Raw genomic sequence first — 72089 nt, 5'->3', positions numbered from 1 at the left:
TTGGAAATTAGACCCTTGTCCGATGTATCATTGGTTGTTCTTCATTTTTTTGACATCATTTTCTTACCTAAGATCTGTGTTTATCCTCCCACCAACTGTGTGAGCAGGGCACAGTAAGTGTCAGTATTCTCTGTTACACATGGACAAATCGAGCCACAACAACATTAAGTGATATGTTTCAGGTTACCCTGATTACTGCTGCCATAATCATGAGGACAACCCTGAACTGTATCTGGACTCCTAGGTGGTGAAGGCTGTAGTTGAAAGTCATAAGGATAGAGGATAGAAACTTTTAAATAGCACCTATGCATGCAGACTGGTCCAGGCGCATCACTGCCTGGAAGCCAAAGATTAGAAGCATGACCCAGGTGCCTCTTCAGTATAAAAATCAAAGTCCTAGGTTATTCCATGCGGTACCAACTGTGCCCACATATTAACAATTAAAGGATGCCGATAACCTTAGGTTCCCCATGCCATGATACCAGTTTCTAGGTGACCAAGAATGAGTATCAATACAAAAATATAAAGACAAAGATAACAGGCTTCTACTCCACCTCCGTCCCAGTGTGCGTACCTGTCCAGGTTAATGCACCTACATGCAGGAAGCCATGAGTGCTCTCACCGTGGTACATTATTTAATGTTACAGTCCAGCTGGCCTTTGAGAGAATCATAGGCCATTGTTGAATAAATAGACCACCAATGTCACTACAGCTGGGACTATGCTTCAGGGTATTACCCATTAGAGAAGCAGTTGGGCAAATCACCACCTGTTATACAGAGTGTCTGCTCTTTGAAATTTTGATTTAAGGCTGTTTGTTTTCTTTCTCTCATATATATATATATATATTGATTTGAGAGAGAGATGTGAGAGAGAGAGATGTGAGAGAGAAACATTGATTAAACATTGATTGGTTGCCTCCTGCATGTGCCCTGACCAAGAATCAAACATGCGACCCTTTGGTGCACAGGACAACACTCCAACCCCCTGAGCCACACTGGCCAGGGCAAGGTAGTTTGTTTTCTTGATCCATGGCATCTCTCTTCTGATTGACAGTCATGTGACCTCTGCGTGAGCAGGGATGGAGGAGGTTGGGGTGGTGGTTCTCTGGACACACTGTAGTCTCTTTAATGTGCCTCCCAGAGCCTCCCAAATTAGATTTCATCAGTGCCATAGTTCAAGTCAGAGATGGTAAGGCGGAGATGGAAGTCTATTTTTATTTATGTAAATTGCAAGTCAGTCTAACTAAACAACAGTAATGGCTTCCTTCTGTAGGTTTCCAGGTGTACTTAAGTATCTGGTTGGTCAGATTCCATCTGTTTATCTGGACCTGCTTTCTTGACCTTGTAAGGTCAAGTTTGAGTTTCTTTTCACTCCTTTCTTATCCTATGGCCCCTTAGGTGAGTATTTCTGACACAGGAGTCTGAGAAATGCTGGGGTATCTAAGGGCACTTTTAAAAGTCTTAGACTTCTTGACAATGATTTTAAAATTTTGTGTTCATATTTTAATAGTAATCTGAAATGTTAATACAGGTGTGTTCCAGATTATAGTGGATACTTATTGTTGGTTATTTAGCATATATATTCCCATCCTTTTTGATAAGAGTACCACCGATTTCCTTTAGAAACCACTTCTCTTTCAGGCACACAGCTTGGGAGAGAGTAGCCCCGTGTATGGCTCTTGACTTTAGCTCTGATTGTGACCAGTGATTCGATTGGCCGCAGGGATGAGATGATAACCTGTTAGAGCCAGTGGGAGTGTTTGCCAAAGATTCTCTCAGCAGTTTGAGTCAGATTCTTTAAATTTGCAGCTAAAAAAATCCTGACAGGTACATAGATCATTTGGATGAATTTAGTGCCCATGTTTATGCTTGTGTTTCCAATATCTTTCATGCCAAGTAACACTGTTTTAATTACTTCAAGCTAATAATCAAATAATAGAAGCTGATTTAATATATAAATGATGCAAATACACATTTTGTAAATGAAGGCTTTGCAGTAATCCCATTGAAGGAAGTGAGTCATCAAGTGGCATGTATTCTTTCCAACCTGCCAAAGCTATATAGGTATGGGTTCCGGGCTCAGACCGCAAGCAGTGATTAACTCTCAGCAGCCCACCATCATTCATCACATCAAATTAATATTGCTAATTAAAAATTTATTGCCTTAAAGTTTTGTCTGTATTTAATTAAAAACTCTTTTAGTTGTCTTTGAACTAGAAGCATAAGGGCTTTTATATCTATAAGTTTCAGGTTGTACAGATTTGAGCAACTTTTAAATAAAATTAACACCAGGGGCTTAAGGGGAAATGTGTTTTTCCTTTACAGGGAATCTGTTCACTTCTTGAGTATTAGAAGTGTTGCCATAAATGGTAAAAAGGTGCATTTATGTTTAAAAAAAGGCAGACTTTGGGATTGGATAAACATCCTCCTGTCTGGAACATTACTGAATTGTACCAAACTATATAAAAATCTACCTCTAAAATTCCAACTCTTAAAATGCAGCTCTCTCTTCTAAGGAGAATTAAATATTTTGCAAGTATAACTGCTCATTTTCAGCTCACCGGTGTGCGAGCTCACTCAGCAAACTCGGGGAACAGAGATGAAGGCCAGCCAGAGCTCAGCAAGTCCGTTTCCCTGGTTGCAGAAGTAGCTTATGTTGTTTGAAACTGTAAAATTTACTTCTAGGGGAAAGCCAAGCAGTGGCAGGGGTTGGTAAGGAGGGGTGGGTTTGGGTGGTGGGGTGGAATCTGAGGGGCAACTTCTCCTTTTCTGTGAGAGGGGTCTAAGTTCTTGGCTCCCCAGGGCTGGAAGTCACAGGTTGTCTCATGGAACAGGCTAAGCTGTGATTTCGTGAACCTTACATTCTGTGTCACACAGGCAACAACCCTTTCCTGGAAGGAGCCTCTGGGTGTACACAGCGGTGGCCTGTGTTTACCTGTTGCAGGAGCAAGTGCAGGTCAATCAGGTCAACTCCAAAAATACTTTCCAAGTTCCTCTTACATGCCCAGCATTGTGCTGTGTACCTGGGGTTACAGGGAGAAACAAAGACAGGATCCCTTCCCTTAAGAGATATGTAGTATGGCCCAGTCGGTATGGCTCAGTGGTTGAGCGTTGACCCATGCACCAAGAGGTCGCTGGTTTGATTCCTGGTCAGGGCACATACCCAGGTTGTGGGCCCGATCTCCAGTGGGGGGCATGCAGGAGGTGGCCAATTGATATTCTCTTTCATCAATGTTTCTCTCTCTCTCTCCTCCCTTCCTCTTGCTTCAAAATCAATAAAGAAAAAAAAAAGAAGAAGAGGTTTGTAGTTTGGAGAAAACACAGATTTCAATACAATGTGGTAATCAAACTAACAAGGCAATCACTGAATACAGTGGAATCCCACTATTCACCATCTGTCAATTCATAGAAAAAAGACAGGTAAAATGAATTGTTTCACTGTCTTGCGTGCGCACACGCACACATACACACACACCACTCACTTGACTCTTTCGACTTTACAAGTGGTGTTGCCGGCATCACCTGAGACAGACAAATGAAAGGTGAAGAGGCAGCTGTGCGGTGTAATGAATGAAAACTGCTGCTGATTTTTTATTCTCATAGATGGAAGTTGTCCACAGTGTGTTTGGCCAGTTTTGCTTTGCTGTTGAAGAAACTCATATTTGGCGAGATAGTTACAGCTTTTATTTCCACACCTGTGTGCAGTGAAAGGCTCTTGCTGCCGGTGGAGCTCTAGTGCCATTTTCCTCCTGGGCTGCCCTGGCAGGTTGAAGCCACACTGAGCTTTGAGTGTTCACCAGACTCCAGCCTTCCTTACGCACTAATTCTCAATCTTAAGATGTTCCTTCAAGCACTGAAAGCCTCAGACCAAGGTATGATGGGAATGACACGGAGAGAGGATGACTGTCTTTGTTGGAGCATTTTGGAAGAGAGGAGGGCTGTGGTGGGGGCATGGATATGTGGTGGCCAATGAAGAATGAGGGGACTACAGCATTGAGGACATTGTATTTATTTTCTGAGCATCATAAAGAGACTGTTGTAGTTTCAGAGCTGAATTTTTCTCCGTTTTGCTTGGCTTCAAAATTTGGGCCAACATGTCTGGGTTGTCAAAAACCACATCCTCCTATTTAAAGTCTTTCCATTTTTACCTTTCACTTTCTTGCCAGCCCAAAGCCTTCTTGTGCTAATTCTATTGATTCCTTCCTTTTCTTATTTGGAATAAAGCACCTTGAATGTCATGCCATGTTAATGTGGGTAGCATATGTCTGAAGGCAGGCACGGGCCTGTAAAACTGAGAATTTTGAATGCATTGGTAAGGAATATTCTTCTTTAAATTTCTTTTCTGGGTCTTATCTAATGGTGCATTAAATTTGGCCGGGTACTACATTTATTGAGAAGTCCAGAAAAAGTGCAATTTAATCTAATAAAGATTTAATTATGCTGAGAAATAATGAGGTCTAAAGGTCCCAGTGGAGTGCTCTCTGAGTTAACTTACTCTTATGATACATTTATCAGTACTGGCATAGAAAAATCATTGTGGGGAAGTGGGGGGCATTCTTTGTATGTGCATTTCTCCTTGGAAGAAAACGAGAGTGTACATGGTGTATTTGTGCATTTGCATAAGTATTGCTTAAAGATGTTTATGAAACAATGGATCTATGTTTGTGTAGTCTCTTGAAAGGGACCTTGAAGATTATATCCTTTAAGAGAGCAGTTGTAGACAGCAGCTCATTCTGGCTGTCTAAATTATTTATCTATTCCTGTACCATTTATTGATTAAACTGTGGGGGATTCAGAGTAGTATAGCCAAAGGCAGTCCCTGCCTATATTGCTCAATATACTTAGTTCAGAGTTTCAAAAATATAGTTGTTAATAGACATTCCATAAAAGAACAAGGGAGAAGGGGGTTTAGGAGTAGAGAGGACCGTGGGTCAGGTGTTAGGAAAACACTGCTTACTTAGAGCCCTTCAGGAACTAGGTGGAGCATTCATTAAAGACTGAGATATTTTTCCATAAAATAATTGTTTACTTTTCTTTAGCCTAGAAATTCTAGTTCTTATTTGACCACAGACATCCTCTTTCTTCCCCGTGAATACCTACGAGTCTCATGGACCAGAACACGAGAAAAAGATAGCCATACTGGTTGTTTTCATTGTCTGTGATGGTTGACTGATAGGTTGTGGTGTCATATAGACTCAGCCTCTTACAGAGCAATGTCTCTCAAAATGTGATTATATTTGTGATAAAAGAATATGCCCTCTGAGTCAGGGATTCTCTACTGCTGTGCTGAAGGCTTGACCTGAGGAGCCCAGGATCCTCCCTCAGGTTGAAAGGGCAGCCTGGGCTCCATGTCTGTTTGGCCACAACACTCCTTCCTTTCCTCCCCTTACAAGTTGAAGGGCATTCCATGTCATGCCACACAAACTACCCAAACAGTCCTCATTCCTGCTCATTAATATTTCCACTCCTTTTTTGTTTTGCTTCTTCTGAGATATGTAATGTGTCCACTCATTCTGTTTTGTAAGTGAGCTCATTATGTGATTTGGACTTTTTCTAATCTCTGACTTCTTCCTAGAAATTCTAGTTCTTATCTGACTGACATTGTCAGTCTTTTCCGAGATATACTTATTTCAAGAGACAAAACAAAACCCCTGCAGAGATAGAAATATATTTTTCTCAGAGAAACTATTTGCACTATTAACTATATGACATTCTAGAGATTGTAATTCCTTTTATCTGTATATTATTTTCTAACTATTTTTATGTGCCTAATCTCATTTGAGCCCACTGAATCTGTGAGAGGTAGAAGATGAAAAGGATCTCAATCTGGATGAGAATTAACCCTAGAGAGATTAAACAGATTTAGAAAATGATGAGCACCCAAGACTCAAAACTGTGATTCCTAAAGTTGATGCCTTTCCTGTGCTACCCAAGTTTCCCAAAGGGTGAAGATTTCAAGTAAGGCATGAACATGGCATCGCATGTCATTGAGTCGTAAGGTCAGAATGCTAGAAATGTTTCAATTTCTTTTGAAAAATTAATAAACAGTTCTTAGAGCAGCTTTAGATTCATAGAAATATTGAGCAGAAAGTACAGAGATTCCCATCTACCCCTTAGTGCCACACGTACACAACCTCCCCCACTATCAGCATCCCACATCAGAGTAGTGCATGTTTCACTTCATGAACTCAGACACATCGTCATCACCCAGAGTCCATAGTCTACACTATAGGTTTATACAAATGTATAATAACATGTATCCACCATTACAGTTTCAGATAGATGTACTTTCATATATACATATATGTGTGTGTGTGTGTGTGTGTGTGTGTATATATATATATATATATACATACATATATATATGTATTTACAAAATAGTTTCACTAACCTCAAAATCCTCCATGTGCTGCCTATTTATTCTTTTCTTTTAGCTAACCCCTGGCAACCACTGATCTTTTCACTGTCCCCATAGTTTTGCCTTTTCTAGAATGTTATATAGTCAAAATAATACAGTATGTAGAATCTTTAGAGTGGCTTCTTTCACATAGTAATATGCATTTAAGTTCTTTCCATGTCTTTTCATGGCTTGATAGCTGATTTCTTTTTAATGATGAAAGAGTTTCTTGTCTGGATGTACCATAGATTATCCATTCATCCCCCCCAAAGGACATCTTGGTAGCTTCCAAGTTCTGGCAGTTATTAAAAAAAAGCCACTGTAAAAATCCATGTGCAGGGTTTATGTAGACATAAGTTTTCAGTTTACTTGGGTAAATACCAAGGATCATGATTGCTGGATTAGTATGGTAAGAGTATCTATAGTTTTGTAAGAAGCTGCCAAACTGTCTTCCAGAGTGATGGAACCATTTTGCATTCCCACCAGCAATGAATGGGGTTCTGTTGCTCCACATCCTTGCCAACATTTGGTGTTCTTAGTGTTTCAGATTTTGGCCATTCTAATAAATGTATAGTGGCATCTCATTATTGTTTCAATTTGTGTTTCCTTGATGATATATGATCTAGAGCATCTTTTAACATTTTTATTTGCCATCTGTATATCTTCTTTGGTGAGGTGTCCAGGCTTTTTGCCCATTTTAAAATTGGATTGTTTATTTTCTTATTGAGTTTTATGAGTTCTTTGTATATTTTGGATAACAATCCTTTATCAGATGTGTTTTGTGCAAATACTTTTCTCCCAGTGTTTGGCTGGTTTTCTCATTCTCGTGATCAATTTCTTTTTTTCAACACTTTCAAATACATGAGGGAGAAAGTTTCTGGTTCTACTCTTTAACACCTCTCCAACATTGGCACACGGCCCCTTCAACAAACACAGAGCAGGACACAGATAACAGTGTACTAGTTCCACTTTACAGTTACCTTCTATTTGTGATGATGTAAAGTTTTCTTTTTATTAAAAATACTTTGTTTTTATAATAATGGGACAGAATGGAGAGCCCAGAAATAATCCCATGCATTTATGGTCAATTAATTTACAATAAAGAAGCCAAGAATATACAATGAGGAAAGGACAGTTTCTTCAATAAATGGTGTTGGGAACACTGGACAGCCACACGCAAAAGAATGAAACTGGACCACTACCTTACACCATCCATAAAACTCAACTCAAATAGATTAATGACTTGATCATAAGACCTCAAGCCATAAAACTTCTAGAAGAAAACATAGGCAGTAAGTTCCTTGACATTGGTCTTGGCAATACGTTTTTGGATTTGACACCCAAAGCAAAGGCAACAAAAGCAAAAATTAACAAGTGGGACTGCATCAAACTAAAAACTTGTGCACAGCAAAGAAAACCATAAACAAAACCTAAAGGCAACCTAATGAGTAAGGGAAAATATTTGTAAATCATATATCAGATAAGGGATTAATATCCAAAATAAGGAACTCATACCACTCAATAGCAACAAATAATTCAATTAAAAAGGAGCAGAGGATCTGAGTAGACATTTTCCACCAAAAGACATACAAATAGCCAACAGGTACATGAAAAGAACATCACTCATCATCAGTGAAATGCAAATTAAAACCACAATGAAATATCACCTCACACCTGTTGAATGGCTATTATAAAAAAGACAAGAAATAACATTTTGGTGAGGATGCGGAGAAAAGCAAACCCTTGTGCACTCTTGGTGAGAATGTAAACTGGTGCAGCCACTATGGAAAACAGCATGAAATTTCCTCAAAAAATTAAAAATAGAACTACCATATTGCCCAGCAATTCCACTTCTGAGTATTTATGGAAAAGAAATGAAAACACTAACTCAAAAAGACATCTGCAGCCCATGTTCATCGCAGCATTTGCTGCCACATATTTTTTTCTTTTGCTCTTTATGTTATCTTTTTCCTTAAATTCACCTTGAAGTAGAGGAAGGATCCTCACCTACCAGAGAGGAAATCTGCAAAAAGGAAATCTTGTTAATGAGCATTTTTATCCTCTAATGGTTTAGAGGAACTGAGAGTATGAATCTAACTAACAATAGGGGAAATGGTTTTTCCTAATGGCTTTCTCTCCGGAAAGCTAAGGTAGATTTAACAAAAAGATGCCAATAGTCTGATTTGCTGAGGTCCATGTGAACCAGTCCACAAATTGCAGCAACTTGGGAAAACTGTTTTATTCAAGTCTTAGAGTCAGCCTGAAACAACCTTTGGACTCACCTGCTTTCCATAACTAAGAAGGGAGGAACTTTTTCTGTTGTTAAATTCCACCAAAAATGTATTTGGCAAGATTATAAATATGTTTTACATATAATTGCACCCCACCTTAGTTTAAAAATTAAGATGGGGTACAATTGTGTGTAAATCATAATATAGATTTTTATTTATTTTTAAACTCAAATGATAGCACATGATCACATTGTTCTGGGGGCTGGATACGACAAAAATGTTGCAGCTGGTATTCAAATGAGTGAAGGTCATAGAAGTTATGTCTGCTAAAGTGTTCAAAAGAAGATTCTTAACTTTCTCTGCATCATAATTATGAAGGAAAGACTAGGAGCATTATAAGAAACACTTTGTCCCAAGAAGTCTTCAGGGCTGTTGAGGATTTGATCCCATGATCTCATGTTCAAAAATGAAACTTATAAAGAAATAAACAGGGGTTTCGTTTGTGTTTAGGCCTGAGCTGACCCAGCTGTTTCCAGAGCAAAGATTCTAATGCATTAAGCTCATGCATTGAGCTATAAGAAAATGCCAGAGCACAACAATGAGAAATGATGATTATATTCCCCATCGATAATGCTTCCTACACTGGGAGCATAAAGATGTCTGCAGTGTGAACAAGGCCAGGGCCAGTTTCTGTGTGGAATCATTCCAGCTGCTTGTCCATGTCCTCCTCTGCCAATGGCTTTCCCTGGAGGTAGTATTAGCTACAGGAGCTTTACACTGAATCCTGCGAAGATGGCTACTTTTAGCTTGTCTGGTAGTGTCTTTGGAGACAAATGTTGTCCCATTAGCAATTCTCTGTTACAGTGAGCACAAATCCACCTTGATAAGAACATTTTATGGATAAGAACACGTGACCCTGGATACCCTAATGAGTTGCATTTCTGCCACTCCAGCACTTACCACACTTTCTTTAATACATTTGATTGCAGCAAAGTGTCAAGGCATTTGTCCAAAAATTTTGAGACTCACCCAAAGGCCAGATAAATGGCGTCATGTTTATTTTCTGGAATCAGGGCTTAAGGGACAGGGTTAAGAGAAAGATCCCTCATTTCAAATCAAGTTTACTGGAAATGAAGCAATCATACTTTGCACAAAATCCTGTTATTCTGTCTCTATGAGACCAAATCATCTGGCATGCTGTAATGACTCTTTGATTGTCTCACCTTTGAATGGCATATGCCTGTTGTGCTTGGATTCTTGGATGCAGTACCACAGAGACCAAAATTACCAATTTGGGCAAGACAGGTTGGCTTAGATCTTTCTGACTGTGGAAGCCTAACATTGCCAAGCCTATGCTTTTTTAGTCCAGGGTAAGTGCATACCCAGCAGTCTGCAGTTTGCATCCTTGTAGATGTTTGAGTCATTTTAGTAATTCTCTGGAGATGAGAACAAACTTGGAGCAGTAAGTGTTTTAGAAAACAAACTACCAACACACCATGAGCATCACAACTGATGCAAATTACACCAACCATAAAGTACGGAGACTAGAAAAGTAATTTAAGTCTTAGCATCATGGGTGCCTCACCCACACCCCATCAGGCACAGATTGCATTTCATGCTAAACCTAATGCTTTCATGCAGACCCCAGCCGGTGGGTGATACTGTTTCATGGACACGTGGCTCTTCAACCCTCTTTGACTTTGCACAGAGTGTTCCCTCTTCCTGACAGTCTCTCCCTCTCACTTCATTTGTTGAAATCTCTCTTTGGAATAAACTATTATTTATCCCCTAGTGCCCTTTTCTCCATCTTCTGTAGTAATAGAATGTTGAGCTGGACATGTGGCTCCCCAGAATAAAGGCTACATTTCTCAGCTTCTCTTGCATCTAGGTGTGACCTTGTGACTAAGCTCTGGTCAATGGGATATAAGCAGCATCTGGAACTCCCTTTACAATTCTTTGCCCTTTTCCTTGTCCACTGCTGACCAGCATGGAGACCAGATGGCTGGAACTGGGGGAGCTATCCTGGAACTTGAGGTGGCATTGAGGATGGAGTTAATGCATGGCAAAGCAATAAGGTAGAGGGAGCCCGAATCCTTGATACTTTGCCCAGGTTACCCAGCACTGCCTTCCCTTGACTTATATTGTAGAGGAAAACAAACTTCTAAATTATTTAAATCATTGTTATTTGGTGGTTTCTGTCACTCACAGAGAACTTAATTCTAACAAAACCACTGTCCCATGCTTTAAAGGTCATTTGAATCTCCAGGAATACAGAGTCTGCTTGGAGGCCACTGATTGCCCGGTTTCCCCAGCATGTGGAGGTCTTTGTGGTCCTTTCTCTCTCTTGTTCTCTCATAGGCTTCCCCAAATCCCCTCTTCTCCAGACTCCTGTCCAGTCAGTAGTCTTATCAGCACTTTTAAGGGATTTTTCTGGAATACTGTGTTTTCACTTTGAAATGGACTTGTAACATGGTGGCCCTGGGGCCTCATCTCTAGCTCATTTGACTTCTCACCTCCAATAATCTAGAAACTCTGTTGGATGTTTGAGCTCATGTTCCCTAAGTCTTCTGGCCAATAACCTATATCCCATCTGTGATTCCAGGTTTCCTGATTCTAGGGCCCTTGGTGTCCCTTTGATGCTCTCTACTGCTGTTTCCACTCTGTTTTCCAGGCCTCCACCAGGGCTCAGACACATCCCCTAAATGACTCTCGAGCATCCCTGAACCCTCAGCGCGCCAACCATCAGTGCAAGACAGTACAGGCTCCAGGGTTCATCTTCCCCCATACCTTCTTCAAAAGGCCATTTTCAATGCAATAATTAAGGCTAGGCTTAATCGGTCTTGATGTTTTCTATATGGCCAGGTTAGCTTTATCAGAATCTATTACAGTTCATTTTTATTTATTTGTTTGATGTGTTTTAAAATTAATATGTACTCACTGTAGAAAATGTGGAAATACATAAACATATAAGAAGAAAATAACACTCTCTCAATTTCTTAACCTAGTGGAAAGCATATGTAACATATTTATTTCCTTACAGCCTCTTTGTGTGTTTGTGTGGTAATTTCATACTTTCTATAGAGTTTTGCATCTATCTACTTATACATATGTACCTACCTACCTATTTATCTATCTGTGGCTGTAAAACACTATAGTTTATGGACATGCTAGAATTTATTTAACTGGTTTCTTATTGTTTAATATTCCCCTCACCATTTTACATGATTATAAATAACATTATGATTAATAATTATGTGTACAAAAATTTTCCCCTATGGCTTATTTCTTTAGTCTTGATTCTTTGAAGTTAAATAATTCTAAATTCTTAGAGGGCTTAAGGACTCTTGATATACATTGCAGACTGCTTAAGAGAAAGCTGTGTCAATTTCTTGCTTCCCCAATACTGTCTCACTACTCCCTTGTACGCCTAGAATTTTCATATTAAAAGTATTTACTAACGTGGAGTTTTAAAAAATTGTTGTATTTTTAAAATTTGCATTTCTTTGATTGATTACAAGTAAGTTGAATTTCTTTCATCATTATTAATTTGTATTTCTTCATGTCCTTGGTGATTTATCTGGGATTATCATGTTCTTTTAATTTCTGAGAAAAATGTATAAAGACGCATTTAACCTTTTGTCTCTCATATTTGAAGAACATATTCCCTCTGTCCCCCTCCCCCAGTTTTCAATTTACCCTTTAATTTAGCTCACGATGTTTGTGATTAACAGCTGTGTAAATAATTATGGAATCAAGTAAACTTTTGTGGCACTTTTTATACATTTTAACTTTAGAATTTTTTTCTCTACTCTTTACCCCGAAAGCTAACCAGTAGTAACTCAGAAATTCTCACTTTCCTCCACTTATTTACAGTGATACCTTCTTTAAATTCTATTAAATTCTCTATCTCCTAAGGATCTGTATTTTTTTTTTTATTTCATTGATCTGTCCATTCTTGTACCAATATTACTTACCTTCATTGTTGTGAGCCTGCAATTAATAAATTATTTCATCCTATAATTTATCGAGTACCTATTATGTGCCAGAAACTGCTTGACATGGGAATACAGCAATACACCAGATGGACATAGTTCCTGCTCTCACATTCATGATTTCTAGTGTAGGAAGCAGGAGGGCAATTGGCATGCACAACCCAGTGAAATATGAGTGATGAGAAGAGAGGCACAAGGTGTTGGGGGAATGTATGGTAAGGTTCTACCCCAGGCTTGAAGTCAGTGAGGCTTCCCAGATGAGTGACATGTACGTTGAGTCCTCATATTTATGGTGGTCAGGCAAACAATTGAGAGAGAAGACATTGAAGCTAGATGGAGCAGCATCCAGAAAATCTAAGAGTCAATAGAAAGCTTGATGCATTTGAGAAGTTGGAAACAATTCTGTGTGCTTGAAGAAGAATAAAGAAGGTTGGCTTGGACAGAGGCCTGGTCAAGATGGGCCGACCATGTTAAGGAGCATAGCCTTTTATGCTGGGAAGTCACTGAAAGTTTAAGTAAGAGAGTAACTTGGCCAGACTTTCATTCAAGAAAGATCTGTCTGGCCGCAATATGGAGGATCAGTTGGAGTGGAGGCAAAAACACGTGGCCAGGAAATTAGCTGCTCTAATAAATCACAAGAAAAGAAAAATAATGCTATCCTGAGGTAGGGTAGTGGTAACAGGAATGGAGAGAGATGGGCGGATTTGACAAAGGTAGTATATTTGGAAGATACTAGGCAATAAGATGAACAGAAATTGGTGATTGATTAGATATGTAAAATAGAGGGAGAGAGTAGAACTGACAATTGGCTACATGTTGGTTTCATTCATTGAGGGAATGCAGGAAAGGTGAGCAGTAAGATGCTAATTTTTGTATATGTCAAGTTTGAGATTTGTTTGGTACACTGAAAACTACATGTCCAATAGGTTATTGAAGTTTGAATGAGAGTGAAAGGATCAGGAGCACAAATTTGGGTATCTTCACTGTAAGAATGTATGTGATTTCCAGGTAGACTCCATGGAGTGAAAATAGTGGAGAGTCTAAGGAACAACAGTATTTAAGGTGCAGGCGGAAGATGAGGAGCCACAAAATGAAACAGAACAAGCAGCCAGAGGGAGGGCAGGAAAAGGAGAGTGTGATGTTTTGGAAATAGAGGGAAGATGTTTCTTAGAAAAGGGAACTGATGACATTTTCAAATACTCCAATGATAGCAGTGAAAATAACAACTGCAAAGTTGTCATTGGCTTTAACAACAAGTATGTTGTTAGTGACTCTGAAGAGAACAGTTTTGGTGGCCTAGAGAGAGGGCATGGCACAGACTGTAGTCAACTAGAGAGTAAATGGGAAGGAGGAAAATGGAGATGGGCAGTGTTGACAATGCTAAAATTGTGACTGCAAAGGGAAGAACAGAAGAGAGCAATAGCTAAAAGGAGATATGAGAGCAATATGATTCGGACTTTCCATCCAGGAATTTTTTTATCCTCACCCAAGGATATTTTTACATTGATTTTTTTTTTTAAGATAAAGTGGAAGGGAAGGAGGGAGGGAGAGAGAGAGAAGGAAACATGTGAGAGAGACACATTGATTGGTTGCCTCCTGCATAACCCACTCTGGGGCCCGGATCAAACCTGCAACCAAGGTATGTGCCCTTGACCAGGAATCAAACACACTGGCCTTTGATCCGTGGGGCTGATGCTCTAACCACTTAGCCAAACCAGCCAGGGCCATCCGAATATTTTATACTCTCCTTTTATTTACTCAAATCACCTATAGCTCTCTGTATGGATTTTGAAAATTTCTTGTTATGATTATTCCTGGCTAACTGATGTTCTTTTCTCTGTTTTACACGTTACCTGTTAATTCTTAGTTGCTAACCAGCTATTGCTGATCTCAAGAATCATATCGATTTCACAGATAGGTGAGACAGATAAATATAATTATCTTGTTTCAATCCACTTTACCGAAACATTATTTAATACATTATTAGCTATTAATATTATCAATAATAATGTTAAATTATACTATAATATTTGTAATTGAGTATCTTGAATTTTTTGAGCATGTAAGCACTGTTTTATTTATTTATTTATTTATTTATTTATTTATTTATTTATTTATTTATTATAGGGGTGCATGTCATTCCTTCCCATGGTCTTTAAGGGAAGGGACTCTGCCTTAAAATATAAAATTAAAGGAGACCTTAGAAATCACCTAATGTTTTCATTTTTAGAAAAGAAGAACTGCTAAGAGCAGTTAAGTCTCTGCAGTCTTATTCATGTGTTTATCCAAGAACTGTTATACCACCATAAAATAGATGTGTTTTTCACTTTCTCCTGAACACATAAGCTTTAGGATAAAGACGAGAATAATAAAGGTTTATATCATATTAATTATGGTAATAAAATATAATTCAGTGGAGCCTCCAGCAACATCTTCCGAAGCTAATTAAAGTTACTCTTGCTGCTGGTGCAGAAATACAGGGTTGGTGGTCTTGACTGGTGTGTGCTGGTCCTCCCACCTCAGCATGACCTCTGAGGGGGATCTCATGCCCTCACCACTCTCACAAGGAAAGTTTTCTTGTTCTCTCCCTTTCTATCAACACTTAACACCTTTTTCATTGGATTTCCAAAAGTAGCCTGGCGCTGTCAAGTCACAGTTCCCACTGCCAATAAATGTGGTCCAGGTTCCCCAGCTCTAGGCTGGAGGCCCTTTGAAAGGCCCAATATTTCTATGGACTGAATATTTGTGTCCCCTCAGTATCATATGTTGAACCCTAATCTTCATTGTGATGGCATTTGGAGACTTTGAGTGGTAGGTAGGTTTAGATGAAGCCCTGAGGAGTGGAGCCCCCGTGATGGAATTAGTGCCTTTATAAGAAGAAACCTGAGAGCTTTCTCCCCCCCACCCTCCACCTCATTTACCTGCAAGAAGATGGCTGGCAGCTGTTTATAAACCAGGAAGAGGGCCACTATGAGACACCACAGCTGCCAACACCTTGTTGGACTTCTCAGCCATCAGAACTTTGAGAAATAAATGTTTGTTGTTTAAGCCATCCAATGTGTGGTATTTTGTTACAGCAGCCTGATATATGCATATAAAGACATAGCCCTTCCTTTCAAAGCTTTAAAAGCCAAATTTATCGAACTGTAATTTACTTACAATAAGGCCTCTAGCTATGTGAATGAATCTTAATAAACGTGTATACCTATGGAATCATCCCAGCTAAGCCACAGAACGTTTCTGTGACCCCTCCAAATTTCCAGGTACCCCTTTGCTGTCCAGGCCCCCTCGCCCACTCCACTGACTTTCCAGCAAACCAGTGATCTGTCTGCTTTCTGTCACTATAGATTAATTTTGTTCATTCTGTAATCTCAAATAAGTTAATAATAAAGTATGTGGGCTTCTGTGTTTGGCTTTTTACTTAGAGCAGCAGTTCTCAATCTGTGGTTTGCAACCCCTTTGGAGGTTGAAGGACCCTTTCACAGGGGTCGCCTAAGACCATCAGAAAACATATATTTCCAATGGCCTTAGGAACCGAGACACGGCTCCTCTATTCATCTCCATGGGGGTGCACCCACATGCAGATACGCCCACATAGAGATACAACCAGCATGATGACATCAGTGCACCCACCCAATTACGTACACCTGGTGCAAATACAGGTGTATGTGACTGGGTTGGTGCCATAATGTACTTACATGGACCAGTCACACATGTGTAGAAAGCAGATATTGTGTAGAAAGCAGCTACTCTGTTAACAGCAGCTACTGTGTTGAAAGCAGCAGTATTGGAGGTAAAACGACACTTCATGAATTATAATTACTGGGTCAATGTAAAATCATGTACTGTAAAATCATCGACTACTGCAAAAAAAAAAAAAATATCTCTACCATGGGAACTTAATCTAGATGCTCATCGGTCTTTTTATATTCAGCTTTGGTTGATGTGAATACTGCCCCCTTGTAATAGTAACAGGTATGTTAAAAAAACAGCACAGAGAATGGTAAATCATAGGAAACTTTAATGAACTGTATTGACTAAACTATGCCATGTATCATCTTTTGTATTGTTAAAGCTATTGTTAATCTTATTTTCATTAGCAAACCATCCCATGACAATGGATGGTGTAGAGAAGAAGGTTAAAAAAAGAAAATATAGTGAGGTTTTTTTACAGTATGGTTTTACCTCAATAATAATAGCAGGAATTGGGAAACCACAATGTGTTATTTGTTGTGAAGTTCTATCAGCTGAATCTATAAAGCTGAACAAACTAAAATGCCATTTTGATAGCAAGCATCCGAGCTTTGCCAGCAAGGATACCAGCTATTTTAGAAGCAAAGCTGATGGACTCAAGAAAGCCAGACTTGACACTGGTGGCAAGTACCACAAACAAAACGTAGCAGCTATTGAAGCTTCATATTTGGGGGCACTCAGAATTGCCAGAGCTATGAAACCTCACACCACTGCTGAGGATTTACTATTGCCAGCAGCCAAAGACATTGAGTCATGATAGGAGATGAATTGGTTACAAAATTGAGTGCAACTTCCTTATCTAATGACACTGTCCACAGAAGAATAGATGACATGTCTGCTGATATTTGTGATCAGGTAATCCAGGAAATTAAATCTGCTCCACTTCCAATATTTAGCATCCACCTTGATGAATCTACAGACATTGCAAACTATTCACAGTTACTGGTTTACATGAGGTATATTAATGATGGCGGCTTTATTTTTTCTTTCTTTTTAATATTTATTTAACTTAGCATAATACATTTAAGGTCCAATCATGTCACGAAGGGAAGATTTCATTCATTTTATTATTTTTATTTTTTTAATTTTATTTTTGTTACAGATGTTTCTCCTTTTTTACCCCATTGACACCCTCCTCCCCTCCCTGCCCACCCTGTCCCCGGCTTTGTTGTCCATGTCCATTGGTTAGGCATACATGCATATAAGTTCTGTGGTTTATCTCTTCCTACCCCCCACCACCCCCTCTTCTGAGGGTTGTCAGGCTGTACCCTACTTCTGTGTTTCTGGGTCTACCTTATTCCTCAGACTGTTCTATTCATTATATTCCATATATAAGTGAGATCATGTGTTATTTGTCTTTTTCTGCTTGGCTTGTTTCACTTAGGATAATACTTTCCAGGTCCCTCCATGTCGTATCAAAGGATAAGAGATCTTTTTTTCTTACAGCTGCATAGTACTCCATTGTGTATATGTACCACTGCTTTTCTTTCCATTCATCTGCTGATGGACACTTGGGCTGTTTCCAGCTCTTAGCTATTGTAAATAGTGCTGCTATGAACATGGGGGTCCATATATTCTTTCTGATTGGTGTTTCAGGCTTCTTAGGGTATCTTCCTAGAAGCGGGATCACTGGGTCAAATGGAAGTTCAATTTTTAATTTTTTGAGGTAGCACCATATTGTTTTTCATATTGGCTGCACCAGTCTGCATTCCCACCATCAGTGCACTAGAGTCCTCTTTTCTCCATACCCTCGTCAACACTTGTTTGATGATTTGTTGATGGTGGCCATTCTGACAGGTGTGAGGTGATACCTCATTGTTGTTTTAATTTGCATCTTTCTGATGCTTAGGAATGTTGAACATTTCTTCATATGTATCTTGGCCATTTGTATGTCCTGTTTGAAGAGGTGTCTGTTCAGCTCCTCTGCCCATTTTTTAATTGGGTTCTTTGTCTTCCTTTTGTTGAGTTGTATGAGTACTCTATATATTTTGGAAATTAACCCTTTATCTGATGTATCATTGGCAATGATGTTCTCCCATACAGTGGGTTGCCTTTCCATTTTGATGGTTGTTTCTTTTGCTGTGCAGAAGCTTTTGAGTTTGATGTAGTCCCATGTGCTCATTTTTGTTTGTTTGTTTGTTTCTGTTGCCTTAGGTGATGTATCAGTGAAAATTCTGCTGTGTATGACGTCTGAAATTTTGTTGCTTATATTTTCTTCTAGATTTTTAAGGATTCACGGGTCACATTTATGTCTTTTATCCATTTTGAGTTTATTTTTGTGTAGGGTGTAAGTTGATGGTCTAGTTTCATTTTTCTGCATGTAGCTGTCCAAATTTCCCAACACCATTTATTAAAGGGGCTATCTTTACTTCACTGTATGCTCTTGCCACCTTTGTCAAATATTAATTGAGCATATTGCCTTGGGTCCATTTCTGGGTTCTCTATTCTGTTCCACTGGTCTATATGCCCGTTCTTGTGCCAGTACAAGGCTCTTTTGATTGCAGTGGCTTTGTAGTATAATCTGATATCTGGTATTGTGATCCCACCTACTTTGTCCTTCTTTTTCAAAATTGCTGTGGCTATTTGAGGACTTTTTTAGTTCCATATGAACATTTGAAGTATTTGTTCTAGTTCTGTGAAGTATGTCATTGGTATTTTGATGGGAATTGCATTGAATCTATAGATTGCTTTGGGTAATATGGACATTTTAATTATATTAATTCTTCTAATCCATGAACAAGGTATGTGCTTCCACTTTTTTATATCTTTCTCTATTTCCTCTTTCAATGTCCTGTAGTGTTCTGCAAATAGGTCCTTTACTTCTTTGGTTAAGTTTGTTCCTAGGTATCTTAATTTTTTTGCCACGATGGTAAATGGGATTGTTTTTTCAGTTTCTCTTTCTGTGAGTTCATCATTGGTGTATAAGAATGCCATCGATTTCTTGATGTTAATTTTGTATCCTGCTACTTTGCCAAATTCATTTGTTAAGTCTAGTAGATTTTTGATGAAGTCTTTAGGGTTTTCTATGTATAATATCATGTCATCTGCAAATAATGACAGTTTCATTTCCTCCTTTCCAATTTGGATCCCTGTTATTTTTTCTTCATGTCTGATTGCTGTGGCTAAGACTTCCAGTACAATGTTAAATAAGAGTGGTGAAAGTGGACATCCCTGTCTTGTTCCTGTTCTTAGGGAAAAGATTTTAGTTTCTGCCTATTGAGTATGATGTTGGCTGTAGGTCTTTCATATATGGCCTTTATTATGTCGAGATATGATTCCTCTATTCACACATTGCTGAGCATTTTTATCAGCAATGGATGCTGGATTTTGTTGAATGCTTTTTCAGCATCTATTGATATGATCATGTGGTTTCTATTTTTCATTTTGTTTATGTGGTGTATCACATTTATTGATTTGTGAATATTATACCAGCCTTGCATCCCTGGGATGAATCCCACTTGGTCATGGTGAATAATTTCTTTGATGTATTGCTGGATCCTATTTGCTAGCATTTTGTTCAGAATTTTGGCGTCTATGTTCATCAGGGATATTGGCCTGTAGTTTTCTTTCTTTGTAGTGTCTTTTTCTGGTTTTGAAATTAGAATTATGCTGTCCTCATAAATCGAGTTTGGAAGTCTTCCTTCTTCTTGAATTTTTTGAAATAGTTGGAGGAGAATGGGTGTTAGTTCTTGTTTGAATGTTGAATAAAACTTCCCCAGGAAGCCCTCTGGGCCTGGGCTTTTGTTTGCTGAGAGAGTCTTCATTATGTCTTCAATTTCCTTACTTGTTATTGGTCTGTTGAAGTTTTCTATCTCTTCCCGGTCCAGTTTTGGGAGACTGTGTGTTTCTAGAAATTTTTCCATTTTGCTTAGATTGTCGAATTTGTTGCCATATAATTGTTCATAGTAGCTGTTAACAATCTTTTGTATTTCTGTGCTGCCATTTGTTACTTCTTCTCTTTTGTTTCTGATTTTGTGCATTTGGGTTTTCTCTTTTTTGTTTCTTGGTGAGTCTAGCTAAGGGTCCATCAATCTTGTTTGTCTTTTCAAAAAACCAGCTCTTTGTTTCATTGATCCTTTGAATTGTATTTTTGGTCTCTATGTCATTTATTTCTGCTCTGATCTTTACTATTTCCTTCCTTCTACTTGCTCTGGGTTTTTTTTTTTTTTATTGTTTGCTTTCTAATTCTTTAAGTTGTGAGGTTAGACAGTCAATTAGAAATTTTTCTTGTTTCTTGAGGTAGGCCTGTAGTGCTATGAACACTCCTCTCAGAACTGCTTTTGCTGCATCCCATAGATTTTGTGTTGTGGTGTGTTCATTTTCATTGGTTTCCAGGAAGTTTTTAATTTCTTCCTTGATCTCCTCGGTAACCCATTCATTGTTTAATAACTTGCTATTTTGCCTCCATGTGTTCAAATGCCTTTGCATGTTTTTGTTGCAATTGATTTCTAGTTTCATGCCATTGTGATCTGAGAAGATGCTTGATATGATTTCAATCTTCTTGAACTTGTAGAGATTTAATTTTTGTCCTAACATGTGGTCTATCTTTGAGAATGTCCCATGTGTGCTTGAGAAGAATGTGAATTCTGTAGTTTTGGGGTGTAATTCTTTGTAGATATCTATTAAATCCATTTGGTCTAGTGTTTCATTTAGAGTCTCTGTTTCCTTGCTAATTTTTTTTTTCTAGAGGATCTATCCAATGGTGTCAACATGGCGTTGAAGTCCCCTGCTATGATTGTATTGCTGTCGATTTGTCCTTTGAAGTCCTCCAAAAGATTTTTAATATATTTTGGTGCTCCTAATTGGGTGCATATATGTTTATCAAGGTTATGTCTTTCTGTTCGATAGATCCTTTGAATATTATGCAGTGGCCTTCTTTGTCTCTAGTTATGAAATCCATTTTATCAGATATGAGTATTGCTACCCCAGCTTTTTTTTTGCTTTCCTTTTGCTTGGAAGATTTTTTTCCATCCCTTCACTTTCAACCTATGTGATTCTTTTGTTGTGAGGTGGGTCTCTTTTAAACAACATATAGATGAGTCATGCTTTCTTATCCAGTCAGCTACTCTGTGTCTTTTTATCAGAGCATTCAGTCCATTTACATTTAAGGTGATTATTGATATGTACTTATTTATTGCCATTTTTGTTTAATTTGGTTATATATTTTTTTTCCTATTTCTTCTACTAATTACAGCAGTCCTTTTAATATTTCTTGCAGTGCTGGTTTGGTGCTAATGTATTTCCTTAGCCTTTTTTTTTTTGGTCTGGGAAGCTCTTTATTTGACCTTCTGTTTTGAATGATAGCCTTGCTGGGTAGAGTAGTCTTGGATTCAGATCCTTGTTTTTCATTACCTTGATTACTTCATGCCATTCTCTTCTGGCCTGTAGTGTTTCTGTTGAGAAGTCAGGTGAGAGTCTTATGGAGTTTCCTTTGTAGGTAACCTATTGCTTATCTCTTGCTGCTTTTAGAATTATCTCTTTGTCTTTAATTTTTGGCATTTTAATTACTATGTGTCTTGGTATGGGCCTGTTTGGGTTCTTCTTACTTGGGGCTCTCTATGCTTCTTGAACTTGAATGACTTCTTCCTTCACCAAATTAGGGAAGTTTTCTGTCACTATTTCCTCAAATATATCCTCTAACCCTTGCTCATTTTTTTCTTTTTCGGGGATTCCTATGATGCGAATATTATTATGTTTCCAGTGGTCCCACAGTTCTCTTAAGCTGTTTTCCTGTTTTTTAATTTTTTTTTCCTTTTGGTTTTCTGATTGGTTGATTTTTTTCTACCCTGTCTTCTAATTCGCTGATCCGGTCCTCAGCTTCCTCTACTCTGCTATTTAGACCTTCCAATGTGTTCTTTATTTGTGATATGTCACTCTTGATCTCTTCCTGGTGGTTTTTAATTTCCAATTGGTTTCTTTTTAGCATCTCTATGTCCTTACTCATGCTGTTGAGCTTCATCAAGATCAGGACTCTGAATTCTAGCTCTGTTAACATGCCTAATTGCTCCACATTGATCTCATCTTCGGTGGAGGTCTCTTGTTCTTTTATTTCGCTTTTGTTTCTGTGTTTCACCATTATGGCCATCACAGTGGGCTTTGGAACCTCTCAAGTTTTCCCTGTGGGTATTGGTGTTCTGCTGTTTGTGGCTCCCTCTCCTGGGTTTAGATGAGTGAGGGAGGACCCACGTTAAACACCACTGTCAAGTCTTACTTTCCTGGTTAGAGTTGCTCGCCCAGGAATGGTACTGTTATCCTCTAGCTTTTTGCCTGGAGGCTAGCAGTCGAGGTTACTTGAAGAGTTTTAGGTTGTCAGTTGATTGAAAAACTCCATCAGCATAAGAGGATTTTCCAAGGGTGGAGCAGATGTTGGTTGTTAATGACCCTCAGTTTGCATTTCAATGGCCCACAGGGTGGGGTTGAATCTCCCCAGAGCCTTGGGAAGAAGCAATATGGCCACCGTCCTGCGAGGCTGCAATTCAGCAAAAGGTCTGAGTGTCCTCCAAATCCTGAGTGTCCCCACACAGTTCCAATCCAGTCTGCCCTCCCTCTGCCAGAGCCCAAGGTGAGTGGCTGTGGCTATTTTAGCTTCTGTCCTGGCTCTGTGCTGTGGAGCTGCTTGGGAGTGTAACCCAAGGGCGCTGCTCACAGCTAAGGCCGCTGCTGAGCTGCCAACCATGGGCTCCCCACCCCTGTCTTATGCCTTCGCAAGACTACCAGGATCGAGTCAGTGTCCCTGGTTATATGGTCCTTGCAAGCTGCTTTTCTGTTGCTTTTTCCCCGTCGATTTGTCTGTGTTTTAGTTGTAATTCCAGTTTGGTCCTGGGAGATGGTCTGTGTAGCTTCCACCACCATTTTGGAAAAAGCAATGATGGTGACTTTAGAGATGAGTTTCTTTTTCGCAAACCTCTTGAAATGACAACTACTGCACGTGATGTATTTGACACAGTTGGTTCATTTCTGAAAGAGCATAAGATCTCTTAGAAAAAGGTTTGTGGTGTTTGCACAGATGGTGATCCAGCTATGCTAGGATGTCAATCTGGAGTTCAACGTTTGGAACTGAATGAGTCACCAAAAGTCGTCCGAACTCACTGTATGATACATTGGCAAATATTAGCAATGAATATGCTGCCACAAGAGTTATAAGAAGTAATGAAAAGCGTCTTAATTTCTGTCAGTTTTGTAAAGGCAAGCACTTTAAACAGTCAACTGTTTTCGCAAATATGCTACGAGTTGGATGTGCCGAACAATGCTCTACTATTTCACACTGAAGTGAGATGGTTGTTGACAGGAAAAGTTTTAAAATGTGTTTTTGAGCTTTGTGATGAACTCAAAACATTTTTTAATCAGAAAGCAAGACCGCAGTTTGAAGCACTTTTCGGTGACAAAAGTGAACTGCATAAAATAGCTTACTTGGTTGACATCTTTGCCATCTTGAATGAGTTAAATTTATCACTTTAAGGACCAAATGCAACATGCCTCGATCTGTCTGAAGAGATCCAATCATTCCAAATAAAACTTCAGCTTTGGCAAAAAAAATTGGATGAAAATAACATTTAAATGTTGCCTACCTTATCTGTTTTCTTTGAGGAACATGACATTGAACCAGACAAAGGGATTACAATGATAATTTCTGTGAAAGAACACTTGTACATGCTTACAGTACATGCATGCTTTCATCGTACTTTCCAAATCAACCTGACACCCCATTTGCACTTGCCAGAAGCCCATTCATAGTCAAAGTTGAAGATGTTCCTGAAACAGCACAAGAGGAGTTCATTGAACTTATTAACAGTGATGCAGCAAGAACTAATTTCTGTACAATGCCAGTTACAAAATTCTGGATCAAATGTTTGCAGTCATATTCTTTTCTGAGACTGTGTTGTGCCTTCTTCCATTTCCAACAACATATCTTTGTTAAACAGAGTTTTCAGCTTGTTGGTTATCAAATCTAAATACAGAAGTAGACTTGTGGAAGATGATCTTTGTTGTGCTCTTGCAAAGACTGCCCTGAGAATTCCTGATCTGGTGAGAAAGAAGCAATCTGAACCTTCACATGACATTGACTTTTTCTGCATACTGTTGCAAAATGTAGCAATGTAGTTTACTGTTGTTATGTTAAGACTGTTACCCATGCTACACCATGCTTCAAGACAAAATTTCATTTATTTGTAATTAGAAATAAATATTTCACAATTGCATATTGTTTGTGATTAATCACTACGCTTTAATTCTGTTCAATTTGTAACAATGAAAATACATTTTGCATATCTGATATTTACATTATGATTCATAACAGTAGCAAAATTACAGTTATGAAGGAGCAACAAAAATAATTTTATGGTTGGGGGTCACCACAACATGAGAAACTGTATTAAAGGGTCACGGCACTAGGAAGGTTGAGAACTCTAAGTCTTAGAGTGATGCTTTTGGTTTATTCATGTAAAGGGGTCAGTAGTTACCCCCTTTTCACTTCTCAATAGTTTTCCATTTATGAATATACCACAATTTGTTTATCCACTCACCTGTTGATGGATGTTTTTCCAGTTCGGGGCTAATATGGATAAATATGCTTTGAATAAACATGTACAAAACATTTCTCATGGGCAGGTACTGGACTGAAATGGCCAGGTCGTAAGCTGAAAGTTCACGTTTCTCTTCCCCTTTCCTCTTCTAAATTGCTTGTGGATTTTTATTTCTTCTTTTAATTCTGTCAAATATCACTGTATATATTCTGAATCAATGTTGGTAGAGGGATAAAATCCTGGGGAGTTATTATTTTATCATTAACCAAAACATTCATTTTTCTAATAACACTTTTACCTAAAAATATATTTTGCCTGATATTAATATTGCATTCTTTAGTTAATATTTTAGCAATGTGTTTTACCATTCTTATTATTTAAAATATTTATATACACTAAAAAAATAGTACATAACCACAACTTAAAAGGCCAAATTGTCTTACAATGTTTAATGAAATCCTAAAGTCTTTTTTCTTATTATTCCTCAACCACAGTCCTGAAGAGGCAAACATTTAAAATCATTTTAGTTTCCTGTTTCATATGTTAAAATACCATATTTAATATATAATTTTAAGCTTTTCTCTACTTGAGGTGTTATTTATTGATTTCTAAGTATGATAGATGAGGATCTCTTCACTCCTGTCTGCTTCACCATCCTGCTACTGGGGACAGACACAATTCTTGGTTAAATTATTATTTGGAGTTTTTTAAATCTTATGACTATGTCAAATCACTTACATCTGAGATATAATGGTGTTAAATAATTGCACTTGCTTTTTGTATAATGTTGTTCTTCCCAGTATCAATGGCTACTTAATTTTGCTGTTTCCTTAAAAAATAAACTTCTAGCCCTGGTCAGTTTTGCTCAGTGGTTAGAGCATCAGCCTGAGGTCCAGAGAGACCCAGGTTCGGTTCCACTAAGGGCACGTACCGCGGTTGCAGTTTGTCCCTGGCCCTGGCTGGTCGTGTGGGTGGCAGCCACTCGATGTGTCCCTTTAACGTCGATGTTTGTCTCTCTCTCTCTCTCTCTCTCTCTCTCTCTCTCTCTCTTCCTCTCTCTCCCTCCCACTCTATCTGAACAAAAAAAAAAAAAAAAAGAAAAAGGAAAAATGTTCTCGGGTGAGGATAAAAAAAATAAAATAAACATCTATTACTATTTCTTCCCCAAACTTTTCAACATGGTCATATGTATTGGATAATACATCTATTCCACTTTATTTCCTTATGATGTACATCCTGGAACCCTCCATTCTTCTACATTAATCCGGACTTTTGGGTCCAGACAGAATTCATTTTTATGCTGCCTTACCCTCCTGCTTCTGAACAGAATTTCTTCCTCTCGTGGCCCGTTACACACACCACACCAATTTACAGTCACTCAGCTAACCTCCAATCCTTGAAATAAGTGCACATCCTTCTTCCGTAACTGCAAGTGACAACAGCGCAAGAATGAGAAGGATTGTAAGCGCGGGGCAGCAGGACAGGGTGTAGGTTTTAAACCATCACCGATTGCAGAGTGGAAAGGAGGGGCAGCTGTGGGTGCAGCGATCACTGTGGTCCAGTCACCGAGGATGGCGCCCACCCAGACTTAGGTGGTGGGAATGGGGGTGGAGAAAACAGAACTTAAATGATAGGACAGATGCCATCTGCATAGGATTGGTGGTCGCATGTGATGGGGCAGGGGTAGGAGAGGGCTCCGGGATTCTGGCTGCATGGATGAGGGTGCTGTTTTCACTGAGACGTGGAATACCAGAGGTCCTGGAGGAGGGGGAGGAAAAGCGAGAAGAATGGGAGAAAAATGAAAATTCCATTTGCAAGTGACAGTGATGTGATCTACGATCTACCAGCCATTTGTGTGTGTTTTCTAAATGTACCTCATCTTTTAAAGCAGTGGGGAACAGCGGACAGCGGACCGTTTGTGATAAGAGTGAGAGGGAAAAATAGGATCTCTGCCTGTTTGGGCACTGTAGGGGATGCTCCGTGGAACCCCGTTATTTTTCAAGGATCAAAAATAATAGCATAAATGATCGGTTGCTTCTGTTTGTTTTAATTAATAAATGGTTCACTTCTGTTTATTTTCTGGTACACCATTTCACATTGGTTTTCCCCCTCATACGCTTTTCTTCCAAGTAGAAAAGATAGGCCTATTTAGTAAGCAGATAAGGTTGGAAGCTGAGTGGAACTGTTCCCAAAAGAAGATGGAAAACAAAATGTGAAAGAGTACAGAGCTTTAATGGAAAAAACCCTTGAGAGAAAAATGTAATAAGCCAACTTAATGAGCCAACCAATTTCAATAGGAAATTATTGGGAAAATAATTTTTTTGAAGGACATGCAGGGAAATTTTACCTTCACAGAGCTGAGTGCCAAAAAGGCTGCTGGGGGGGAAAAGTGCAGGCCTGTTCGACAAGGAGAAAGGAGAGGGTTATGAAAAATAGGACTGTCAAGGGTCTTTAAATCTCTCACAGTTAGAGAGAAATAGGATCAATGATTCTTAGGGCTCATGTGCTAAGTCACATAATCTTAATAGCATTATAGATGGTTCGGTGGATAGATAGATAGACAAATAGACTCTGAGTTATAGAATGTGTATTTCACCACAGGGAAACAGAAGGCCAAGAAAGAATTTAGCATTGATCGTAGAGGCATGATTCATGTCATTATAGAAATAGATTCATGTAACAAAATGAGTCAATTCCCCTGCTGAACCCTCATCAACAAGAGAAGATTGTAAAATAATATTTTCTCCATTTGAAATCATGTGCAAACTAAATCACACATTTACTAATACATTTAGAATGCTTTAAAGTGGGGGAAAATAGGGGACATCTGTAATACTGTCAACAATAAAAAAAAACTTAAAAAAAAATTCAGACTGCATTAGTGTTTGATAAATTTATGAGGAGTAAGAAGCTATCTTGAAAGATAAATCTACCTCTGCAAAATGTATGCTTTGGACACATATTTCTTTTTATTATCTGTTTCCTTATTCTATTATTATTGAAACATATATTCCCTCCCCAATCCATTATATCTTAATGAAGATAATGGCCTTTTAAAGTAGAGAGAAAAAGAATAAATCACAATTGTTTTCTTCTCCAGATACAATACAAAATGGTATGTTGACCAAGCAAGAAAACCGATGAACTATGCAGATTCATTTCCAACTCAGGGCCTACTTTGTTGCAAGCACTTTGCAGGTGTCTCAGCAAACCCTGAAGTTTCTCTAGCACTCTTGGTTAGGGTTTTCAAGGACTGGAAGTTCTGATTATGCTAAAAACATTCAATACCCACATCAGCAAGGAAATCACACAACTATATAATAAAACTGAACTCTCTCACAAAGTCATTCCATGACAAAGGTGAACAATAAAAAGAGCTCCCCTGTACCATTCAAATGCCTACATGGCATTAATAATCGTGGATGCCGCCCTGGCTGGTTTGGCTCAGCGGTTAGAGCGTTGGCCTGCGGTCGTGAGAGACCCGGGTTCGGTTCCCGCTAAGGGCGCGTGCCTCGGTTGCAGTTTGTCCCCTGCCCTGGTCGGTTGTGCGGGTGGCAGCCACTCGATATGTTCTTTTCACGTTGATATTTCTCTCTCTCTCTCTCTCTCTCTCTGTTCCTCTCTCTCCCTCCCACTCTACCTGAACAAAGAATGGAAAAAAAAATGTCCTCAGGTGAGGATAAAAAAAAAAAAAAATCGTGGATGCCTAGTTCTCAAATATTCGAATGCGCAATGTGATAGAGGCAAAACCTTCAGATGGTATAAAGGATTTTTATTTTGTTTTGGTGATATTATAGAAACAGGTCTAAATGATGAAGACGCAGATTTGCTGAAATAATTCATTTGTTTATGAATTGGCTTTGGTGACACTGCTGCCCCAAGGAGATGCTGCGTTAGTATGAGCAGAGTTCTGGTTCCACAATAAGCAGCCTAGGCCAGAGGAAAGAGCTTGGCATTCACAGTCACACACCTGGGCTTCAAGTCAGCCACCGATACTCGGGAGCTCTGTGATGTTGACAGGTGTCAATAAATCTCGCCTTAAAACGAAACAACACCTGCTGTTATCTCACATTATCACTATGAAGGGCAGAGTCCAACATGCATACTTTGTAAATCACCGTCAAACCTGTGTTTCTTTGTCTGTTACTCTCTCTCTGTTTTCAGAATGGAGTGTTTTGTCTGAAGGATGACCACAGTGGTGAACTGACTTTATTATCGAGTTATCCATAGGTTCATTTGGCAGTGAATAGTCTGATCTTTTACAGTTAGTGCGAAGTCAGCCGAGGAGGCTGCTGGGAGGGAGAGAAACGGAGCTGACGTTTAGATTCTTACAGAATGAAGCAAATCCTGATGGTCGACGCAGGTTGCTCTGTAGTTTGGTACTACTGTGTGTTAGTTTTGTCATGACAACTTAAATGCTTCCCTAGGAGACAGGAAAATTTATGTTGGACACACTTGTGGCTTCACTTTCATATTCCAAAAAGGCACTCCGGAGCCTGCTTAAGGAGACATTGAGAGACTCATAAGACTGCCCATCTGTACTCCCTGATTCGTAATCCCGTTGGTTCCCTTGTGGGAATTTTCAGAAATCCTGAGCAGAGAGGCCATAATTCTGTCAACACCTCACACCGCAGAAGCAGAGGTTAGGACTTGATCCCTAGAAGCTGTGAGCTAAACTGTGCTATAACCCTGAGATAGAACGCGTGGGCTTGGTAGGATCTGGCCCTGATACCACAAAAGCTGTTGTTCTGAAGAGTTGTCAAAATCAGCTCACTGCCCGATACCCGGGCTGCTGATGCTGCATTAATGATGCTCGGCAGACAGCCCAGGTCTCCAGGGAAGGAGGGAGCCAAGCAGCTCTTGCTAAATCACTGGACTGAAGCAGGGAGTGTGCTCAGCTCCCTAATAGCGCTTGCAGGGTATTAAGTTATGTGAGGTATTGTGTTTCCTGTAAACCTCTTACAGCATGCCTAGGGTGATTGGAATGAGTGAGAACTAAAGTGTTGATGTGACCCAGTCACAGGCCGTATGTATATGGGGACCATTCCCTGGTGTGCTGGGTCCACTGTCTACCCTTCTGCCCTGCTCTGGGCCCCTGGAAGCTGACCTGTGAAGACTTTAACGGGCTCCCTTGCCCTCTGGCTTCAGGTTGGATGGTCCAGTGGGAGCCTGAGCAGGAGATCTGTGCAGGAAACAGAGTGAGAGGCAAAGTGTTTTCTTGGTTGTTTTCCTGCAGGGTGGCAATAGCTCTGTTAGGTGTTCCTCTCACACAGACTCCTCTGACCTTGGTTCCAATAGCCACACTTTCCCTCACTCCTGTGACCTACCTACAGAAGCGATGAGACATCTTATAACCAGCACTGGGCGACCGCAGTCCTCCTTGTGGTTTACCAGTCCCCTGCTCATAAACAGCAAAGGGTCCCATTTGTTAGATTTTCATTACATATTCCAATTTGAGAGTGCCGTCGTTTTTCTGTGAGGACTCTGATATACCAAAAGCTGGGACTGCCACTGGCCTGAAAATGGGGGCAACCCAAAACTGTAGGTGCCAAAGAGCTGTTGGGGAGAATGTCATTCAGGTAGTGACAACAAGGGCCCCTCTGTTTCCACTGCTTTCACAATAACAGTTGGTTTCTCTTGGTTCTGTCTTAAAACGTCATATCACGGGTGCCTGGTTTTGTGACATGGTCCAAGTCATTTATTGAAAAGAGGTCATGGGGCCCTGGCCGGTTTGGCTCAGCGGTTAGAGCGTCGGCCTGCGGTCCTGAGAGACCCGGGTTCGGTTCCCGCTAAGGGCACGTACCTCGGTTGCAGTTTGTCCCCGGCCCTGGTCGGTTGTGCGGGTGGCAACCACTCGATGTGTCCCTTCACATCGATGTTTCTCTCTCTCTGTTCCTCTCTCTCCCTCCCACTCTACCTGAACAAAAAATGGAAAAATGTCCTCGGGTGAGGATTAAAAAAAAAAAAAAAAAAAAAAAAGAAAAGAGGTCATGGGTACTTTTGCTTAATCTATGTAATGGTTTATTTGATGTATTTATTCTGGGTAGAATAAAACATGAGGCATTACTTTTTGTATTTATAAAACATAAAATCTCTTTCCCTTCTCCTTTTTTGTACATTCCTTTCTGTATTAATTTTTTATTACCTAAACCTTGAATAGGTTTCTATCAATCAGAATATCAGGTTTAGGTCAATATTTATACTCTGAAGGAATGAGAAGAAGAAAAGTAGCAACTTTTCAATGTTGATTGGTATAAAGTCATGGAATATTTTATATTTTTTGGTGGCAGGGTTATATGGACTAGCCTGGACATGGGTTCATTGTCTTAGTCAGATGATCCATTTAAGTAAACTTATTGAATTTATTTGTATGGTAATGTATTTAAGACATTTCAGCATGTATCTTTATTTCTTTAAAAAGGAATAATATTGTGTGCCTTCATCTTTTTGCAGATGTGTTAATCCTGGACCTTTACTGTCCCTCCACAACTCCGAACACTGTGTGTATACAGACATAAAATAGAGTATATTAGAATTAACTTTATTTTGTTTTGATCAAACTGTGGCACCCTGTGATCATAGTTTAGGGCACATCTAGGTGATCTCTTCTGCCCTATACCCTCCCCTCCCCCAGTACCAATATTCCCCTTCTCTGGGAACTGCTTCTTCCCCAGCTCCAACCATGTCTTACTCAGGAGCTGCCTTGTTCTTCCATGACTCTGCCTCACTCTGGCCACAACTTATTGGTCAAGAAGTGGGCACATGGCTGAAGCTCAGCCAATAGGAATCCTCCCCTGGGATTTTTGTGAAAGGGAGAGAGAAACAGAGTCAGTTTCTCTCTGGAGATGGGAACCACAATTTATAAAACTCAGATCCCTTGGTGGCCACTTTTCCTCTATGTAAAGGAACTCAGTTTTTGGTGGTTGAACTAAAGTGAACACTCAGAGAGAGGAAGAAAGGGGATAAGAGCAGGTCCTCGGCACACTCAAGTCCTGGGTTCTGAATGTTCCTGAAACTCAGGTTCATTTCTGTCTTTCTCAAGTTTTGGTTGTTCAGATATTTTTTAATTCTATGAAATGTATTTAGTATTGTTTTTATAATCTTCCCATTTGCCTTGGTTAATTTGATTATGATCTCCATCATTTACAATCAAAAGCATCCCGACTAAAACAAATGGCTATAAATATTCAATTTAAATGTGTTCAACAATCTCTTTCTGAGTAGTTGTTTGAGCTGCATCCTCCAAGGGAAGCAATGCCTATGAAAATGGGTTTCTATTCTCTGTGAGCTTATGTTATGGTAGGAAAGGTAAGAATGATATTGATAATGATAACAACAGCCTTGATAATGCAACAGGTCTTCTCAGTGCTTTACGTGCTCAATTTTATTTAATGCTCATGATGACTTTATGTGTGATATCACCTTTCTAATCTGGAAATGATGTAGTGAAGGTTCTGCAAGCTTGAGCCACACAGCAAGCAATGATAGAGGCAGAACGTGAACTCGGGACTTTTGCGTTCTAGGTCCTTGCTCTTGCTCACTGTACCCTTCTTCTTATAAGTAAGGAAAAATATGTGTCACTTCAAGGGATTCTAAGTGAAAGCAGAGATGACATTCATTTTGGAAGGATCTAGAGAAATCTAATGGAGAAGGTGGCATTGATACGTGTTTTGAAAAGGTAACAATAAGATGCAATGGGCAGAAAACACATCCTACATCTATGCTTTAAGTATACTTACAACTGAGACTGGACCAAGAATAAGAACTGGAGATAGCATCCACTGGACGGCACTTTCTACTTTCCCCCATTCATGCTTGCCCTCCTAATAATTCTGCCAAGTGTAAGGTACTAACCTGGAATTCTAAAGATTCACAGCTGAAATGATGTCATTTTGCAGGAACTGAAACCAGGAAAGTCTAGCAGTCTTGATTGAACAGGTCCAGAAGTTCATGAGTGTGAAGTGAACACGTGCTTCTGGGACTCATGAGGTTTACATGACTGATAGTGGCTGTAGTATGTGGCTGGTGTGCTGGGTGTCTCCTTTCCCTTTCCCAGACTCCTTGAAAACAAGCCTCCCATCCTAGCACAGTCCCCCTCCTCTGCATTTGGCAGAGACACATACAGCTCATCTGATGCACAGCAAAGCTGATGGTTGGAAATGCCTCAGGGGTTGTAAAATGAGGGATAAAAATGGTTTCTATACACTCTGCTTCTCTCTTCCTAGGGTAAAACCTATGTGGTCATTAGTAACCCCAGCTCTCTCTATGAACTTTTTAAATAAAAGTGGTCTACTGAGAACAATCAGTGATTCTTCTTTGTAGCTATATGGTATTCCTAGGCCAGTGAGTTCCCAGTACTCTAAGGAGAACTAATTCTTGTTGTCTGCTGTGTGCTAATGACCTTGTGTATCACCTCTTAAGTTCAGAACTTCAGTTATTCTATGAGAAGCCCAAGATTCAGGGAGCTTAAGTAGCTTCCACAGGGCAACACTGGCAGCAGATGGCAGAACTAAAATATGAACTTGCTTTTGTATGACACAAAGCCAGTGTCTTCACTAAGCTGTCAGTAGGCATTGGTAACCATTCTTTGGTTGGAGATCCTAACATAAATAACTAAGTCATTTGTAAGGTCACTTTGCCAATCAGGACTAGGTATTACTTCTATCCAGTCACAGTAGTGGGATTGTACCAAAGCAGACTTCCAAATGATGTTGAATATCATTCTGGTCAGAAATAAAACATGCAGAAGTGAAAAAATATACTATTTGGAGAAAATCAAAGTCACACTTTTAGAAAAATGCCTGTAAGTTTCAGTTTAAAATGACCTGAGGATTATTGGATTATTATTATTATTATTATTATCATCATCATCATCATCATTCACAGCTGGTTACCATCTAGCTTCTTCCAAATTTGCCATTTCTTTTTGAAAGCATTAATGTCAGACTCAAAATAATTTGACACTGGGAACCTTCAGAAATAATTGATTGGGCAGATGATTTGTAGGCTTGTTGCACAGATACTCTTTGTAAAACAGACAATGTCTTACCAGAAACTGGCAGAAAAGCAGCTTCCGATGCTATCTTTTTCTGAAACTAGCATGATGAGCTGAAGGGCAAGAATCATATATTAGCGTACCACCTAGAAGTGATGATCTGCTCATTTATGGCTTGCGGTTTTACTTTACATTATTCTATGACTGAACTTAAAAGAATGGCATTTTTGCATGCATTGGGTAAGGTGCCTAAAGCAAGCAATTAATGGTACTTCTGTTTTATATCTAATGGTGAAAGGAGAGTTCTTTTAAATAAGTAATGAAATAGTAAAAAGCCCAAGCTAAGAAACAAGAACATATCACTCTGGGTCAGAGATGCAGGTAAAGATTCATGCAGTTAAAATTGTAAACATCTGAATATCATATGCTAAGCCCTGTACTTTCCTATGAGTTTCTGACTTTTGTGGTGTGGGGAAATTATTTGACTTCATATTTCCTTCTTGTCAAGGCAACTTTATCTCTTTAGACTTAATAATCAAGAAATCAATGTCAAATCTTATCAGATAATGTGATGTGCCTCCTGGGTTAAAGCAACTCTTAAAGTGTTAAGAGCAACATTGATCCTTTCCTAAACTGGATGCTGTAGAAGTTTCTGGGGGAACCTTAATGAATCTGGGGCTTCACTAAGGTAATTAGGTCTTGGTAAAGCCATGTGGATAAAAAACAAAACAAAACAAAAAAAACATGGAATTCTAGACTGTTCCTTAGGAAAAATATGTAGCAATAATTAGAGAATATATAAAATTATTTGTCTTTCTTTTCTTTATTAGTAAGTGTAGGATAATCAAAGCTGCAGTAACAAATAAAAGTTTCTTGCTCAAGTCCTCATTTGCATCAGATTGCATGACTTTTCTGGGCAGCTCTTTCTCCATGTGGTAACTCATGTATTTGGGCTTCTTTCATCATATGTCTGTATCATCTGGGAATGTTATGATTTATGTTATATGGATGGGGAAAGAGAGTGCTTACAACCATGTGGGAACATTTCAAGACCAAGCCTAGAAGTTGTATATTTTATTTCCACCCATGTTCCAGAGGCTGAAACGTAGTCACATATACAATCTAACTACAAGAGAGCCTGGGACATGTAGAACACCCCCAAAGGGGAAGCATTTTTACATGTCATTGACTTAATTTTTGAGGCTTGGGCTAAAGAGTGGGGAAAGAAGGAGATAGGAGAGAGCTTTTGCTTAGATTGGTGAAGGGTTGTTGTAGGAAGGAAGGACAGCGTTAAACCCAGTGATACTACAAATGTCACCACTCAGATAAGAGAAATTCAAATCACTACTTTGGCCATTGGAACATAGAGCAATACTACAATTGGCCAGCAAGAGTCCAAAATTTAAAAATGTGTTTTTCATTTTGTCAAATTTGTTAAAGTTAGGAAATATATGGATAGTGTAGCCACTGGGTGTGTCTTTGAGGGTTTTGGCCACAGCAGCATTTCTTTCTCTTTCTTTCTTTCTTTCTTTCTTTCTTTCTTTCTTTCTTTCTTTCTTTCTTTCTTTCTTTCTTTCTTTCTTTCTTTCTTCTCTTTCTCTCTCTTTCTCTCTCTCTCTCTCTCTCTCTCTCCTTCCTTCCTTCCTTCCTTCCTTCCTTCCTTCCTTCCTTCCTTCCTTCCTTCCTTCCTTCTCTCTCTCTCTTTCTTTCTTTCTTCTCTTTATTATCTATCTATCTATCTATCTATCTATCTATCTATCTATCTATCTATCTATCTAATCTATCTATCATCTATCTATGTATCTATTTCATGTAATCAGAAAATTTAAGAAAATAAAACCTTGGAAAACCAAGATTCAGTGTCCTAGGTAATGTGTTTGCAAATGTTGTACACATCTTCTGTTAGCTATCTAGAATCCATTCCCCCTTCAGTATCATAATAGCACCTCTAATTTCTTTTGGAGAAATGTTCCTCTACCTGTCTTAGCCATGTGCTTTGCATTGTATTACTCCTCAACTCTAGGAGGAGACCAGAATTAGATTAAGCACATGTGGAGCTCATCATCTTTGCAACAGTGATTGGTTTAGCAATGTAATATCACCTAATTTGATCAATGCTTGGGGAGACTCATTTTTACAGTCACACCCTTACCTTGCTTGAAGATATGAACATATTGGCAATTGGTTCATTGCCACTCTTTCCAGCCTTACTCCTATCGAATTATTGGCAAACTCAGTATCTATGTGGATGATCCATCTAATTCCCTGGACTCAATTTTTCCATCTCTTCTTCTCCTTCACTCTAAATGAGATACCCACTTCCATGGTCTGACTGAAGACTTTGCCACTACCAGTTGGTGTACCACTCTCCTTGAGGACTGTTCATACTTTCTCTTTCCCAAAACTGCCAGAATGTATCTCCCTCTTCTCCACCCCCGTATCTGTGCCCATGCAGTCTGCTTTTCCTCTTGTTGCTATGAGTCAGCTATCTGTGGGAATCTAGCTTCTTCACTGGATTGTAGCCCTTCTCTCCTACTCAAAGATTCCATTCCAGCAATTCCCCATCTCTCTCTGTTGTCATATTTGCCCTCTCTTCTGAGTCATTTACTTTAGCAGAGAAACATTCTGTTAACAGCTTCTACCTTAAAAACAACTTTCTTGACCCACATTTCTTCCCAGGAACTGCCCCATTTCTCTGCTTCTTTTCCCCCAAGACTCCTACCTGGAAGGGCTATGTTTGCAATATCTATGTGTCTCCCTCTCCATGCTATTTAGCTTTTTCTCTCCACCACATTGACAAACCCAATGGTCAATTCTCAGGCATCTTCTTTGACCCACTTTATCTCTCCTCATACCTTGAAGAACTTGATTTTTCTCCTAGGAAACCACTAAGTTTGGATTTTTCTCCTACCTCAAGGGATGTTCTTTTCGCATTCCTGTACTGGTTTCTCCTCATTTACCTGCACTCTAACTATTAGAGTGTCCCCGAATTCACTCACTAGACTTTTTTTTTTCTCATGTACACCATCCGCCTGGGTGATGTCATCCAGTTTTATGGGTGCATGGGGCACCAGTGGGGTGCATGCAGGAGGCAGTCAATTGGTGTTGTGCTCTCATGTTGATATTTTTCTCTTTCTCCCTCTCTCTAAAAATCAATAAACTATTTTAAAAGCATGAATGATTGATAGACTGACCTGCTCATTTTACAAACTTTAACTGAGGGACTACTGGGCTTTGGGGGGATAGGGTAGATATACATATGAGGTGGCCTCACCACATAGAACATGTATATAAAGTTATAAACAAGACTACTACAATAATGATTATCATTGTAACCTGAATTGTTAACATATTTTTCTCTGAGGAGATAAATTATGACATATTTCTAAAATCCTATAGGGTAACATGAACATATCTTAAATATACTCACTTGACTGATAATTGAATCAGTTTTATTTCTAGAGCGGGGCTTTATTAGAGTCCATCAGTTTGTCAGGTTCTGGTACCTCCCAGTAGGTGTTCAGTGATTTAAAGAAGTCAGTTGACAAGCTTCAGGCCACTTCTAAGAGTATCAACTTCCAAGCCTTCCAAACTGCAACAGGAGTTTCATCAGAGAAAAGAGATAGTGAAAGGAGAATTTTCTCTACTGGAACATTCTGCCTTTACAACTCAGGGTATGTTTAGCAGTAGGAATTTATCTCTTTTGTCTATTACAAGCACAGGGAAAGGAAAGCCTTCTGTTCCCTGGGCCTTTCCCAGTCAATCTTCTATAGGAAGCCAAGTACGACAGAGCAGGGTCAAAATCTTCAGTTTATTTATCTATTTCTGTTTATTGTAGCCCGTTTAATTATTTTTTTAAAAAAAATACACCATATTTTTCTCTCTCTTTGTTCTGCTCATCATTTTTTTACCACCTGTACTAACCTTCTAGGGCTGCCATAACAAACTAGCAGACTGGCTTAACCAACAGAAATTTATTTTCTCACAGGGCTGAAGGCTGGAAAGTCCAAGATCAAGGTGCTGGCATGGTTGGTTTCTTCTGCGGTTTCTTCCCTTGGCCTGTGGATGGCCAACTTCTTGTGTCCACAGAACCTTTCCTTTATGCAAGCACATCGCTGGTGTCTCTTTTTATAAAGACACAGGTCATATTGGATTACTGCCCCACCCTTATGACCTCAGTTAACCTTCATTACTTCCTTAAAGGCTCTATCTCAGACACAGTCACATTCTGGGTTATGGCCTCAACACATGAATTTGAAAATGAAGGGAGCCACAGTTTAATCCAAAATACCATCTGTCTCTGTTTCTGTTCTCTAAATCCTTCCTGCTTCATCTTTTAATTGTTGCTTTTGTTAATCCTAAAGCTCTTGGGGATATATTCACAAATTCCTCACAGCCAACTACAGTTATGCTATTGCCCCCAGATGAGGGTTTCCTTCAGGTTAATGCTATGCATTAGGAAGGAAAACTGCATAGGTCCTCCCAAAGGGGTGTTCAAAACATGCCTTTTCTTTTTGACCCTTCCTTTTATTGAGAGAGGTATAATTATATATTGACTTAAAGAACTGTTGTAGATCATGTGATTCATAAATAAGTATTGCTAATTAACTGTCTTTTATTTGGATTTTAGTAAATGTTAAGTCCTTTTGCTTTGCTTTTATAACCTTAGGATGTTGTTATTAAAAATAGATTTCTGAGGAGCAATGCAAGTATGTTAGAAAAAAAACATGGTATTTTCTAAAGCAGAAATGGGCATCATAATTGTCAATAACTAGCAAAGCATGCTTCTAAATACTCTTGGTTTTATCATGTTTGCCACTGTTCTAACAATTTCTGAGACATGGGCAGGGCAAACAGATCTCTTAATATTGCAGACAGCTAGTGTTTACTTCCACTAGCATTGTAGGAACCTATGACGATTCTGTTTTCTTTCTTTTAAATTTCCTCAAGGCTCAAATAAGCATTTGTTCAATTATATCTTCTTAGAGTCATTGACATCTTTCCTTTTCTCTTCTGATCTGCTGGTGTGTAGTCACATAGCATCCCAATATTTCTCCATCTGTTTTTCCTCTGTTCCTTGTCTACCTTCACCAGGAGAAACTCAGAGATATAAAAAAACAGGATGTATGCAACTTTGCACCAACAGCGCGTACCTCCAGAGGCCATCAGCTCAGCTGCCCATAATTCTCTTGGAGATTTATGGTTTTCAGTGTAAATCAGCTTGCTTGTATGTTTTCTTTTGTTTCAAACAAAGAAATCTGCCTTATGCAGCTAGCAGTTTTTGCTAGATTGGAGAAATTACCCTCAGAAAGACTGGAGGGGACATAGGGAAATTATCTATTGACAGAAATTTTTAAGTAGCATCCTGGGGGTAATTTACATGAAAGAAAAAGCAGCATGGGATTTACAGACACTTTACTTAGAAAGGAAAATATCATACATTCGACCAAAATGGATTGAATGGTTCAATGCACACAGCGTGCTTTTCACTGGTAAACAGTTTGAAAAATCCAGCAAGTGAGAAATGAAGCACTGATTTGGTTTAAAATTGAAACCTCTCCCATAAATTTAATACTTATCGCAAGTATCAGAGATTTTTGTTTTCAAAATATAGAGCTTTGGGCTCGGGTAACAGAGGAGCACACTGTATTACAGACCTGGTTAGTTGACACATCTGTGCTTATGAAGTTTGTGATTCAGTGGAAATGGACAAAGGAATATTTGGAAAGCACTAACTTAGAATTTATAAAGAACACATGTGTCTTTGTATATCCATACCTCTTCCGAAAAGGCCTGTGAGGGGTCACAGAGCAGAGTAAAATCTATGTTTCCTGGTACCCGATACCCACAAAGCTCTGGAAATAGGTATGTCTATTTAGCTGTTGAAGCTAAAAGTAAGCATTAGGGGGGAAAGTTAAGTGGAACAGAGTGGGCATCAGGTTGGTAATAGCTAGGTGGTGTTTCAAAGTTGCTTTTAAATTTTTTGTTTTGTTTGGAGGGTAATTAGCAGGCTCTATGACTCCAGGAGCCTTTGTAGACAATCATGATTTACAAACAACAGTTGGTAGCAATTGCCTGACTCTTAGTAGGCTATTAATACATGTTAATTTCCTTTCCTACTTCCTTTGAAGTCTTGATTTTAGAGAAACCAGAAGGGAAGTACCACAAACTAATCGAGTTAACTTGAATTTTGACTAGCAGATCTTTCCTAGTCCTGTATATTTTTAGTATAAATATATAATCACTTATTTTATACACACACATGTATGTATGTGTATGTATGTAATACTATCTTAATATGGAACTTGGTAATCTGTATTTTTTATAAAATCAAAGAAATTTAGACTTTTAAATAATACATTCTAAAGTTTCAGGTATAGGATTAGCATAAGGGATTATAGAACCACAGAATATCTTTCTGAATGTCACTGAGAGATCGTCTGTCCATCTAATCCCTCCTCATCATTGTTCAGGTGAAGCTACAAGAACCAATATGGTGAATTGATTTGCCTTAACCTGTCCATGTCAATGTCCTTAGTGGTGGCAAATCTTTATTGGAAACAGTAAAGTCATTTGGAGCTGGGTCTGAAGGAAATGTCTATCATTGATTAAGTTAGATAATAGTCTTGAAGCAAAAATTCTCATGACACTCATACCAGCCACTGAGACGGTGCCCTGCCGTGCCCTGCCTTCTCTCCTTGTTGCAGTCACCCTGGAAGAAGTGAGCAGCAAAAGCCTTTAAAATAGTAACTATCACTAGAAAAAAATGTCCAACTTTCTAGGTTTATTTTGAAAGATGTCTCTCATTTGGATGTGTAAGTTCCAATGTGAATGTGTTTACTTTTTGTTTGTTTTAATTAGGAACTTTATTTGAGTTCATCCCGAGTAGGAGGGGGGCATTGTACCTTAGGCAAATATCCGTGTGATCACTGATTTTTGTTGCCTGACAGTTGTGTGACCAAGAACTCATGGACTGGAAACAACAACAAACAAAACCCCTTTCTTCCTTTCTTCCTTTTTTTCTTGTAAAACAGTAAAGAAACAAAATCTTGTTCTCTTTGGTGATTTTAAACTATTTTAATAATATTCTTAGTAAGCAATTCTGGGTTAGAAATCTAAAAAAAAAAATGTTCAATTTGCTTGGCTTATTTACAATAATTAGCCTTCAGAGTCTTCTTTAGTATGCAATTTTCTAGTTTGTCTGCAAATCAAAGCCTGTTTATGTGTAATTCAGGGAATGCATAATGCTTTACTTCAATTGCATCTGGTAAGTCAGTAACATTTGTATTTCTGCCTATAAAAATCAATTCAATGAGTATATCCAGCTGGGGAAAACAAGAACCATGGGGATATTTCTTCACCTTGGCCAGTGAAATAGAAGCTGGATGTTTCTGAAAAATGTCCTCCAAGGCTTCTGTCCTTTTGCTCTGACCCTTTTCTCCCTACCAGCTGCTTGGAATGTAGACATGATAACTGGAGTTCTAGCAGTTATTGTGAAACACGAGGTAACCGTAAGGGCAGATATCCATGCTAAATATGGGAGATTAGAAGGAGAGATTTAGGTCCCTGGTGATAGCCCTGGAGTACCTACCTTCCAGTTACTATCATAGGAGAGAAAAATAAACCCGTACATTTCTAAGACATCATTACCTTGGACTTTCTGTTCTATGCAATGGAATGTAATCTCTTCTTATCTGCTAAACTCAATTTCACCAGTTTTTGTTTGTTTGTTTGTTTTTGTTATTGTTGTTTGCCAGTTTAAGAAAGTCTTATGGCTTCCTGTTGCTTGTTATAAAACTATAATCACTTAATCAACTATCTGACCTGATCTCTTCTACGATACTTTGCCCATAACTGCAGCCTTGCTAATCTGCTTATCCTACTTCCGCCATGATAAATCAGTCTGTCTGCAATTTACTCTTACAAAGCATGTTTTAATTTTCTGTATTGGTCATATTCAAATTTAGGTTTAAAGGTCGCAAAAACATTGATTTCAAAAGAGAGGAAATGAATTCCAGTTTATAATGCACAAATATAGATGTTTCTTTTGTACTCCAGGTTATGCTCACTGCAGACAGTGTTGAAGCCAATGCAGCTGTGCCTGTGTTTCTTGCACGTTTGTAGTTTGTTATTTGCATCTGTAAGAATATAGCTACAATTTTTATATAAGTGAAACTAAAGTGGAAATAAGAATGGGAAAGATGGAATTTAGAAAGATCATGAAAATCTCACCTTGTACGACAGCTAAATCTATTTTTAATTGAATTATTGGTGTGAGGTTGGTTAATGAAATTATATAGGTTTCAGGTGTATAATTTCATAACACAGCATCTGTGCATTGTACTGTATGTTCACTACTCCAGGTCAAGTCTCTTTCCATCACCATTTATCCCCTCTTTGCTCTCTTCTACCTTCCCCACTCCTTTCCCCTCTGGCAATCACCATCCAGGTGTCTGTGTCTAGGGGGTTCTTTTTTTTTTTTTTTTTTTTTGCTTAATCCCTTCATCTTTTTCACCCAACCACCCAGCCCCTGACCCCATGACAGTTGTCAGTCTATTCTCTGTATCTATGAGTCTGTTTGTTTCACTTGTTAGTTTATTTTGTTCACTAGATTCCACATATAAGTGAAATCATGTAGTACTTGCCTGTCTCTGACTGGCTTATTTCACTTACCATAATACCCTCTGGGTCCATCCATACCATCACAAAAAGTATGATTTCCTTCTTTTTTACGTCCATGCAGCATTCCATTGTGTAAATATACCACAACTTTTTTTTTTTATTAATTAATTTTTGTTACAGATGTTTCTCCTTTTCCACCACTGATTCATCTCTCCCTCTCCCTCCCTGCCCTGTCCCCAGTTTGTTGTCCATGTCCACTGTTCATGCATACATGCATATAAGCTCTGTGGTTTATCTCTCTCCCCTACCACCCTCTCTTCTGGGGATTGTCAGTCTGCACCCCACTTCCACATGTCTGGGACTACCCTATTCCTCAACTGTTATGCTCATTATATTCCACAAATAAGAGAGATCATATGATATCTGTCTTTCTCTGTTAGGCTTGTTTCCCTTAGGATGATATTTTCTAAGTCCCTCCATGTAGTCTCAAAGGATAAGAGATCTTTCTTTCTTACAGCTGCGCAGTACTCCATTGTGTATATGTACCACTGCTTTTTTATTCATTCATCTACTGATGGACACTTGGGCTGTTTCCAGATCTTAGCTATTGTAAATAGTGCTGCTACAAACAGGGGGGGTACATATATTCTTCCTGATTGGTGTTTCAGGCTTCTTAGGGTATATTCCTAGAAGCGGGATCACTGGGTCAAATGGAAGTTCAATTTTTAATTTTTTGAGATAACACCATATTGTTTTCCATAGTGGCTGCACCAGTCTGCATTCCCACCAGCACTGTACTAGAGTCCCCTTTTCTCCACACCCTCACCAACACTTGTTGTTTGATGATTTGTTGATGGCGGCCATTCTGACAGGTGAGGTGATACCTCATTGTTGTTTTAATTTGCATCTCTCTGATGATTAATGATGTTGAGCTTTTCTTCATATGTCTCTTAGCCATTTGTATGTCCTGTTTGCAGAGGTGTCTATTTAGTTCCTCTGCCCATTTTTTATTTGGGTTCTTTGTCTTCCTTTTGTGGAGTTGTATGAGTACTCTATATATTTTGGAAATTAACCCCTTATCTGATATATCATTGGCAGTTATGCTCTCCCATACAGTGGGTTTCCTTTCCATTTTGATGATTGTATCTTTCGCTGTGCAGAAGCTTTTGAGTTTGATGTAGTCCCATGTGTTCATTTTCTCCTTTATTTCTGTTGCCTTAGGTGATGTAGCAGTGAAAATTCTGCTGCGTATAATGTCTGAAATTTTGTTGCCTACAGTTTCTTCTAGAATTTTTATGGATTCCTGAGTCACATTTAAGTCTTTTATCCATTTTTAGTTTATTCTTGTGTATGGTGTAAGTTGATGGTCTAGTTTCATTTTTCTGCATGTAGCTGTCCAATTTTCCCAGCACCATTTATTAAAGAGGTTGTCCTTACTCCATTGTACACTCTTGCCACCTTTGTCAAATATTAATTGAGCATTTTGCGTTGGATTCATTTCTGGGTTCTCTTTTCTGTTCCACTGGTCTATATGCCTGTTCTTGTGCCAGTACCAGGCTGTTTTGATTACAGTGGCTTTGTAGTATAACCTGAAATCTGGTAATGTGATCCCTCCAAGTTTGTTCTTCCTTTTCAAGATTTCTGTGGCTATTTGAGGTCTTTTTTGGTTCCATATGAACTTTTGAAGTACTTGTTCTAATTCTGTGATGTATGCCGTTGGTAATTTGATGGGGATTGCATTGAATCTATAGATTGTTTTGGTAGTATGGACATTTTAATGATGTTAATTCTCCCAATCCATGAACAGGATATGTGCTTCCACTTTTTTAAATACACCACAACTTTTTTATCCACTCATCTACTGATGGGCATTTGGGCTGCTTCTGAACAGTGGCTATTGTAAATAACACTGCAGTGAACATTGAGGTACATATATTCTTTTGAATTAGTGTTTTGTTTTGTTTTTTATTTCAAGAAGTAGAATAGCTGAGTTACAAGGCAGTTTCATTTTTAATTTTTGAGGTAACTCCATACTGCTTTCCATAGGTGACGTCACTAATCTGCATTCCCAGCAATGGAACACAAGTGTTCCCTTTTCTCTACATCCTGGCCAACACTTGTTTTTTGGTTTATCAATGATAGCCATTCTGACAGGTGTGAGGTGATATCTCATTGTGGTTTTAATTGGCATTTCTCTGATCATTAGTGACATTGATCATCTTTTCATATGTCTGTTGGCCACCTGTATGTCCTCTTTGGAGAAGTGTATTCAGGTCCTGCCCATTTTTTAATAAAATTTTGTTGTTGTTGAGCTGTATAAGTTTTTTAAATAAATTTTGGATATTAACCCCTTATCAGATATATCTTTGGAAAATATGTTCTCCCATTCAGTGGGTTGTTTTTTCATTTTGTTGATGGTTTTCTTTGCTGTACAAAACATTTCTACTTTAATGTAGTACCATTTGTTTATTTTTTCCTTTTGTTTCCCTTGACCGAAGATATATATCAGAAAAATATTGCTACAAGAAATGTCCGAGATTTTATTGCATATGATTTCTTCTGGGATTTTTATAGTTTTGAATCTTACTATTAAGTCTTTAATCTATTTTTAGTTTATTCTTGTGTATAGTATAAGAGGGTGGTCTAGTTTCATTTTTTGCACTGTCTGTCCAATTTTCACAGTACCATTTATTGAATAGACTGTCTTTACCCCCATTGTATGTTCTTGCCTCCTTTGTTAAATATTAATAGACTACAGAGGTGTGGGTTTATGATCTCTCTATTCTGTTTCATTGATCTATATGTCTATTTTAATGTCAGTACTGTGCTGTTTTGATTACCATGGTCTTGCAGTATAGTTTAATATCAGGTAACTTGATTCCTCCAACTTTGTTCTTCTTTCTCAAGATTGCTATGGGTATTCAGGTTCTTTTGTAGTTCCATATAAATTTTTAGAATATTTGTTCTAGTCCTGTGAAATATGCCATTGGTATCTTGATAGAAATGGCATTGAATCTATAGATTGCTTTCAGTAGTATGGACATTTTAATGATGTTAATTCTTCCTATCCACTAACACAATACATGCTGCCACTTCTTTGTATCTTCTTCAATTTCTTTCTTCAATGTTGGGTAGTTTTCTGAGTACAGGTCTTTTACACCCTTGGTTAAATTTATTCTTAGGTACTCTTTTTGATGCAATTGTAAATGGGATTGTTTTCTTAGTTGTTTTTTTTTTTTTCCTGATAGTTCATTATTGGTGTATGAAAATGCAACTGATTTCTGTATATCTATTTTATATACTGCGACTTTACTGAATTCATTTATTAGTTCTGGTAGTTTCTCGGTGGAGTCTTTAGGGTTTTCTAGGTACAGTATGGTATCATCTGCAAATAATGACAGTTTTACTTTTCAATTTGGATACCTTTTATTTCTCCTTGTCTGATTGCTGTGGCTAGGACTCCCAGTTCTATGTTGACTAAGAGTATTGAAAGTAGACATACCTGTATTTTTCCTGATTTTAAGAGAAATGCTTGTAGTTTTTGCCCACTGAGTATGACGAGTATGTGTTCACCATCCCCAAAGCTCTCCAAATCCTGTCCTTTTAATTTTTATGGAAGCTTCATTATATAGTCATGATTGACTAAATTATTGGTCCTTCACATTGGAATAAACTTGACATGTTTGAAGGACAGCAAGGACAGTGTGATTAGATTATCATGAAGGAAGGAGGGAGTTTTAGGAATTGGAGATACAGTCAAGGACCAGGGTTTCTAGGTCATTGTAGAAAGAACAGGTTTAGATTTTATTTGAATAAGAAACCACTGGGGAAAAAAAAAGAAACCACTGGAGTTTTGTTTTGCAGGGAAGTAATTTATATTTTAACATGTTCACCCTGACTACTGTGTGAGGCATGGACAATGGGATAGCAGGTAGGGAGTATGGAAGTAAGAAGATCAGTTTGAAGGCTGTTATATGATCCCAAGTAAGAGAACAGAGTGGTTTGGAGTAATGCTACATAAGTACAGATGTAATTCCTAACTGAAAATAAAGCTGTTCAAAAATGACATTTAACCATCCTAAGTGTGGTCCTTAGGTAGTGTTTGTTGTTGACACACAATATGCAAAATATAAAGATATTGAAATAGAACTCTAGGGCTGTAGCTTTCAAGGAGACACTAGACCTAGCAATAAATATGATGTGACAGTGAAGTCTGAGATTCTAGCTTTTTGTCACCCATTTAATGTTTATAAAGAAAAGCATAATGTTTATGGAGAAAAGTGTTTTTTTCCTCAATCATCATAACACCTTTACTAGGGCTAAGGAGGATTGCCCATTAATTAACATAGGATAAAAAAAAGAAAAATAGCAAATAATTAAGGTAGTTTTCACTTAAAAATATTCTGGAAGAGTAATTTGGTGTGAGGGATTATTAAAGACCCACAAATTCAGAATATATGATCAGTGTCTACCTGGTTGTAAACTTTTGTCTCAGCTGATATATTCTCTAATTTTGCCTCATGGATCCTGTCCCTGTCAGATGAAAGTGGGCTTCTGCTGTATTTTCTTATCTCAATTCAGATAAACTGGAATAGTTACAGGGAATAGCATTGTAAACTTCCCCCAGATTTCTAAAGGAAAAGGAGGGTTCCCCTGTCACATTCAGTAGTTTTTTCCTAATATTTCTCAGCGTATAAAGGAAAGCTGAGTTGTAATGCCGATTATGTGTTAGAAATACAGATTAAATATTCTTTTGGATCAAAGTCATAGGTTGCTCTAAAACTGCAATTAGTTCCATTGACCCATCAATTTGTACGTTTTTTGAGTAATCCATTTATTCAGTTCATTTATTTAAGAAGCCGCAAGCTTCCTTCCAAACATTATTAAGGTGGTAGCTACCAAGGAAAAGAAGCCAATATATGCATGGTTTATGCTCCAAATCCTCAAATATTTATATTACTTTCTTTGGGGAGAAGTTGGGATATCAAGTGTTTGTTTTCCTTACCTTCTAAACATAGAAAATTTTGACAGTTATTTTCTCTTCAGTAGAATCACATTTTACAATGAATTTCATTTAATCAAATTGATTAGATAGGAAACAAAGTAACATTTCTTGAATTCCTACTTTGTGTTAGGCATGTCATATATATTTAAAAATATTATTTTTAATATTAAAGATAAAGTCGTTTTAAGCTTAAAGAAAAGTTGTATGAATAGTACAGAGAACTCCCAAATACCCTTCACCCAGATTCAAATTTGCTTTATAATTCTCTGTCTTTCTTTCATGCTAATATATATATTTTTTGAACCATCAAAAACGGGTGGCATGCCTACTATTCCTTTAGCCTTCTACCTTCAATACTTAACCTTCAATGTGTTTTCTCTAAAATTAAGGCTATTATCTTATATATCCACAGGGTAGTTATTATATTTGGGAAATTTTACATTGATACAATATTTAATCAAATCTATAGTCCATATTCCTATTTTTTTAAAAACAATGGTCCAATTATGTCTTTTGTAGCATCTTTATGGATGTAGTATTCATTTTAGTGGCTTTTTTCACTTTACAATATAGGCTAGAAAACATTTCATACATACATTTCTCCTCATTTTTTTCTTTTCTTTCTTTTTTTTCTTTTCTTTTACAGCTGTATAGATATCAATGTGTAAACGTGTCATCATTTATTCAGTCCATCTCCTGTTTGAATATTTAGGTACTTTCCAATATTTTGCAGCTACAAATAATATTGCAATAAATAGTCATGTGCATATATATTTTCATACGGTTTCAGGTTTATCTACATTCCAAGAAGTGGTAGGATTGCTAGGTTAAAAGGTAAATGCATATGTAAGTGTAGATATTGAAAAATTTTCTCCATAAGATTTGTGCCATTTTTTATTTCTACCAACAATGCATTAAAGTGCTTGTTATCCACATTGGCAATATTTTTAATTTTGACAGTCTGGTGGGTGAGAAATGGTATGTAAGTCTAGTTTGAATCTGAATTTCTTTTATGAGTGAAACCAAATATCTTTTCATATCTTTAAAAATCATTTTAATGTCTGTACATGTCTTTTGTTCATATTTATCTAACTTTTGGTCTTTTACCACTCAATTTTTATATATTTGAGGTATAATTTTTATGATCTGTATTTCAAAGATTTCCCTGAATTTGTCATTTTTCTTTTTACTTTGCTTGCAGTAATTTTTTGGCCGTGCATTAAAAAATTCTGTAGTTAAAATTTTCCACCCTTATTATATCTGCATTTTGAGATATGATTAGAAAGCTTTTTCCTACACCAAAATTATAGAGGAATCCATTTATTTTTTTACTTGTAGACCTTTGATAAATTGGATTCCATTATCTATTCCTGCATATAATGTGAGGAGTAGAAGTAGATCTGATTTTAAATTTTATCTTTTTCAAGTGATTATCCTATTGTTCCAACACCATTTTAAAAATATATATGTTTGCCCCATAGCAAGCTACTACCTTTTGTCACATAAGCTATCACCTTTATCATATACTAGATTTCCATATGATGTTGAGTCGATTTCTAGACTTTCTTTTCTACTCTGTTAGTCTGGTCATCTCTCCTTGTGCCATTCCACTGTTTTAATTATAGTGGATTTATAATATTTTTATATCTAGTAGGCCTAGTCACCTCTCATAACTCTTCTTTTTCAGTGTTTTCCTAGTTATATTCTTGCATGTTTGTTATTTATTAAGAACGTATCAAGTTGTTCAGCAGTAGAAAAACAACATCTTGGTATTTTAACTCTGACAGAACTGATATCTTAATGATGTTGAGATGTTCAAAAAAGAACACGGTGGGAAGAAGGATGTTTTACTTTTCTTTACATAGATTTTGAGCATTCTTTGTTAGGTTTATTTGTCAATTTTTTGTTGTTTATTTTTAAGTTATATTTTTCTTTGCTACTGTAGATGGACTTTCTGATCCATTAGTTCTTCTATTTAGATATTATTTGTGTATGTGCAAGCTATTAATTTTTTCATGTTAATTTTATTTATTTTGCTTTTATTATTTGAGTTAGTTTTATCACTGATTCTCTAGAGTTTTCCAGGCATATTGTCGTGCCATCTGCAAATACAGATAATTTATTTTCTTCCATATCTCTAATTGTTTTCTCTTGTCTAATTGCATTAAACTAATAATTATAATATCATATGAGATAGTCAAGGTCTTGCCATGTCCCTGGCCTTGATTTATAATATATATATGCATATATGTATGTGGATGAATAGATAGATAGATGATAGATAGATAGATAGATGATAGATAGATAGATGATAGATAGATAGATAGATAGATAGATAGATGTGAGCTTTTCTTAAGTTGCTTCTTAGAACACTGCCTTCTCTCTCTGGCCTCAGTGTCCATATTTAGTGCTTCAGTCTGTTGCTACATGACTACTGTTCAATGTTTAATATAAACTGGCAAAAGGTGAAAGGGGAAAATGGTTAAGTTTTTTTGAGTGTATATACACAAATATTTACTTATTAATTGCCTTTGAATTTCCTCTACTTTCTTTCCTTCATTTGTTTTGGATTTGAGTCACCCCCAAGCCTCTTTTAGTCTCATATGTTTTTCCCTCTAAACTATTTTAAAGCATTCTAAGCCTGCAATTTTCAGCTGGTGTGCCAAGGCACATCCGTATGCCACGGCACGTCGGTATGCCACGAAAGACATACAGGTATGTTACAGAATTTTTAAAACATACAATACCTGACTATTTAATCAGGGGCACTAACCCCCCCTGTTTTAGATTGTGAAATAAAAAAAATGACAACAGCCAACACAACAATAGCCATCTGGTGTGAATGAATCAAAACCATACCTTTTTATTTATTTTTTTATTATTATTATTTTTTTATCCTCACCCGAGGATATTTTTCCATTTTTTGTACAGATAGAGTGGGAGGGAGGGAGAGAGAGAGAAACATCGACGTGAAGGGACACATCGAGTGGCTGCCACCCGCACGACCAACCAGGGCCGGGGACAAACTGCAACCAAAGTACGTGCCCTTAGTGGGAACCGAACCCGGGTCTCTCCGGACCGCAGGCCGACGCTCTAACCGCTGAGCCAAATTGGCCAGGGCCAAAACCATACCTTTTAAAAAATTCTTTTGTCAATGGGCAAAAAATATATTTCTTAGTATGCCGCAGAGTTTTAGTAATTATTTTGTTTATGTGTGCTAGGAGATGAAAAGGTTGAAAATCGCTGTTCTAAGCTATTTTTATTTATCTTTATATCTTATCATGGCTGTCTTTTAGTTCCTTCCTCTTTCCTCCCTCCATCCCCAAACAGCTGAGAATTTATTGTATCATTTAAAAATATCCTTTGTGTCATTTCATGGAATTTAGGTAAAAAGGAAGGATTCACCTGACATCTTGATTTACCGTCCTGTTTAAACATTTGATGTAGGCAGATTAATTCATTCCTGTTTCCCCAGGACTTTACTGAGCATAGCACCAAAAGTCCCGTGTCCCAGAAAACCCCTTAATCTCTGCAAAATAGGAACAATTGTTTATCCTATTTCTACAAGACCTTGAGAAAATTATTTTCATTTACTTTGTATATCTAACTGATAGCTTCAATAGTATCTTCTCCTATACACTCATGAAAGGCAGTTTAGGTAACCAAAGTGACAAGAGTAGTAAAAGGTTTTGGTGGGGGAGGATAAATGGAAAAGTTTAAGAAGAGTATAGGTATCCAAGAAGGATACTGTATTATGAGCTTCAAAGCAGCTATGATAGAATTATTGTCATTGGGATATTCAAGAAAATGTACCTTTTCTCAAAGTACTGAGAAATAAAATAAGGTTCCCTACTGCTCCCACCCCAACTCCACGTCTATCATGCCTTCTTCTATTTGAGTGTTTTACTGGTTGGTTCTGGGTCCATAATGTTGCAGAATGCAAATAGATGCATAATTCTAGGCTAGTGTCACAGCTCAAATGATAAGTTCTTCTCATAATATTGGTACTGAAAATAAAGAGTTTATGTGTCTCTTTTCTTGTGCCTTAATGTAAAGGAAAGAGGTGGTCCCTTGGAATTCAGAGCCCAGTAATAAAAGATCACTTGGAATTCTTATTCCAGCTACCTGTTCCGATCAACATGTACTTTGGTGTAAGCTGCATATGCTACTTCTTTTCAATTTCTCTAATTGGCAATACTACCTTTTCTACTTTTCTCACCAAAATATGAAAGTGGTCATTGAAATGATAAGCTATAATATAACAAGTTTGATAGTGACAACTATAATAAGAAATTACAATGGAAGCTGTTAAGTGCTAAGAGTATAGCAAGTTAACAATTGAGCTTATGATTACAAAGCAATCTCTGAAGATGTGAAAAAGTTGATTGGAAGTGAAAATAGATCCAAAAAGACTTGTGAGATGACAGTTAATATATAGGTGAGAAGATACTAATAGCAAACTCATAAAACATATCATGTGCCAGGCACTGTTCTAAGCACTGTACTTACATTGACAGATTTTAAAAATATCATTTAGTGAAAGATTAAAGATTCAATGAAAAGAATAATGGATAATATAATCAGGTTGTTCAATAAAATGAGGCTACATAACTTAGAAGGGAGATTCTCAGAGCACAGCTACTAATGTGACCAGAATATTTATGGAGCACCTTCTAAATAGGAAGTGAGGAAGAAAGGCAAATAAGTTAATACAACGTGATCAATGCTGTGACAGACATGGTGTGTGTAAGAGGACAAAGCAGGGGGAGAGAATAATTCTGCACATGGAAGAGTCAGGGGGAGCCTTACAGAAGAAATGACATCTGAGAGGACAGGAATAAATAGGAAGCTTTGTTAGCGCTCTTAAATTTTGTATTAAGAAACCAAGGAAATAGACTCTATTTAGGGCATTCCTTTGAAATATAAGTGTCTCTAAATCAATCTCTCCTCAACCACATGTCCAAATCAAATGATGTTTTCCATTATTTGCACAGGATATGCAGACTGGCATCAGTTCAGTGCTGAGGGTCACGACTACATAGCTAATCCCTGGGAACCTGGGTCCTTGCATTCCCACCAGGTAAGTCACATGCTTAGCACAGTCAGTTCATGTTGTTCTTAAACTTCATATGGCAGTAGTACTTAAAAGTGATTTAATTTGATTAAATATTCATGCCAGTTGTACTTATGTAATTAGGACTTTAATTAAATGTTAAATAAATCAATGAAATGTAAGTTAAAAAAAAAGTTATTATTCCTTTTAAAACACAATTGAATGCTTTGGAAAGACTCCATAAAGGCTAGTCATAAAATAAAAATATTCTGATGTGTGGACAATATAAGTTTGGGGGGGGGGGATTATAAAACTAGAAGCATTCTGAACTCAGATTGTGTCAAAACTGTAAGTATTCCTAAGTATTTTCATTAAAGTGTCTTAGCGATTATAGGTTAGAAATAGTAGATTATGCCTCACGGGTATGATTTATGGAGGAAAGATGTGGAGATCCAATCAGAGTTTCCATACTCACAGGAAAGATCATGACCCTGTATCAAATGGTTGCCAATGAATGCAGGTTTATATACTTTAAGTTCAAAGCAAGAAATTTATATACTTTAAGTTCTTAAATTTATATACTTTAAGTTTATATACTTTAAGTTCAAAGCAATAGTATTTATGTATTTTTTTATAATTTCCAGTTTATAATTTTTTTGGCACAACTGATAACTGGTGGCAACTGTATTTGAAAAGAGACCCCATATAGTACCACATATTTCTCCTCTTTAACTACAAATGGCACATTGGAGTGAATCATAGATATAGATACTAACTGGTATGGGAAGGCTTGTGTATGTTTGTGTCAGGGAGTAAGAATTTGTGATTAAAAAATCTGCTGAAAATCACAATTCTCTTTCTGTTGCTATTGTGTTCAAGTCTTACTCTTTTAACATGAACTTTTTAAAAGTTACTTTTGGTTGGTCAGTAATGCTGCTCTAGAGTTCATAAGGGCAGGGCCACCTTTGTGAGTCCGTGACCTGTGCAGTCTAACAAGGCTCTGTATTCAGAAGGGCTCTGAACTTGGTTTAGAGCTTTGCTATCACCATCTTAAAATGGACAGGGAGGTATAACAAGTAGTACTAGAAGAAATAAAAACCATGTGCAAGCCTTGAAGCCAGAGGCTCAAAACTACCTAAAAATTGAAAGAAAAAGTTAGCTCTTCATCTTTCTAGAGTCCCCTCTGCAGGGAGTCAGGATAGCAATTAATAGGTTGGTAGATTATCCTGACAAATGTAAATTATCTAAAGCAGCAGATTATGCTAGATCAAAAATGCCTGCAATGAGAAATAGCAACCTCCTGTGACAGTCAACCTGAACTTCCTCCCACACTGAAGAATGGCCACACCCCCTAAACTGCATGATAATCAGGTACCATAAGACCCCACTTCCCTTAGCATCCCTGAAGAAACCACAAATTGTTCCTGTGGCTGCAGGAAAATTGCAGGCTTATTTGGCTCAGGCTTCCAGGGCTAATGGAATTTCTAGATGAAAATTCTCAAAGGTTATGCTAGCAGGTAGAAACGAAGGGATCCTGGATGGTGATGGGTATGCAAAAAACCCCTCAACCTCTTTCCATGCACCTGGCCATTCTTTAGAAATCAGAGTAGGCATTCAGATAAAGTAGAAGCTGATCCTTCCTTCTCAAGGCCCAAGCTCCAGGGATAACACAAACTGTAACCCAAATCAACACACAGACTGAAGACACAACTTTTCTATTAGAACAGATAAATAAAAGCCAGAAGGATAAACATCACTGATTACAAAAAAGCAGAGACTATTCTCATTAGAGGATTTACTCTTGTGAAAATTAATAGAGTTGGCTGAAACTGTATGGAAACGTTTCTTTGAGCAAAATGTTCTTCTCAGGAGGGGTTGGAGGAGAACTCCCTAGTTGACAAGCACACATCCCCAAAGATGGAGGTGGCATTCAGAGGTTCCTGGCAAGGCTCCCTGGAGGCCAATGTTGAGCGGGCAGCAAGCCACAGCATTGCTAAGCACAGGGGCCCTCCCTGATGGGTCTGTCCAAACTCTTACCACAGGGACTCTTAGGTGTCATCTAGTAGCTTCTGGTCTAGGTTCTACCTTTGTCCCTTGAGAATTCATTCCTTGAGTCTTTCCTTTAGTGACTCAGTCAGTTATTTCCTTCTCAGGGGCAGCCCCAGGCTCTTCTCTAAGGAGTATTTAGAGCCTTTTGTTATGCTATTTTGGGGGCCTTTCTCTAGGCCTTGCGTGAGGCCCTTCCATGTGGTCCTTCTTAGATGAAACTCTGCTGGGCCCCTCTAAGGAAGCTTCCCTGGGTGACTTAATTTAATCTCCTCTAGATCCCCACTGCTCTGGCCCTAAAACTCAGATGCTGTGTGGGCCATGTCTGCACTTTGGCTGGATGTTTCTGGTAATTCACACTGAGGATGTACTAGGGCCAGAGACACTCAGGTCTTGTGGTCCAGGTCCCATCAGTGTGGGATGAGCTTCCTATTAAAGTTGGTGTTCTGCCCTGGCCGGTTAGGCTCAGTGGTTGGAGCATTGGCCTGCAGACCAGAGAGTCCCGGGTTCGGTTCCCACTAGGGTCATGTACCAAAAATAAATAAATAAAGTTGGTGCCTCGACATGCTGCTTATAGCACCTCCCCTGAGAGAGGCCTTTGGTGAGTGGATAGAAATGAGCTGTAGGAGGAGGCAGTGGATGAAGGGGGTGGGCCATATCCATGGAAGATGCCACTTCAAAGTGAAGGCTGAGTGGTCTGTACCTGAGATTACAGGAACAGGAGGGGCCAGCCACTTGGGCCAGCTACAGAGGGGTGCCTAAGACAAAGGTCAGTAGGGTTGGAATCTAGTCTAAGTTAAAGTGTAATCTATTCAAGGTGTAATCAAAAGGGTGGGGAGCAGATGACAGTGGAATTGGTGATTCGTGGGATGGATCAGCTTAGGTGGGAGATGGACATCCTGACAGAGTAGTATTAAGTATGGAGATTGAGTCAGGGACCCAGTGAGGTTTGGTTGGGTAGTAGGATCCAGTGTCTGGGTATGCTTTGGGTCTACAAAGGGAATGTCAGTCATTTCCTGGTCCATATTATGCATCAGTCACAATGCAAAATATGCAATAGACAATAAGGAATGTTCAAACAAACCAGTGAAGGGATGAAATCTGGAAATCTAAAAATGATGTAGAGCAGCAAGTAAATAGTGGCTTAATATACTTTTTTGGGAAACATTAGATAACCTAAGAGTAAATTCTAATACCATATATATATTTATTCTCCAAATAGTGCTATTAAAATTTATTGTAAGCGCTAATTCATTTATATTGTTCTCCCTCCCACCCTTGACCTTCATCTATTCAATTCCTCCCCTAGTCTTTGCCACTCCAAATAACAATTTTAAAATTAGGTCCTTGATTGTTTTCCAGTGTTTTTAATGTTCAAATAAAATTCAAATGTATTTTTTTTTATTCTCCCCTCCTTTTATAGAAAAAAATGTCATATTTATTGTTTTGCCTGCTGGTTTTTCTACTTGACAAGAGATATTAGAAATCCTTCCTCACTATTTGTGTCTTCATTCTTTTTCACAAGGCTGCATAGTATTGATGGACATTTGCCCCCGACCCCCAATCTTTTGTATTATAAACAAAGCTGAAATGAATAACTTCGCATATAAATCATGTCATAAGAATGCAAGTTTCCTTGTAGGGTAAATTTCCATAAATGGAATTGCTGACTGAAAGGGTACAGGCATTTATAATTTGTGTGGTTATTGTCAAAAGCAATATAGGTCATACAAATTTATATTCACACCTGAAATATAGAAGTGCCTGCTTCCTCACCACCTTGCCAAGAAAGGATGTCATCAAATATTTTAAGTTTTTGCCAGTGCAAGAGGTGAACCATTGTATATGGACCTATGTAATCGCTCATATATCAGTGTCCTCCTCTCCCTCAACTCCTTCTTCACACACATCTCTTCACTCAAGATTTCTGCTGAGTGAATTAGTGAAGGAGTTTGGTGACCTAAGAGTGCACTGTCTTGGTCTTTCAGGGCAAAAGAAATAACTAATTGTGTGAAATCCACTTTTTGGAGACGAGGATAAATGACATGATCTACCCAGACCTAAGCATTGTGTCCTACAAATCCAGGAAGAAATAAAACACCCATCTGGTGGTGGGAACTACTGGAAAGTACCAGGTTGTAAATTGCTGAGAAGGAACAATCTCCGGTGCTCAATTCTGTAACACTGTCCAGTTGCTTTGACGATAAATGTCTGATGTGAATCTGTTTCTATCAGCAGAGCCATATATTATAAGGTGAGGTCAATCAATGTCATCCAGAAAGGCCACACATTACGGTGATTTGAGGAGAAAGAGGCAGTGCAATAAGGCAAACCAGACCGGATCAGTGCATTTGCAGACTCTGAGCATAATTTCCACTGTAATTTTATTTAGCAACACCCAGATGGAATATAAAGAGATTTCTGTGTTTTGTTTATCTTGACATAGATCATACTTGTGGTTAAATTAGCCTTGCAAAAAGTTTTCTTGACTTTTTTGGCCCATCCACACTATATTTGGTTTTAAAATGTGTAAGAAACTGCTGACATTTTACAAATGACACCTCCATTTAATTACCCCCCACTTTCTACTGAAATCCCACCACTCAAAATGAAGGTCACTTCTAATTTAATTAAATCAAGCATCTTGCAATAGTAAGCTTAGTCCTCAAATCCTGAAGGCACTCAAACTCTGTTGGAATTATAATAATAGTTAACCTGTATTGAGCAGTTACTATCAGTCTATTTACTTGTATAAAATTATTTATCCTCATAGTGATTTTATAAGATTAGTATGGTTATCATCTCTATTTTAAGATGGGAATCTAAGGACCAACAGGTTAAATGACTCATTCAATATCTCATCCTAGACAGGAAGAATGGTTTTAAAAGCAGATAGTCTTGCTCCAGAAGCTGGAAAGTTAAAAAGAGAGAGAGAGCATATTTCTTTAGGTCAGTTAACTGCTTGGTTTTATTCAAGGTTCATTTAGTTGACTCAAATCTCTCCTTCAACACCACCCCCATTAATTATTTTAAAGGCACTAAAGTAAATACACTTTCCAAAAGTTTACCTTTAATTAAAAAACTACAAAACACTTTTATCACTTCTTTATGTCCTCTTTTAGTCTTCAACACATTCATATTTTATGTATTTGTAATTATAGCAATCATAGAAACTTTATATTCTGCGTTTTCAATTAATAGTATATCATAAATATTTTCTATGCTGCTACATATTATTAATGATGATTTTAAATGACTTTATAATATTCTCTGCAGTTAACCTACTAAGTTGATTCAACTATTCTGCTATTGTTAGATTCACAAGGTTACTTAAATTCTTCTACAGTCATAGGTAATACAGCAATAAATATTTTAACGCTCATAGCTTTATGCTTCAATTTGAATACCTTCCATAGGCTACATTTCTAGAAGTGGGTAAAAAAGCATAAATGACTGAGTGTAGTTGCTGCTACCATGGCAATGAGTGAACCTGCCATTTCCCCCCAACCTCACCAGCAATGGCAGTGAGCTATTTTCAAGTAGTTGGGTTAATTTAGCTACAATGCTGAGTGTGAGTTATGTATTTTTATTTCATTGCTTAGTTGAAGTATAACTCATTTTAGAAGTAACAAGAAATATATTTTAAAAATTAAAAAATAATCTTCTAGCTAACATCATGCAGCTTACATTCCCCGGCCCACACACCCAAACACCTAAGCTAGGCCCTAAGAGCACTAAATTGGATTAGGGAGAAAAGCAGTTTTTTTAGCTTTCTGCTGTCATTAGAAAGTGCTGCACTATATTCTGACCTGGGTAACCTTAGCTCTCAGAGGACCTATATTATGTTTTCATTGTTAAGATCTCAAGGCACATTTTAACAGACATCCTTTGTTAAAAGGAATTGAGGGAGTGGGCAATGATGTGGTACAAAGGTGAAACTAGAGACTCATTATAATAAGGGAAGATGCTAACACAACTCCAAATTGACACCAAAGTGAAAAATCTACTCTTTCCTCCATGAAAAACCATCTACATTGATTGTTTTTCTTGCACCATTAAAGGTCAGAATGAAAAATACCTCACTCTTTAAGATGGTCCCATAAATAGGGTAGTATTTTGCTGAGAGTAAGGATTTTTCCACACAGCTCTAATATCTTATTCATCTCCTCCCCTCTGCAAACACAAACAGCGTGGGCTTTATGAATAAACCCACTACAAAGGAAAGGCCACATGGGACCCTTGGCACGATCATTCACAGGGACTAAGTGCCTTGCTATATAGTCCTTAGATTATGGGAATTATTGTATAAAGCTGATAGTTTTGTCATTTTCCTCAACACACACATCACATTACCTGAATTCCTTTCTTTATAGGGCATAAATAAGATGTAAAATGACACCACTGAACATTGCAAGGCCCCTTCAGGAATTAGATTACATGAGAGGAAATGAACAGGTGAAATCTGTATCAGTGATCATTTTTCTTCTTCGCACATCAAAGGCATCTCCAGAGCAGTCACTATGGTGTGCATTGTCATCTTTGTTGTAATTAATGTGCAAAACATAAGGTCCAAAGAGAGTTCTTGGGCCTCTGGGTGCTTTGAGAACACTTATACGCTGTAACTCACTGCCTTAAATTTTCATAGGCCTTATACATTTCAAAAGAGTTGATTTTTTTCCTTTATAAATTCTTGTGTTTGTAGGTTGTAGTTTTTTTTAAAGTAGAATAGCTTCTGTAGCAATAAAATGTGATTTTATTGAAGGCCTGCTTTATTGCTACTGAACACAATGCATTTATTATCTATGTTGATTTTCTCTGAGGAAAGTCTAAGAGCAAAAGGAAATCTCTGCATTCCAAACATTCACGTCAGTGTGCTGACATCCCCATGGCTGAAACATTCACACCCATAACAAAGTTTGATCTCTACAAGCTACCTAGTAAGGGTAGGCAATATCAATTTCCTTTTCTAGATGAAGAGAGAGTGTCCCTCAGTGGTACAGCAGGGTCCTCCAGTTAATGAATAGTAGAAGGGCTTGGGATCACCATGCCTTGCTCCTGTGGCTACAGCACCCTGGCTCCACTGGGAATGAAGTGACATCTGAGATTCCAGACCAAGTGTGGGGTGGAGGGTTAGGACCCATTCCTCTCCACATTCCACATATTGCTTGTTCCCTTGAAGCAGGGTATGGATCCGAGGTCAACGTTTGCACACTTCAGTTTAGACTTTGCAGACAGTTCCCAATCATTCTAAATCTTTCTAGTTTCTTCGTCTACTTACATTGGGCTATCAGGAGGCAAATAAGGGCTGCAGACTAAATTCCGGAGTATGTTTTAAACACTTTTTTGCATAACTGAAGGCAGGAGGCCAAATAGGTTATACAGTTAGTGAAAATATTCAATTCCTAGGAAAATGTTTGAAGACAAAAGGGCCAAGAAAGATTTGAATTTGCTTAGGACCTTGCTGGATTAAATCCTTAGATTTGTGCAAAAGGAGTGTACTTTGAAAGCTCATTCTAATACTCTGTCCATGGAACAGAATTCACCATAATCCAGATTCTTTTTGGATCTGAGTGAAGATACCTATTTGCTCAGTTGTCAAATGGACTCCATTATAAGGAGATTTCTTGGAAATTAGCCTTCTTTTGCTCTCCCCCGCCTTCTCGTACCCCTAATAGTATCATAACAAAATTTCTATGTATATAGGACAAGGAGTCCAAGGCAATTTCTCTGAGATATTTTTGTTCATTATTCTTTGCATATAAATGTACCACAAAGGTCATGGGAAAATTGAAATGACAGTAATTTATTATATATTACCAAACTTCGGTGTACAATTTCTCATCTGTTTTCAGTGGTTCTCCTTATCTTCTTCACACTGTTGAGTCAGGTGAAGGACAAAGGTGTGTCATTAGAGAAAACTTATCTTGGCAATTAGGAGTGGTAGAAAAGAAAATGTCCTGAGGAGAAGGAAAGTGCAGTGACATTTAACAACTAGTAACAACTTCTGGCAATTTGATACAATTAAACCTTCAAGGCCATTTCATCCTCCAGCCTTACACAGAGGTTCCGCCCAGGCAAAATGAAGGGGGAAAATTAGGTAATTACATGGATAACATAAAAACTCTCTTCTGCCCCTGCCTTCTTTCTTTAGGGAAAAAAAGAGAAATATTGGTTCCTAACTTTTGTTTTGCACAAAGATCCATATTGCTTGAGTGGTGTGTGTGTGTGTGTGTGTGTGTGTGTGTGTGTGTGCGTGTGTGTGTGTGTATTCTCATATAGACAGAGCATGCCTCATCCTGTCGCTGCTATGATATTGAGTGTAGGTTGGATAGTCTACATTTGTAGTGGCCAAGCTGAGCATGTCATATACAAACCCTCTTACTTATTACACTTATTTCCCAACTAATATTGGGAGACACGCTTTGTCAGCAGTGCATTCTAGAGTTGTAGCTGGAGCAGTTTTAGTTCCCTGCTCCCCCGCTCCAGAACATTGTTTAAGACAACAGTGCCTCCTTCCAAGATGATGGTTCAGAAGGATTGATGTGTGAATAAAAGTCAGCTGCCCGGCCAGTGTGGCTCGGTGGGTGAGCATCGACCCATGCACCATGAGGTCACCAGTTTGATTCTTGGTCAAGGCCCATGCCCAGGTTGTGGGCCCGATTCCCAGTGGGGGGCATGCAGGAGGCAGTCAATTGATGTTTCTATCTCTCTCTGCCCCTCTCCCTTCACCTCTCTGTAAAATAAATAAATAAATAATAAAAGTCAGCTGACTTTTTAAAATTATTTTGAGTGAATAAGTGTTACCAGAGTTCACAGCTCCCTCACTACTTAAGCTTTTAGAGGCTTAGCACTATAACTGACAACTCTGGAATATTTTGAGAAGTCAGGAAAAAAAACACAAAACATTTGTATTTAAACAAAATAAGGAAGAGGGCCTCCGTCTTCAGGGCATATGGAAATATAGTATTTAGAGGAATAAATTTACTTCATGTGAGTGAGAATATTGTTTTTCTTTTCTTATTTTCACCTGTTTCTGAATTGCTGAGGTAAATGCATATTTAAGAACTATCACTTAACATGCCATAAGTCATATTATATTATACACGACTGGTTGGAATTGTTGAATAATAATCAAAGTACACACATCTGGAATGTCAGGCAGTAGCCTTCCAGCCCAGGCTTCTACCTCCTAGAGCTTTTGTGGACAAGAAAAGGCAACAGAAATGAAGAAAAAAAAAATCAAGCTAAGCAGGATCAGTGAAGAAGTATCAGTGGGGTGATGGCATAGTCAAGGATTTGTGATCAGAGACCTTCATGACATTTTCAGTATAACAGAAATTAACATGCGGTGCTCTCCCCTTGAAAAGACATGACTTGAATCTGTGAAAGATGTGGAAAAATCCCCTCAGCCTCTCTCTGTGTACATAGACCCTTCTAATCTGCTACTAGACAATGTGGCTGACTTGAAAATTCAAGTTAAATTAAACATCCGTGAGACATTTTAAGTGACTAAAACTTTTGAGGGACCACAAGCAAAGTAGAATCTGATCCTTTTAATTAGTTTACTCTAACAAACTCCATGAAGTGGACCAATGTGGTTGGACCTAGGCTGTTGTCCATACTATAAAGCATTTGAGATGGCTTTTTATGATTAACTCATAGGATACTCTCTCCCATGTGTGATAGATGTGTACTCACATGGAGCCACAGCCAAATGGGAAGCCTCAAGTTATTTTATTAATAGTTGGAAACATGTCCAATGTCCTCTCATTGCACAGCTTTTCTGGCAAGTTGTGCTGGAGCATGTGGTCTATTCCAGGAGGCTCAGCGTCTACTCTTCCAAGAAGCGGTGTAGACAAGGATGGACCGTCTATCCAAGAGCAGGGTCTTTCATGCTTACCTAATGGAAAAAGAAAGCACCTACTCTGTTTTAGGGACTGGGGATAAAGTATAAAGCAAAAGATATATTGTCCTTCTCTTTACACATCTTATAATCTGGGCAGAACATACAGGATGGAAGCTTCATTCACTATGACAGCAGGTTTGTCCCTGAACGTGAAAGATATCAGGGTCTCATGGGGGTTTCCCTAATTGCTTCAATGAGACATTTGTGAGCCTGGTCACAAGTAGTCTTCATACCCTCTCTGGAATCTGGTTCCTGAGTATAATCTACATCTGTGATTCTCAAAATGGTCCCCACACAAGCAGAGCCAACATCACCTGGTAACTTAGGCATGCAAATTCTAGAGCCTTACCCAGACTTACTGGGTCAGAAACAGTGGGGTTGGCACAAGGCGATCTGTGTTTCTATAAGCCTCAGAGGTGATTCTGAAACATTCTAAAGTTTGAGGAACACTGTCCTAGAGGAGTGCTTCTCAAAATACTGGGCATACAAAAATTCTGGGGATCTTGTTAAAATGTATACTTAATAAGAGGGGCTTGTGGCTAGAAGCATTTCTAAGATACTCCTGGGAGATGCCAATAGTTGCTGGCGTGGGCACCACACTTTGAGTAGCAAGGCTTTGGGTGTTCTTGTTGCTGCTGATATGTATAGTTTAGAGAGTTTTAACCTGGTAGTAAATGTCTTCCCTCTTGAAGAAGGAAGTATTAACTCCTTCCTCTGGGCACCTACAGACATTGAAATCTGCTTCTATTATATCATTGGTCATATTTTAATGTAATTATTTGTTTTCTTCTCTTTATTTCCCATTGGTTTATCAACTTGTTGAGAGCAGAATGGGTAATATAGAAAGATTTTTTTTATCCATATCTATAGCTATATCCATATAGCCTGTCAACAAGAGATGTATTAAAACTCCCTGCAAGTAACTTCTGTGTTACTTATTTGGCAACCTTCTGACAGTTGATTCCTGCCAGCTTACGGTGGACTGGCTAAATTCATGAGGCTGAAATTCTTCAAGCACAGCCGAAGGAAGAAGAATGCTTGGTCTTAAATGGCTATGTGTCTAGTGGAAGGTAAGAGTGAAATAAAGCTGATTTCAGTCTGGCTCCTGGTGAACTGAGGCTAAGGGGTGTTAATAACTTTCCTTTTTAACTTAGAAGTTGGCAGTTCACAGGAGAAAACCCAGTTCCTACGTGGAGGGTTTGGCAGTCACAGTACTCTTGTTTTATCCACAGTGGAAGCTAGAATTATTTTCTCCTTCTCTTCAGAGTAACATGACCAATACTTTTTAAGCCTGTTCCCCTTTGTTAGTAAATTCCTGGTAAGGATAGAAATGTATATGTAGCCAATGAACATATCCAATATTATATTCTAAAGAACCCTGGCCAGTGAGGTCAGCTCTCCACTGTCTCATCTCTCTCATATGCTCAGAGGAATTCCCTCTAATAGTGTGAAGATTGGCATCACTGAGGAAATGGCCCAGGGACAAGGCTAGGGATATATGTAATATCCAACTGAAGTAATCCCAGCTTCATCCAAAAGAAAACCTACTGGAGGGATTCAACCACTTGTCTTTGTAGAAAGCAAGTTCCACATTAAAAGTGGCCAGTTGATAAGAATTTAGTGAAGAATATTAAGTGAAATTAAGTGGTCTAAATTTACCCATTTTAAGTTAAATGAATGGTAAGGGCTTGAAAACACATCTTTGCAGATGCAGATTCTATTTATTGCAGTTATAGATTTCCATGATGCCCGATAAAGATCTCCAACATTAACAGCAGTGCCCAAAGCACTGTTTACTAAAAGACCTAGATAAACACATCTTTCGTCCACATACTACAGAAAACAGTAGGTCGTATTGCATTTTTATTAGATGTTTAATTATCACAGTCTTTACAAAACATTTTATCTATGACTTCTAAATTCATTTCACTTGAGATCACAGGAGTTAGTCTATTAGAATGATTTTCAGTAAAGTCTGGCTTTAAATTAAGACCATCTGGCTTTCACAGATCGAGTAGCAAGTAGGAAAGCTATTGTGCCATCCAGACCACCAGAACTATAAATTGATTTGAAGCTTTGGCCCTGTGGAATGTATTCTTCTCTGGGCAGCTATCCAGAGACAGCAATAAAGAGGACAATTACCTTGTTTTTTAGTCATCCTCTCGCATACCAAAACATTTCTTTTTCAAGTTTATATTTTAAAACAAAAATTTTTTATTAATGTTAAGGAATCATCTTTCTAATCTTTATTACATTGTCAGTGGATATTTTGCTCTTGGGAGAATTATTAAGCAGCGCATGAACCTGGAAAAGCATGTCTGAAATCCTTATCATCACCATTCTCCTGTCTTAGAGTGGGTGCCAGGGAACTGAAGAGGTACCCTTCCTTCTGGAGTCTCCAAGCAGGGTCTGGAACAGGAAGACTATTATCTTCCTTGAAAAATCTGTGATAATATCATATGTCATCAGGAAACCATAAATTAAAACAACAGGATACCACCACACACCGATTAGAATGGTCAAAATCTGTGACACTGACAACACCAAGTGCTGGTGTTGAACTCTTACTGACTGCTGCTGGAAATGCAAGCGGTGCAGCCACTTTGGAAAACAACTCAATGTACTCTTCCCATATGATCCAACAGTCATACTCATTGTTTACCCAAGGAGTTGTGCATAGCATCTTTATTTATAACTGCCAGAACTTGGAAGCAACCAAGATGTTCTTCAGTAGGTGAATGAATAACATAAACTGTAATTCATCTAGACAAGGGAACATTATTCAGCATTAAGAAGTGAGCAAAAAAAAAAAAAAAAAGACAAACGAGAAATGAGCTATCATGAATTAAGATGGCGGCGGGCAGGACCAGAGGGAGGGTGAGTTTGTGAGAGAGTGAGCTAGTGTGTGAGAGAGTGTGAGTAGACGTGAAGGTGGATGACCAAACTCCTGCAGTACAGAGACGCGGAGCAGAAGGTTCCTGTGCTATGGACAGGAACAGCCAGCTACCTCAGTAAGAGGCTCTTCAGGGAGCTTCTCCCTTCGCCACCTGGAGGTCCCACCATTTTGGAACTAGTTACTGTGCCTTCTAGTTACCCACTGGAACTGCAGGGTGCTTCAGCACCAAAGAGGCATGTGTGACCCAGCAGGGACTATGCCATCCAGTCACCCATGGACTTGCAGAGTGCTGAAGCAACAGAGAGGTCTGTGCGATCCAGCAGCCCATAACATAGGCATAGAGCCCAGTCCCCAAAGGGACTGTGCAATCCAGTTACCCACAGGACCTGCAGGGTGGGAGGGCACCAGAGAGGTCTGTGCGACCCAACTGCACACAAGATAGGTTTAGAGCATGTGAAAATGGAAGCAGAGTGAATGGAAGCTACACGGATGATCTCCTAAGACAAAATGGGAATTACAACTAAAATAAAGACAAATACTCAGAAAAAAGCAACAGAAAAGCAGCAGGACAGGACCATATAACCAGGGACACTGGTTGGATCTGTGGAGGCATGAGAGGGTGGCAGGCTGAGAGCCCAGGGACAGCAGCAGTCTTAGCTGTGAGCAGCACCCTTGGGGAATAAAGACCAAGCCCGCTCCACAGCTAAGAGAGCCAGGACAGAACGCTAAAATAGACACAGCCGCTCACCTGGGGGCTACAACAGAGGGAGGCCAGACTGGGCTGGAACTCTGTGGGGACACCCGGGATTTGGAGGGCACTCAGAGTCTTTGCTGAGTCGTGGCCACAAAGGATGGTGGCCAGTGTGCTCCTTCCAAGAGCTGTGGGGAAAAGCAGCAGCCTCCCCCATCTCAGAGAGTCAGCCTTTCCCAGGTGAGGCAAAGAAATGAAATTGAGGCTCATTAACAACCAGCATCTATCCCACCCTCTGGAAATCCTCTTATGAAGAACACCAGGGCTACATTCCAAGGCACTGAGTAAACTGAGACTACTAGCCTCCAGGAAAAAGCTAGAGGATAACTGAATCTTTCCTAGCCTTGCAATTCTACCCAGGAAAGTAAGACTTGACAGTGGTGTTTAATGTAGGCCCACCCAGGTTTATCCAAACCCAGTAGAGGAAGCCACAAACAGCAGAATGCCAACACCCAAAGGGATAATTTGGCAGGCTCTAAAACACACTGAGATAGCCAAAATGGTGAAACAAAGAAACAAATCCCAAATGAAAGAACAAGAGAACTCTATCCAAGATGAGATAAATGAAAGCAAATTATCAGAGGTAGAGTTCAGAACCATGATCTTGAGGAAGCTCAACAGCATGAGTAAGGACATCAGCACCATGAGTAAAGATATGGAAACATTGAAAACCAACCAAGTGGATATGAAGAATGACATAGCAGAAATTAAGAATACATTGGAGGACTAACCAGCAGAGTAGAGGAAGCTGAGGATGGGATCAGTGAATTAGAAGACAGGGTAGAAAAATTTAACCAATCAGAAAACCAAAAGGAAAAAACAATTTAAAAATGGGAAGACAGCTTAAGAGAATTGTGGAACAACTGGAAATGTAATAACATTGCATCATAGGAGTCCCCAAAGAGGAAAACAATGGGCAAGTGTTAGAGAATATATTTGAAGAAATAGTGACAGAAAACTTTCCTAACTTGGTGAAGGAAGAAGGCATTCAAGTTCAAGCAGCACAGAGAGACCCAACTAAGAAGAACCCAAACAGGCCCACACTGAGACACATAGTAATTAAAATGCCAAAAACTAAAGACAAAGAGAGAATCCTAAAGGCAGCAAAAGATAAGCAACAGGTTACCTAAAAAGGACCCCCCAAAAGGCTCTCAGCTGACTTCTCAACAGAAACACTCTAGGCCAGAAGGGAGTGGCATGAAGTAATCAAGATGAAGAAAAACAAGGATTCGAATCCAAGACTACTCTCTCCAGCAAGGCTATTATTCAAAATAGAGGTCAAATAAAGAGCTTCTCGGACAAAAGAAAAAAAAGAAAAAAAAAAAAGGCTAAGGAAATATATTAACACCAAACCAGCACTGCAAGATATGCTAAAAGGACTGCTATAATAGGTAGAAGAAACAAGAAGAAAAATAGAACCACACTAAACAATAATGGCAATAAATAAGTACATATCAATTATCACCTTAAATGTGAATGGTTTGAATGCTCCAATAAAAAGACACAGAGTGGCTGACTGGATATGAAAGCATGACTCACATATATGCTGTTTACAAGAGACCCACCTCACAACAAAAGACTCACATAGGTTGAAAGTGAAGGGATGGAAAAAAATCTTTTAAGCAAACAGAAAGGAAAAAAAAGCTGGGGTAGAAATACTCATATCTGATCAAGTAGATTTCAAAATGAAGGGCATAACCAGAGACAAAGAAGGTCACTACATAATATTGAAAGGATCTATCCAACAGGGAGCTATAGCCTTGGTAAACATACATGCACCCAATCAATATAGTACCACCAACATATATTAAAAATCTTTTGGAGGACTTCAAAGGAGAAATCAACAGCAATTCAATCATAGCAGGGGACTTCAATACACTGCTGACATCACTGGATAGATCTTCCGGTTAAAAAATTTAACAAGGAAACACAGACTATAAATGAAGCACGAGATCAAATGGATTTAATAGATATCTACAGAGAATTATACCCCAAAACTGCAGAATTCACATTCTTCTCAAGTACACATGAGAAATTCTCAAAGATAGACCACATGTTAGGGTACAAACTAAGTCACTACAAGTTCGAGAAGATTGAAATCATATCAAGCATCTTCTCAGATCACAATGGCATGAAACTAGAAATCAATTGCAATAAACATGCAAAGACATTTGAAAACATGGAGGCTAAATAGCATGTTATTAAACAATGAATAGGTTATCATGGAGATCAACGAAGAAATTAAAAACTTCCTAGAAACCAATGCAAATGAACACACAACAGCACAAAATTTATAGGATGCAGCAAAAGCAGTTCTGAGAGGAAAGTTCATAGTACTACAGGCCTACTTCCATAAACAGGAAAATTTTCTAATAGACTATCTAACTGCACAACTTAAAGAACTAGAAAGCAAACAAAAAGAAAACCCCAGAGCAAGTAGAAGAAAGAAAATAGTAAAGATCAGAGCAAAAATAAATGACATGGAGACCAGAAAAACAATTCAAAGGATCAATGAAACAAAGATCTGGTTTTTCGTAAAGATAAACAAGATTGATGGACTCCTAGCTAGACTCACCAAGAAACAAAGAGAGAGAACCCAAATACACAAAATCAGAAATGAAAGGGGGGAAAGAACAACTGACACCACAGAAATACAAAGGATTGTGAACAAATATTATGAACAATTATACGGCAACATATTCGACAATCTAAGAGAAATGAACAAATTTCTAGAAACACATAGTCTCCAAAAACTGGACTGGGAAGAGATAAAAAACTTGAACAGACCAATAACAATAAAAGAAAGATACAATCAGGACTCTCCCAGCAAACAAAAGGCCAGGCCTGAATGGTTTCATAGGGGAATTTTACTGAACATTCAAAGAAGAACTAATACCCATTCTCCTCAAACTATTCCAAAAAAATTTAAGGAGAAGGAAGACTTCCAAACTTGTTTTATGAGGCCAGCATAATTCTAATTCCAAAACCAGAAAAAGACATTACAAAGAAAGAAAACTACAGGCCAATATCCCTGATGAACATAGACGACAAAATCCTGAACAAAATACTAGCAAATCGAATCCAGCAATACATCAAAAAAATTATTCACCATGACAAAGTGGGATTCATCCCAGGGATGCAAGGCTGGTACAATATTCACAAGTCAATAAATGTGATACACCACATAAACAAAATGAATGATAAAAATGATATGATCATATCGATAGATGCTGAAAAGCATTTGACAAAATCCAGCACCCATTTCTGATAAAAACGCTCAGTAATCTGGAAATAGAGTGATCATATCTTGACATAATAAAGGCCATATATGAAAGAACTACAGCCAACATTATACTCAATGGGCAAAAACTAAAAGCATTTCCCTTAAGAACAGGAATAAGACAAGGATGCCCACTTTCGCCACTCTTATTTAACATAGTACTGGAAGTCTTAGCCACAGCAATCAGACAGGAAGAAAAAAAAAAAGGGATCCAAATTGGAAAGGAGGAAGTGAAACTGCCATTATTCACAGATGACATGATACTATATGTAGAAAACCCCAAAGACTCCATCAAAAATTTACTAGACTTAATAAATGAATTTGGAAAAGTAGCAGGATACAAAATTAACGTCAAGAAATTGACGGCATTCTTATACACCAATGATGAATTCACAGTAAGAGAAACTAAAGAAACAATCCCATTTACCATCGCGGCAAAAAAAGTAAGATACATAGGAATAAACTTAATGAAAGATATAAGGACCTATTTGCAGAAAACTACAGGTCATTGAAAAGAGAAATAGAGAAAGATATAAAAAAGTGGAAGCACATACCTTGTTCATTGATTGGAAGAGTTAACATTATTAAAATGTCCATATTACCCAAAGCAATCTATAGATTCAATGCAATCCCCATCAAAATAATAACATCATACTTCACAGAACTAGAACAAATACTTCAAAAGTTCATATGGAACCAAAAAGGACCGTGAATAGCCACAGCAATCTTGAAAAAGAAGAACAAAGTTGGAGGGATCACAATATCAGATTTCAGTTTATACTACAAAGCCACTGTAATCAAAACAGCCCGGTACTGGCACAAGAACAGGCAGATAGATCAATGGAACAGAAAGAGAACCCAGAAATGGACCCAAGGCAATATGCTCAATTAATATTTGACAAAAGGGGCAAGAGCATACAGTGGAGTAAAGACAGCCTTTATAATAAATGGTGTTGGGAAAATTGGACAGCTACATGCAAAAAAAAAAAAAAAAAGAAACTACACCATCAAGTTACACCATACACAAGAATAAACTCAAAATGGATAAAAGACTTAAATGTGACTCATGAATCCATAAAAATTCTAGAAGAAAATGTAGGCAACAAAATTTCAGACATCATATGCAGCAGAATTTTCAATGATACATCATCTAAGGCAACAGAAACAAAGGAGAATATGAACACATGAAACTACATCAAACTGAAAAGCTTCTTCACAGCAAAAGAAACAACCACCAACATGGAAAGGCAACCCACTCAATTGGAGAGCAAAATTGCCAACGATACATCAGATAAGGCTTTAATTTCCAATATATAGAGAGTGCTCATACAGCTCAACAAAAGAAAGACAAAGAACCCAATTAAAAAATGGGTAGAGGAACTAAATAGACACCTCTTCAAACAGGATATACAAATGGCTAAAAGACATATGAGGAAATGCTCAACATCGCTAATCATCAGAGAGATGCAAGTTAAAACAACTATGAGGTATCACCTCACACCTGTCAGAATGGCCTCCATCAACAAATCATCAAACAACAAGTGTTGGCGAGGGTGTGGAGAAAAGGCGACTCTAGTGCACTGCTGGTGGGAATGCAGACTGGTGCAGCCACTATGGAAAACACTATGGTGTTATCTCAAAAAATTAAAAATTGAACTGCCATTTGACCCAGTGTTCCTGCTTCTTGGAATATACCCTAAGAAGCCTGAAACACCAATCAGAAAGATTATATGTTCCCCATGTTTGTAGCAGCACTATTTACAATAGCTAAGATCTGGAAACAGCCCTAATGTCCATCAGTAGACAAGTGGATAAAAAAGTAGTGGTACATATACACAATGGAGTACTATGCAGCTATAAGAAAGAAAGATCTTTTATCCTCTAAGATGACATGGAGAGACCTGGAAAGTATTATCCTAAGCGAAACAAGCCAAAGAGAGAAAGACAAGTGACATATGATCTCACTTATTTGTGGAATATAATGAACATAACAGTCTGAGGAATGGTGTAGTCCCAGAGATGTGGAAGTGGTGTACATACTGACAATTCCCAGAGAGGGCGGGTAGGGGGGGAGAGATAAACCACAGAACTTATATGCATGTATGCATGATCAATGGACATAGATAACAAAGCTGGGGACAGGGCAAAGAGGGAGGGGGCATGGGGTATCAGTCGGGGAAAAAGGAGAAACATCTGTAACAAAAATAAATTAATTAATTAATGAAAAAATAAAAAGAAATTAGCTATCACAACATGAATACATGGGGGAATTTAAATCCATGTGATTAAGTGAAAGCAGCCAAAATGAAAAGCCTACATACTGTATGATTCCAACTATATGACCTTCTGGAAAATACAACACTATGGAGACAGTGAAAAGATCAGTGGTTGTTAAGGGTTAGGTGAGGGCAGTAGAAAGTATGGGGGAATAGGCAGAGGGTAGAGCATTTTTAGAGCAATGATACTGTTCTGTTTGATACTATAATGATGGATATATGTCATTATACATTGGTCCAAACCCATAGAATGTACACCAGTAAAAGGGAATGCTAATGTCAAATATGCCCTTTGGGTGATTATGATGTGTCAGGATAAGCTCATTAATTTTAATAAATGTACCACTGTGATGGATGATGTTG

The sequence above is a fragment of the Molossus molossus genome, unplaced genomic scaffold, assembly GCF_014108415.1.
Source record: "Molossus molossus isolate mMolMol1 unplaced genomic scaffold, mMolMol1.p scaffold_m16_p_14, whole genome shotgun sequence".
NCBI lineage: Eukaryota > Metazoa > Chordata > Mammalia > Chiroptera > Molossidae > Molossus > Molossus molossus.
The sequence above is the reverse complement of the archived record's forward strand: the minus strand, read 5'-3'. Positions refer to the sequence as shown.